At 45.8% G+C, this 72089-nt stretch overlaps 1 protein-coding gene and 2 long non-coding RNA genes across 3 annotated transcripts in view; 1 reads left to right on the top strand and 2 right to left on the bottom strand.

The window, feature by feature from the left end:
• Positions 1–16492: 16492 nt before the first annotated feature.
• On the bottom strand, positions 16493–22596 carry LOC309369393. Its single transcript, XR_014168086.1, has 3 exons — positions 22127–22596; positions 20388–20525; positions 16493–17403 (listed from the first exon to the last, which is right to left on the bottom strand). It is a non-coding gene; the product is annotated as an uncharacterized lncRNA (long non-coding RNA).
• An 11969-nt stretch (positions 22597–34565) lies between these two features.
• LOC309369425 lies at positions 34566–40051 on the bottom strand. Its single transcript, XR_014168120.1, has 3 exons — positions 39839–40051; positions 38788–38833; positions 34566–35162 (listed from the first exon to the last, which is right to left on the bottom strand). It is a non-coding gene; the product is annotated as an uncharacterized lncRNA (long non-coding RNA).
• A 27086-nt stretch (positions 40052–67137) lies between these two features.
• FAT3 (FAT atypical cadherin 3) overlaps positions 67138–72089 on the top strand; it is a 458658-nt gene continuing 453706 nt past the window's right edge. The window contains exon 1 of the mRNA XM_081909132.1: positions 67138–67313. The gene's annotated coding sequence lies outside the window, so the exon portion shown is untranslated. The remainder of the gene's footprint in view (positions 67314–72089) is intronic.

The following is a 72089-nucleotide window of genomic DNA, read 5'->3' as shown; positions in this document are numbered from 1 at the left end:
ATAATATTTTTTATTATTTATACTCCATCCATGACAGTGGTGGGGGGAGAGTGATGAGGTCAAAGAACATGGAAGGACTAATGGAGAAAGCTGCAATGTCTATAGAGGAGCAATGCTGTACAAAAAAAGGTGAAGTATTCAAAACATAACGCAGACAAGGGCAACATCTTTTGGAAAACAGAAACTATTGAGACGAGGAAGGAGGGGGAGAAATGAACCCTCCGCCCTCCAACAAAAAAAGCAACCCCAATCTGCTCCTGTTCAATCTCATTTAAATTTAGACTATCACACGATTATCTCTCGCACACATTTTGCTTCTCACCTATTAAATTACATTCGCCGGGAACACAGCCAAGCAAGAACTCCTGGCAGCGTCACTCCCACTAAGGAACTACATTTCTTGCATTTTGGGAACATCGGTGCATTCTTCCAGTTCGGAGAGGGAGGGAAATAGCTTACAAGCAATTAAAGAGATGACATAGATTAACAGGGAGCCAAACCTGTAGCCGTGTCTTTGGGGATCGGATTCATCCGAAAGATGTCGAGTTAAAACCCGCAGAAGAATTCCTTTCGATGGCTGGCAAACAGTGGGAGAGGAAGCTTTCTTGAGAAATCTAAAAATCCCCCAGCTAAAATGAGCACCTTCTATGAAGCCATCTGTTCTTCGCTGATGGCATGCAAGGGGAGGCTCTGGCGGGGGGGCAGGGGCTAATTGTTGTTGTTGTTTTTATACCGCCCTATACACAAAGGTCTCAGGGCGGTTCACATAAAAGATCACATACGTAAAATCAAAATACAAACAACAACCCAATAAAAAACCCTTTAAAAGCCAGCATTTTAAAACGGGTAAAAGTAAAGGGACCCCTGACCATTAGGGCCAGTCGTGGCTGACTCTGGGGTTGCGGCACTCATCTCACTTTATTGGCCAAGGGAGCCGGCATATAGCTTCCGGGTCATGTGGCCAGCATGACTCAGCCTCTTCTGGCGAACCAGAGCAGCGCACGGAAACACCGTTTACCTTCCCGCCGGAGCAGTACCTATTTATCTACTTGCACTGGTGTGCTTTCGAACTGCTAGGTTGGCAGGAGCAGGGACTGAGCAACGGGAGCTCACCCCATCGTGGGGATTCCGACCACCAACCTTCTGATCGGCAAGTCTTAGGTTCTGTGGTTTAACCCACAGCACCAGCCTTACTTTAAAAAGGGTATAGGATGTCAAACAGATCAACCAAAGGCCTGGTTAAAAAGGAACATTTTTGCCTGGCGCCTAAAGGTGTATAATGAAGGCACCAGGGGAACTTCCCTGAGGAGAACATTCCACAGACGGGGAGCCACTGCATAGAAGGCCCTGTTCTCATGTTGCCACCCTCTGGACCTCTCAAGGAGGAGGCACATGAAGAAGGACCTCAAAACATGATATCAGGGTCTGGGTAGGTCCGTATGGAAAGAGACAGTCCTTGTGGTATTGCGGTCCTGAGCTTTATAGGTCAAAGCCATCACTTTGAATTGGGCCCGGAAACTAATTGGTAGCCAAGGCAGTTGGACCAGGATCGGTGTAACATGCTCAAACCGTCTTGCTCCTGGCCGCTGAGCAACCTGGCTAAGGACTGCATGCCAGGCCGGAAGGAAAAAGAATACCACATTAAGCATTCTGGAACGCTAACCTCATTATCTAAATGAGATAGAAGCCACTAGACTAATTAAGGCGAATGACAGAAGTAACTTTAAACAGGAACTTGTGCTGCATTGGTGGGGTGGGGGGTGGGGTCCCATAGAAGAGTGCCAGCTACCACCCCACTTTTGCTACACATTCTATAATATATATCTGACATGTCAAGAGCGGGGAGTGCAAGTGCGCAAGTTCTGCGGCAGACTGACAGAACCAGTCTCCCAAATGCTTGGTCTTCAACATCCGAAACAGCTCAGTCAGCTTGCACCATGTACAGTAGTGCTTCTGGTTACGTACTTAATTCGTTCCGGAGGTCCGTTCTTAACCCGAAACTGTTCTTAACCTGAAGCACCACTTTAGCTAATGGGGCCTTCTGCTGCCGCCGCGCTGCGATTTCTGTTCTCATCCTGAAGCAAAGTTCTTAACCCGAGGTACTACTTCTGGGTTAATGGAGTCTGTAACCTGAAGCGTCTGTAACCTGAAGTGTATGTAACCCAAGGTACCACTGTATATCAGCCTTTCTCAACCTGTGGGTCCCCAGATGTTGTTGGACTACAACTCCCATCACCCCTAGCTAGCAAGGCCAGAACTCAGGGATGATGGGAGTTGTAGTCCAACAACATCTGGGGACCCACAGGTTGAGAACCGCTGGTGTATATGGTAGAAGTGTGTGAAATGCTCCCAGAATGCAAAAATTCACAGTTGACTCAAAGACAACGATCCAGTTTTTACTTCAAAATGTACCCTAATCATCATGCAGTTCAGCTACCACAAATAGATCCTTTCACAATTTGACAAGTCCCTGGAAAGTGGTCCCTTTGACAAGGGTGATGCAGCAGCAAAAAATTCTAATGCTATTCTAGGCTGCATCAACAGAAGTCTAGTGTCCAGATCAAGGGAAGTAATAGTCCCACTCTATTCTGCTTTGGTCAGACCACACCTTGAGTATTGTGTGTCCACTTCTGGGCACCACAATTTAAGAATGATGTTGACAAGCTGGAATGCCTGCAGAGGAGGGTGACCAAGATGATCAAGGGTCTGGAAACCAAGCCTTATGAGGAGCAGTTGAAGCAGTCGGAGACCTTCAGCCTGGAAAAGAGGAGACTGAGAGGAGATATGATAGGTAAAGGTAAAGGGACCCCTGACCATTAGGTCCAGTCGTGACCGACTCTGGGGTTGCGGCGCTCATCTCGCTTTATTGGCCGAGGGAGCCGGCATACAGCTTCCAGGTCATGTGGCCAGCAGGACTAAGCCACTTCTGGCGAACCAGAGCAGTGCACGGAAACACCGTTTACCTTCCCGCCGGAGCGGTACCTATTTATCTACTTGCCCTTTGAAGTGCTTTCAAACTGCTAGGTTGGCAGGAGCAGGGACCGAGCAACGGGAGCTCACCCCATCACGGGGATTCAAACTGCCAACCTTCTGATCGGCAAGTCCTAGGCTCTGTGGTTTAACCCACAGTGATAGCCATCTTCAAAAGATAGCCATCTTCAAGGACAGTCACAAGGAAGACGGAACAAGCTTGTTTTCTCCTGCTCTGGAGGGTAGGATTCGAACCAATGGATTCAAGTTACAAGGAAGAAGATTCTCACTCAACACCAGGAATAAATTTCTGATACTAAGATTTAGTGAGCTCTCCTCCCTTGGAGGTTTTTAAGCAGAGGTTGGATGGCCATCTGTCACAGATGATTTAGCCGAGATTCCTGCACCTTCCCGCTCTATGATTCTGTTGTTCTAGGTGTGTTTAACAAAGCGGGAGACAAGCTACAAACATAGGTTTGCTAAAAGGGGTTGCACTTTGGGTGAGCTTTTAGGGAAGGCGCTTGCGATATCCATGTTTCAGTTTGTGTGTTGCTTGATTCGACTGATAAAGAACAGCTGAGCTTTTGAGTTAGAGGGTACGACTGTCTGAAAGGCACAGACCCTGGCTCTATCTTTTTGCAGACAAAGTATTGAGAATACAGCATGTGTACTGGTCCTTAGCTCTTTGGCCCAGTTTAAAACAAGACTCAGCTCCCAAACAGTCCAATGGTGCATTACTTATTTCAGATTTTGAACCCAACTTCATTTTTTTTTTTTTTTTACCGTGAACTGCAATCTGGAAGTGGGATGTTTTGATATAACCAACACTTGTTTGCACAGCAGTGCTCCTAATTAAGCTGAAATGTCACCACATTCATATGTCTGTGTAACATCTTCTATTCACCTATTTTTAAAGGTCACTCCCCACAGGAAGCAACCTCATTTGAAACTTAACCAAAACGGCCTTTCTGTGTCATCTTTCCGATAAAATGGTATCAGACATAGGAAGCTGCCTTAGACCGTTGGTATATTCGTGGGACGCGGGTGGCACTGTAGTGTAAACCACTGAGCCTCTTGGGCTTGCCGATCGGAAGGCTGGAGGTTCGAATCCCCTCAATGGAGTGAGCTCCCATTGCTCTATTCCAGCTCTGCCAACCTAGCAGTTCGAAAGCACACCAGTGCAAGTAGATAAATAGGTACCACTGTGATGGGAAGGTAAACGGCATTTCCTTGCACTCTGGTTTCTGTTGTGCCAGAGGTGGTTTAGTCATGCTGGCCACATGACCCGGAAAGTTCTCTGCAGACAAACACTGGCTCCCTCGGTCCGAAAAGCGCTGCAAACCCATAGTCACCTTTGACTGGACTTAACCGTCCTTTATTTTTACTTTTATGTCTGGTTTAGTATTGGCTACCCTGGCTGGCAACAGCTCTCCAAGGCTCTTCAGAAGGCTGCAGAAACAGATCCTTCCCAGCCCTATATGTAGGTACCTGGGATTGAAATGATAGAATTGTAGCGCTGGAAGGGCTCCCGAGGGTCATCTAGTCCAGCCCCCTGCAATGCAGGAATCCTGCCCACAGCTGTCCTTGGTTGGGCTTGAACCACCAACCTTCTGGCTAACAGCCAGATGCACTGACCAATTTGTGCCATGGGCTTACCCCACAATTGCCCACAAATTTTAATTTATGCTGTTGGGTTGTCTTGTGTGCTAACAGCTTGCAGGGCGTTTCCTGCAATGTGAGGGGCAGAGGTGGTTTAGACCCTTTTATATAGAAAGCTCAGGTTGTCTTCTTCATGAGGCTGGTGATAACAGCTGGGATGGGCTAACCGTGTTAATATGGACAGCCATGCAGACAAAACGTTGCTCAATACTGCCATCTAATCAGCCTATCAGCAGCTGCCCATAATTCCACGTCTCTGGTTTTCTCTTTCCACAATTTTATTTGCGCCGTTTTATATACCACCTTTTCCTCCAAAGCGCTCATTCTCCCACTTTATTCTCGCAACAACCCTGTGGGTAGGTTAGGTTAAGAGGCTGTGTGTGGCCCAAGATCACCCAATGAGCTTAATGGCTGAGTGGGAATTTGAACCCTGGTCTCCCAGGTCATGGTCCAACACTTGAATCACTGCACCCCACTGGCATGCACTCACTTTCTGAATGTGCTTTACTGTGTTAGGCTGCAGAAACAGAGGGAAAACTGCAATGATGCCTCCTTTTCCTGGTATGAATGCCTCCAAGCTGGTATATGACTTTCCTGTCTGCCAACCTGAAAAGGTGCATTACTTATTTCAGATTTTGAAACAGTTGTCCTGCCTGGATTGCACAAATAGTTAGGGTGTCCTTCTTGGCCACAGTCTAGTCACACTTCTGACTTGCCTCCTGCTCCACCAAGCAAGCTTTTCCTGGGAAATGACTCTCTCTGCATTCTGCATTTTTCTTAAGCAGAGCTAAGCAAAGATTTCTTCCGAGAACTTCTCAAGTATGAAACTGGGTTTGGGGGAAAGGGTTGGAAGTTTGATGAAGCCAGTCCCTCCCATTTGACTGAGTGAGGGCAGAATCGGGAAATAACTATTGCATGGGCATTTTTGGAAGAGGTAGTATTGAGGAAATACAGTATAGCACCAGCAGAAGCGGGGTGCTGGGAAGTGGAATTGGGGTGCATTTTCGCTCAGCACTACCAGTGGCGTAGCGTGGGTTGTCAGCACCCGGGGCAAGGCAAGTAATTTGCGCCCCCTAACCCGTGGATTTGCGCACCCTAACCCTAACCCCCAGATGTTGCGCCCGGTGCGGCCGGCCCCCCCTGCACCCCGCACGCTACGCCACTGAGCACTACTGCCTAATAGTTTGGATGCATTGGTCTAGAGGAGCCAGAACAGCGAGTCTCTTTCTGAACCTTGATGTCAAGACCTTAAAGAGGGGGGGAGGGAATACAATCTTCCAGCAACTATACACAGCTCCTCAAAAGCAGGAAAATAAATAGTTTCTTCACTATTCTGCTGACTTCATAATAATTCTTTTTTTGGGAGGGAATTATGCACATCGCAAAGCTATGCAAAAAATGCCTTCTAGCCAGGACAAGCTTAGCAGAGATCGCAATCATAGTTTAACCTTCCCTCATTGTGTCAGATTTGCCAAGTTAGGCATATTTGGGATTAGTCCCTGAACGTCTGTGCGAAATGCAATGGGAAATACATGTATCACACAGTTTCCATGCTGAAGACCTGGAAATATAGAGTAGGGGAATGCTTAAGATCTTTTCCAACAGGGTAGGACCTCCTGCTCATAGCTCTAACCTACTCAGATGTCAGAAGTTTTGTCCATAAGAAGCAGAACAATTCTCATGGGCTGAGTTTACCCTCGGGCTGGCAGCAAGGGGCAGCATGGTTGGCACCTGTCTGGTGCCCATCAGTGGTGGATCTTGGGCTCAGAAATGTTAGCAGAGCTCTGTGCGACACCAAAGTCTGGTGCTCCCCATTTTCGTGCTCCCATTCTAAATCATATCTGTGGTGCCGCCTGTGGTGCCAATACGCTACACACACTCCCCTAAATCTACCGCGCTCTACGTGGGGCAACGTTTGAAGGTGACCCAGAAACTACAACTAATCCAAATTGCAGCAGCTAGACTGGTGACTGGGAGTGGCCGCCGAGACCATGTAACATGGTCTTGAAAGACCTACATTGGCTCTGAGTACATTTCCGAGCACAATTCAAAGTGTTGGTGCTGACCTTGAAAGCCCTAAACAGCCTTGGCTCAGTATACCTGAAGGAGTGTCTCCACCCCCATTGTTCAGTCCGGACACTGAGATCCAGCGCCAAGGGCCTTCTGGCGGTTCCCTCATTGCAAGAAGTGAGGTTACAGGGAACCAGGCCTTCTCAGTAGTGGCGCCTGCCCTGTGTAACACCCTCCCAGCAGATGTCAAGGAAAGAAACAACTATCTGACTTTTAGAAGACATCTGAAGGCAGCCCTCCTTAGGGAAGTTTTTAATGTTTGATGTTTTATCGCTATTATTATTATTATTATTATTATTACTGCTTGACTCATCCCTCAACCAGGGTTGAGTCACACAGGCCCCCTGGACTTGCCGCAGTGAAGTTGTAAGCTCATTGAACAATGGCAGAGTTGTGCATCTCAATAAATGTCGAGTTTTTCTTTTGCTTCCAGAAACATGTTTGAGAAAGGAAGAGGCAATGAAGGGCACGAGCAATTACGCTTAAGGAAGGAAGAAAAAAAAAAGGAGCCAACTAGGATATATTGTAAATGACACTATTTTGTTTCTCATTAACTGCTCAGAAACTGCTATTTCAGATAACAAGGGGGCGTAATGGCCAGAAGCATCAGTGCCTTGTTTTGCTTCCTGTCTCCATATTTAACCGTTAAAATAATTTAGGGCTGCGCTAAAGAAGTTTTCCAGAAAAGGATGTTCAGCTTGCCACATCAGTTTGCATTTAGAAAAAACCCTCATGAATATTCACCAACATTTTGGCGTGATTTTCTCCTAATAGAAACATAGCTGCGTGCAATTTTGTCCAACGTGCAGGTATTTGCAAAGCAATCTTGCTTAATGCAATGCATTGTACGTTATTTCCCCTAATATAGGCATTTTAAGGTACACTTTACCCTAATATATGCATTCTTCTACATAACACTTGACTGGAGGACTGCACTGTGAAATCCAGAGTATTATGTCTTTCGAAGGAACTGTCTTGCTACAGTTCTCCAATTGTTTGGGAAAGTAAAAATTAGGTAAGTTTGCTTTCTTTTGAATTATGGTGCTGGAGGAGACTCTTGAGAGTCCCATGGACTGCAAGTAGATCAAACCTATCCATTCTGAGGGAAATCAGCCCCGAGTGCTCACTGGAAGGACAGATCCTGAAGCTGAGGCTCCAATACTTTGGCCACCTCATGAGAAGAGAAGACTCCCTGGAAAAGACCCTGATGTTGGGAAGGGGAGAAGGGGACGACAGAGGACGAGATGGTTGGACAATGTTCTTGAAGCTACCAGCATGAGTTTGACCAAACTGCGGGAGGCCGTGGAAGACAGGAGTGCCTGGCGTGCTCTGGTCCATGGGGTCACAAAGAGTCAGACATGAGCAAATGGCTAAACAACAATAACAACAAGTTCGCTTTCATATGTGAACTAAATCAAATCCCACACACCCCAACTACCTGCCAGCATGTTCAGGTAATTCATGGTGATCTTTATGGGAAATTGCCCTTTCTGTGTTCCAGAGCCTTGATTTTCAGACTTTTTCGTAAGCATAAACATGCAAAGGATTTCAAGATGCATTTTTGTAAAATTGATGGCATTTGCAATGTAGGTAAATGTATGATACGTCTGGAACTTGCGGGCCTCTGTTTACATGTGCTTCCCCTCCTCAAAGTAGCCTCAGAAGCAACAAGCCAAGCGCTTCATTGGCAGCCCTGAAACTCCAACCGTCTTCTCTGCAGCTCACCAAATCCTCACAGTGAGAAAAAGGAAGCCCATAAAACATCAGGGGGGAAGTTCTGGCTCCGTCTGCTTCCCACTGTGCTAGTTTTTACTTGCTGGCAATTATGCTACATGGAGAGCATTCAAAAGTAGGGTTCCACCCCCCCCCTTGCCGGAATGGTACAAATCCATACTGCCAAGTTTCCCTCTTGTTTGAGCTCAGGTTGTAACCTTTGGGGGGCAAAGGCCTTGTCTTCATGCGCTCTGCAAAGCGCCATGAGCACTGATGGTGTAATAATGCTAGAATCATTGGATCGCAGAGTTGGAAGGCACCCTGAAGCTCATCTAGTCCAACCCTCTGCAATGCAGGAATCTCAACTGAAGCATCCATGGCAGATGGATAGGCAGACAAATCCAATAAGATGATGCCATCCTTGGCTCCTTAGGAGGAAGGGTGGGTATAGGAATTCAACAAACAACAATGGGAACGATAATTGATCCCATGTAGCGGTCTCAGGCTGTTGAATGCAACCCGCTTTAAAGATGGTGCTTTCTGAAAGTTCTGGTTCATCTTGTTCCACTTACAGGCAATTTGTTTTTGGAACCTGAATGAGTTATATGACAAGTTTGGAACCCTCCTGCAGAAATAGGTCATTTGACTTCTGTGTTTCAAAGAGGATTTGTTTAATATGACATAGTAATGGTAATCCTGCATGTATGAGGGCCAAGCTTGATGTCATGTTTTCTTTTCTTCCAGAGATTGCTTTTGCAGTGATTCAAGTATATCTATGAGACAGAGAGAGAGAGAGAGAGAGAGAGAGAGATAGAGAGGGCAGTTTTGAAAGGGGGAAAAGCATGAACAGAACCTGCCAGGGATTTACTCCCTCGTAAATATGCTTAGGACTGCAGTCTCTTTGACTAATTTCTGTGAAATCATATATGTCCAAGGAATGATTCCAAAAAATAAAATGGCTTACAATCTGGAAGTGCTGGTGATACTTTCAAGGAGGAATCCTGATTCTCATGGGAATTATTTAGGTGCAACGCTGCCAGAGGTTGGAGAAGACATGTTGCAAAGCAGCATCAATATATGCAAAGATTTATTGATATAGGCAAAAGGGAAAAGACCCCTGGACAGTGAAGTCCAGTCAAAGGTGACTATGGGGTATGGCGCTCATCTCGCTTTTCAGGCCAGGAAAGCTGGCGTTTGTCCACAGACAGCTTTCCGGGTCATGTGGCCAGCAAGACTAAACCACTACCAGTACACGGAGGACCATGACAAGTGCCAGAGTGCACAGAAACACCACTTACCTTCCCGTCACAGCGATACCTATTTATCTACTTGCACTGGTATGCTTTCGAACTGCTAGGTGGGAAGAAGCTGGGACAGAGCAACGGGAGCTCACCCCATCGTGTGGATTCAAACTGCCGACCTTCCGATCAGCAAGCCCAAGAGGCTCAGTAGTTTAGACCACAGCGCCACCCGTGTTCCTATATATTTATATATTGCAGGGCTCAGGAACCTGTGGCCCTCTGAATGTGGTTGGACTCCCACCAGCCCCAGCCAGTCAGGATTGTTGGGAGCTGTAGTCTATCTATTCCCTGGTCCTGAACTGTGTCCCTGAAGGACCAGGTGTGCAGTCTGGGAGTCATTCTGGACTCGCAGCTGTCCATGGAGGCGCAGGTTAATTCTGTTTCCAGGGCAGCTGCCTACCAGCTCCATCTGGTACGCAGGCTGAGACCCTACCTGCCCATGGACTGTCTTGCCAGAGTGGTGCATGCTCTAGTTATCTCCCACTTGGACTACTGCAATGCACTCTACGTGGGGCTACCTTTGAAGGTGACCCAGAAACTGCAATTAATCCAGAATGCAGCCGCTAGACTGGTGACTGAGAGTGGCCACCGGGACCACATAACACCAGTCCTGAGAGATCTGCATTGGCTCCCAGTACGTTTCCAAGCACAATTCAAAGTGTTGGTGCTGACCTTTAAAGCCCTAAACGGCCTCGGTCCTGTATACCTGAAGGAGCATCTCCACACCCATCGTTCAGCCTGGACACTGAGATCCAGCACTGAGGGCCTTCTGGCGGTTCCCTCATTGAGAGAAGTGAGGTTACAGGGAACCAGACAGAGGGCCTTCTCAGTAGTGGCGCCCGCCCTGTGGAACACCCTCCCTTCAGATGTGAAGGAAATAAGCAGCTAACCTATCTTTAAAAGAGATCTGAAGACAGCCCTGTTCTGGGAAGTTTTTAATATTTAATGCTGTATTGTTTTTAACACTCGACTGGGAGCCACCCAAAGTGGCTTGGGAAACTCAGCCAGATGGGCGGGGTATAAATAATAAATTATTATTATATCAACATCTGGAGGTCCCTCCTATATGTGTAGAAAAACCACAGAACTCTACTTCCAAGCTGGGGTATTATGAGTTTCAGGGAGTTCATAATGCTTGCCTCACAGAAGACTTGAGAATATTATGACCCCTTAATTCTTCCCTGGCTCAGACTAAGGGCAGGTGAATCTGTCTACTTGCGATCTGTGTTGCTTTCCTTTTTTGTTTTTTTTACCCAAAGCTCTGTTCTGTTCCTGCATTAATTAATGACGATCAGTTTTGGCTGCTGACTCCTGGCTCATCTCTGCCTATGAAGACACAGCTTGAGCACAATGCGCAGGGCTACACAGGCAACGGATCGCTTCTTCTACACCTATGGAAGGAGTCTCTGGTGGCTGCAGCGTAAGAATTGTCCCAACTTCCAGGCTGTGCTTGCCACACATGTGAGAGGCTTTGCATAGCTTCGCACCTGCACAATGTTCCTGTAATAATAGCTGTGAGAAATGGACAGAGTGAGAGCGCTCGGGACAGCACATGGCTGTGCTGCCTACTGCCCAGCAATTGTGGGGACATAGGAAGTTGCCTGACGCCAACTCAGTCCGTCTAGCTCACTATTGTCTACACAAACTGGCAGCCAGTCTCCAGGGTTATGGGCAGGAGCTTTTCCCAGCTATACCCAAAGATTCTGGCAATTGGACCTGGTATCTTCTGCATGCTCTACCACTGAGCTATGGTCATAGAATCATAGAATTGTAGAGTTGGAAGGGAGCCCAAGAGATATCTAGTCCAACCCCCTGAAATACAGGAAAACCACTTCCGAACTTGAGAGGAGTTGCGGGCTTCATGCCCTCTCCACGTGCGCGGGGGCTGGCTCTCAGCCTCCGCCTGATTGATGGAATTCCCAGTCGCGTCATCCCCTGGCCAGCCAATCGGGTGGCCTAGGGGGGCGGGGCTCACACCTTACTACACTGGCACGGCCGGGGATCTCCCTCTTTGGGCGCCGCAGCTCTTCGGGTGCCCCCCCCCCCCGCCCTTTAGGTCCTTTCTATGACCTTGCTATGGTTGGTTGCCATCAAGGGGCCTGGTAGGAATTTTTTCCACTTGGCAAATTGGCACCAGCCATTTGATTTTTAGCCTACCTCGTAGCAAATTGTCACAACTTTCTTGGCATTGGTGGTTAGGCATTGGTAGGGGTATTGTTATGTAGATGAAGGGGGGAGAAAGCGCCATCACTTCCGCCGCATAACAAAGGGTAGTCCGATAAAGGATTCCAGGGGGCGTGGCCCTGTCTGAAGCCTATGGAGGCCAGGGCCCAGGGCACACCCCTGAGCAGTGACCCCGGGGAGTTCTTAGTTGATGTGCATCAGCAGGACTCCCCCTACTGGTGGTTAAACCTTCCCGGTCTTCAAGCAATCGGGCTGAAGCTGGATAGTTGGTTAAGACCAATGCCTAAGCCAATACCACTCATTACCTGTAACCAATAAAGTTGTGGCCATTTTTGCCCATTAACCTAAATAATCATGTCTGGTGTCTTCATTTCCACCGGTGGGAGGCGGGAACTCGCCACACAACAGCGATGGGGAATCCTCCAAGCCCCCTGGACTGCAATGATCACCTCAGTCTTGGTGGTTGCTGAGAGTCCTGTGCTGTGCTTTGCAGCCCCAGAAAATCAGCCTTGCTTTACAGGTGCTGTCAATTAGCTGATCAAAGGTACCCGCAAACCCTTCTTTGGCCCAGCTGCAACTAAACACGTCCCATAAGTGATGTCAGGTGTAGAGCAGGTGGGTGTTGCATGGCTCAGAATGCCTGGTGGGCCTAATTAGGCCTGCGAACCAGAAGTTCCTAACCCCTGCTTTAGAATTCGAATTCAGAGCAGAGCATCTGTAAATGGGAAGCACTGCCAAGACATCGGGGTTGCCTCCTTATGCACAGGGATCAGCTGAACCGTCGCACCGCCTTGGGGTGGAAACTGACAGATGGATGATGCTCGCTGCATGTGGCGTAGGATGTTTCTCCCTTCCTGCTTCTGGAGGGCACAAAACAAAATGATTAAAAGCAATCTGGAGATATTAGCTGTATAACAAGAGACGAATCTGGTGTCTCGTGTCCCTGGCTCTGATTTATGTTGGCTAGGTGTGCATTATATTCCCTGCCTCATCCGCTTTGCCAGACTCTCAACCAATAAATCTCACAAGGTGTTGCAACTTGTAATATTTTGAGCCGCGTGCCTTTATATAGACAACTCAACCGTGGATGGCATTGCTCCACCAGCGGGAGTCTTGGCCACGTGCCTCGCCCCGGAGGTCGAAAGAATGTTGTTTGCACAAACTTCTGTCTTCTTTTACTTACATCCTTCGCATGTATATTAATTCCCCACAAACCCCTCTTTCCCCTTACCCCACCGCTACCGTAGATTCTTAATTGTTTTTAAGAGATGCACTCTGTACACTTGTAAAAAAAAAAAATGGAGCGGAATCTATCAAAGGGACAAGACGGGAGATATCCGCAGAGCTTAAACAACAATCAAGCGAGCTGTTTTTTTATCATCTTTCGCTTGTAACATACATCTGATCCAATTATTGCCACAGAGGTGCTGGCAGAGTGCATCTTCGCTATGCAGAAAATATTGAAGCAGCAGCAATGGAGAGAGAGAGGGGGAGAACGAGAGAGAGAGAGAGAGAGAGAGAGAGAGAGAGAGAGAGAGAGAGAGAGAGAGAGAGACCATATGCCATTATGTAGCAACTGTGCTTTGAAGCAACCTCTCGCTGAAACATCACAAGATCAATACTGCAGAGAGTTCCACTCTCCTGTATTATTACGGGGAAGCTTCCTGCTGGCGGCTGGCGGCCCACATCCCATTTAATTGCGCTCGCATTTAAAATTCTGCTGCACCTGCAACGTCTGCCGTTGTTTGCAAGCCGGTTATGAACAATGAAAACTTTCCCCCAAAATGTCAGGCGAGAGGCAACGGCCATAAATCATCCGCCGATAGCATCATGTGAACCTGGCTCCAAAGGCAAATGGCCCTGAAGATGGAGAGTGCCGGGTTTATCATACAGGCAACATCTTCCGCTGACGCCGGCACAGCAAACCACAAGCAGAAGACAAGACATGGGTACCTTTCCTTCCTGCTGTTTTCCAACGCTAGGGCCAAGAAGGTTTCCCTGCCTTTATGGATCCTTTACCGTTTTGCTCTGTTTTGGTTTTCCTTCTTCTTCATTTTTAGTGTAAATTTCAAAATATTTATATATCACTTTCCATTTCTTAAAAAAATAAATCAGAAAGTGGTGTGATGCACAATACAAAAATACAATAAACCAAACCAATCATAAAAAAGTTGTGGGAATGTTCCAGGAGGCAGGAGAGGATATATTGTTTGATGATATTCTTCCTAACTTGTGTTAGCAAGTTCTGTATCTTAGCAGAGTTTAAACATTCCCCTTTTAATCGCACAGCGGTTAGCTTGTTGCAGGCTCGTCTGAGCCTCTCAATATAAGATTCCTGATAAGATCCCTTCTTGTCCCTCTTGAAAAGAATAGACACAACAGTCTTATTAAAGTCAGTATAAAAGTAGTTTACTTACAATCATTCAGTTCACCGTTAGATCCCTGAAGGCAGACTTAGGTTACAAAAGTACATATCTACATGAACTATCCCATAAGAGAGTTAGTCCCAAGTGACTGCGACTGAGCAGTGACTAAGTCACTTCTCCTAATACATAGGAAAACAAAAATGAAGGAGAAGAAAAAGAAGCACATGGAGGAGGTGTGCTCCTCCACCCAGAATAGGCCACACACACTTTAAGTCACATGCAGTGGAAATCTGTCCCAGCCCAGGAGGAAACCGGAAGTTTTCTCCCGAGTGGTAAAAACATCCCCTAACATGTCCACTGTAGGAATGTTCTTGACTACTATAAGTTTCACATCCCACAAAAGTAAATCCAAAACAACAGATTAGAAGCCAGACTAATAATTAGTTTAATAGGGTGGTAAAAGGTAAAGGTAAAGGGACCCCTGACCATTAGGTCCAGTCGCAGATGACTCTGGGGTTGCGGCGCTCATCTCGCTCCATAGGCCGAGGGAGCCGGCGTTTGTCCGCAGACAGCTTCTGGGTCGCGTGGCCAGCATGACTAAGCCGCTTCTGGCGAACCAGAGCAGCGCACGGAAATGCCATTTACCTTCCTGCCGGAGTGGTACCTATTTATCTACTTGCACTTTGACGTGGTTTCAAACTGTTCCGTGGGCAGGAGCAGGGACCGAGCAACAGGAGCTCACCCTGTCGTGGGGATTCGAACTGCCAACCTTCTGATCAGCAAGCCCTAGGCTCTGTGGTTTAGGGTGGTACATATGGTTTAATTTGCACCGATTTGTGTGTTTGTTTGTTAGGTTTATATACCACCTTTTCCTCCAAGCAGCTCAAGGTGAGGATACATGGTTCTCCCCACCCCATTTTATCCTCACAACAACTCTGTGAGGGAGGTCAGGCTGAGAGGCAATGACAGGTCCAAGGCCATGCAGTAGGCTCAAGGCTGAGTGAGGATTTGAACCCCAGCCTCCCAAGCATAGCTGTCCCCCTTCTTTTGCGGGAAATTCCCTTATTCCAGCGCCGTTTCCTGCTGCTTCACGCTGCTATCCCGGATTGTTAGATATCCCGTAGACTGTCCCCGGGACAAGTGAGGCTGCTGATCCCTTATTTGTGAGGCTGCTGATCCCTTATTTTCAAATCTGAAAGTTGACAGCTATGCTCCCAAGTCATAGTCCAACACTCTGACCATTACACTAGACTGGTGACTGGGAGCGGCCGCCGAGACCATATAACACCGGTCTTGAAAGACCTACATTGGCTCCCAATACGTTTCCGAGCACAATTCAAAGTGTTAGTGCTGACCTTTAAAGCCCTAAACGGCCTCGGTCCAGTATATCTGAAGGAGCGTCTCCACCCCCATCGTTCTACCCGGACACTGAGGTCCAGCACCGAGGGCCTTCTGGCGGTTCCCTCACTGCGAGAAGCCAAGTTACAGGGAACCAGGCAGAGGGCCTTCTCAGTGGTGGCAGCCGCCCTGTGGAATGCCCTTCCACCAAATGTCAAAGAGAAGAACAACTACCAGACTTTTAGAAGACATCTGAAGGCAGCCCTGTTTAGGGAGGCTTTTAATGTTTGATTGTTTGATGTGGTACAGTATTTTAATATTTTTTTGGAAGCCGCCCAGAGTGGCTGGGGAAGCCCAGCCAGATGGGCGGGGTATAAATAATAAATTATTATTATTATTATTATTATTATTATTATTATTATTATTACACCACACTGGCTCTAAAAGAGAGAGTGCTCTTGAGCTCGTGCAGAGTATCTAAACACACGATGTAACTTCAGACTTAGCTTCCTGGATGGCAAGCTTGTGTTTCTAACAGAGCTATGGTTCCCCTCACAACTCTCAGTACCCTTAAGAAATGGCAGTTCCCAGAATCCTTTGAGAGAAGCCCTGACTGCTTAAACTGGCATCGCAGCACTTTAAATGCTTTGTGTGAATGTGGCCCAAATCTCCTTCTGTGGCCAGCGCGGCCAGTCTTTCTGGGCTGAAAAGAGCACTCTCAAACTGCAGCCTGTATTTAGTATTTAGTATTATTTAGTATTTAGTATATAGTATTTAGTATTGTATTTAGTATTGTATTTAGTATTTAGTATTTAGTATTTAGTATTTAGTATTTAGTATTTAGTATTTAGTATTTAGTATTTAGTATTTAGTATTTAGTATTTAGTATTTAGTATTTAGTAAAGTATGCCTTTTTCTCTGCACCAGTTAGTTTTGCACAAATAATTTTGTGTTGCGTTTTTTAAAGAAAAAACAGCAACACAAGAAATCTCTCTTGATTTCCCATGATCCTCCATGCTGAGACATTACAAATCAAAAATAAAGGATTTCCACGCATAGCTGGCTTCCGTTCTCGATTCCCCTTCAAGCTGCCTGCGCCGGTATATGAATTAAATGACCCTGGAGCCAGACAGGCTGAGGAGATCTGTTATTCTTAACTGCCATTTGCAACGGCTCCGAAAGCTCTTTTTTCCTTCCCAAAAAAGGGAAGTGTGCAAGAGCACAGAGGGATTCCAACTGTTTCAAGCAGCCGTTTGCTGCTGCTACTGCTGCTCTTGTTGCTCTCATTATTTGCAAAGGAGATTGACAGCTCTGGCAATAACAATAACCTTTAGCTTTGCATTTACGACAAGACACTAATGATCTTCGCCAAGGGTTTAAAGGAGAGCCCACTGCAGCTGGGAGAGGTCATCCTTCGTTATTGGCTCTTATTTTATCCGTTATGCATTTATTTTAGTCGAGACGGCTGTGGCGGGCATGCCAAATGGAACATGGGCATAGAAGAACAGGGAAGATTTCTGCATAGGCCTACAGAGAGAACTTTGGCCTTGTGGCAAAGTCATTTTGAGTTCCCTTCTCTGCTCCATTCTACAATTCTGGGGTGAGGAACCAGTGGCCCTCTGGCTACCATTGGACTACAATTCCAGCATGGCCAATGGTCAGGGGTGATGGGAGTTTAATGTCAACATTTGGAGGGTCACAGGTTTCTCTCTCTCTCTCTTTCTTTCTTTCTTTCTTTCTTTCTTTCTTTCTTTCTTCATTATATACTGTAAGTATCTTTGCCAGAAACCATTGAAGAAGACCTTAAATCAAAATGCATTTGTGTTAGTTTTCATTTTAGGGTTTTCGTCATTTCATTTTAAGAACACCAGAAGAGCCTTCTGGATCAGGCCAGCAGCCCATCTGGACAACATCCTTGTGGCGTTTGCCCTCCTAGGTGTGTGACATCATACTGGGTTCATATGGAAAGGTTAACTTATTGTAAAATGACTAACCAATGGGAACCCAAAGGGCAGAGTTAACTGGGTATAAGGTTTAAGCACAGAGGTTTTTTGGAGGAGTTAGAGTTAGGGTGGTTGAGAAGACAGTCTGGAGTTAGAAGAGACAGAGAAGATAAATCTCTGGGTGGGGCTAGTCTGGTGTGGGAGAGTGAGAGAATATGTTAAGAGAAGTCAGTCAAACAGTTGAGATAATCAGTCAAAAGGTATTAGGAAGGTATAGGCCGGTAAAGAAACTAAAGTTAAGGTACTGACAGGAATATTATCAGAGAAACCATAAACTTGCTAATGTTTGTAAAATAAACTTGGGGGGTTTTTTGGTTCACCTTTAACAACTGTCTGGACTCAGTGTTTTACCAGAGAGTAACGGGCTGGTGGCAGCAGGGAAGCGAGGACAGTGGTGGCACAGGGTCAAAAGACCGTTAAACGTCCGGGGACTCTGTGTGATCACCACAATCCTGTTCTCACAGTGGCCAACCAGATGCCTGAGGGAAACCCAAAAACAGGATTTGAGCGCATCCTGTGGCTTTTAGCAACTGGTACTCAGAAGCACTACTGATTCCAACTAAGGAAGCAGAGCATATTCCTCATGGCTAGGATTTTGTGTGATTTGGACACCCACATCTCAGCTTGCCTGCATTCATCTTAACAACAATCAAAAATAGTTCAACATTCTAAAAACATTCATTATAAAATTAATTAAAATCAAATTAATGGCAACCATCAAGCAAAATTCTGTGCAGGTTGCCAGAGGAGGGGGTCAGGCTGCGCCCTGACCAAAGGCCTGGTGGAACAGCTCTGTCTTGCAGGCCCTGCGGAAAGATGTCAGGTCCCGCAGGGCCCTAGTCTCTTGTGACAGAGCGTTCCACCAGATTGGAGCCGTGGCCGAGAAAGCCCTGGCTCTAGTTGAGGCCAGCCTAACCTCTCTGTGGCCTGGGATCTTTAGGATGTTTTTATTTGCAGACCGTAAATTTCTCTGTGGGGCATACCAGGAGAGGCGGTCCCGTAGGTACGAGGGTCCTAGGCCGTATAGGGCTTTAAAGGTTAAAACCAGCACCTTAAACCTGATCCTGTACTCCACCGGGAGCCAGTGCAGCTTGTATAGTACTGGATGAATATGATCTCGTAGCGAAGACCCCATAAGGAGTCTTGCCGCGGCATTCTGCACCCGCTGGAGTTTCTGGGTCAGTCTCAAGGGCAGCCCCACGTAGAGCGAGTTACAATAATCCAGTCTGGAGATGACCGTCGCATGGATCACAGTGGCTAGGTCAGGGCGAGAGAGATAAGGAGCCAACTGCTTAGCTTGGCGGAGATGAAAAAATGCCGCCTTTGTTATAGCTGTAATCTGCGCCTCCATAGAGAGGGAGGTATCGAAGATTACACCCAAACTCTTAACGGACGATGCTGGCACTAATTGCACCCCCGCAAGAGATGGGAGCTGCCCCCTCAATCCCATATCGCTCCGTCCCAGCCAGAGGACCTCTGTCTTCGAAGGATTTAACTTCAACCGGCTCCCACGTAACCATCCAGCCACAGCTTCCAGTGTATCTGGGGCCGAGTCAGGATGGCCGTCCATCAACAGATAGAGTTGGGTGTCATCGGCATACTGATGGCAACCCAGCCCAAAACTCCGGACAAGCTGGGCGAGGGGGCGCATAAAGATGTTAAAAAGCATCGGGGAGAGAATCGCACCCTGAGGCACTCCATACACCAAGGAGTGGCACGATGACAATTCCCCCCCAAGCGCCACCCTCTGTCCCCGACCAGAGAGAAACGAGCGCAGCCATTGAAGGACTGTGCCCTGGATCCCCAAGGCGGCAAGGCGGCGGTCCAGGAGTTCATGATCGACCATGTCGAAGGCTGCTGACAGGTCTAGAAGAATCAGCAGCCCCAACCCGCCTCGATCCAGCTGCCTGCGGAGATCATCTGTTAGGGCGACCAGAGCCGTCTCGGTCCCATGACCAGCGCGGAAGCCGGACTGGAATGGATCGAGAGCCGATGTTTCATCCAGAAACCTACCAAGCTGTTCAGCAACCGCTCTCTCAATCACCTTGCCCAGGAATGGAAGATTTGAAACCGGGCGGTAATTGGATAGATCTAAAGGATCTAATGATGTTTTCTTTAAGAGCGGACGCACCACTGCCTCCTTCAGTTCCCCTGGGAATATCCCGGTGCCAAGGGACAAATTGATGATATCACCCAGGGGGGCCCGCACCTCGTCTGGACACGCTCTAATCAGCCAAGACGGGCACGGGTCAAGAGGACAGGTGGTGGGCTTTCCAGCTTGGAGGAGTCTGTCCACATCGGCTGGGGATATCCGGTCAAAGTGGTCCAATACTGGACCCGAGGACAGTCGAGGGGCCTCCAGTTCCTTTATTGTATCCAAATTGGCAGGGAGGTCATGGCGGAGCAACAGGACCTTCTCTGCAAAAAAGCTCGCAAATGCCTCACAGCTGTGCGTCATGGCGGAAATGCCTCACAGCTGTGCGTCATGGCGGAGCAACAGGACCTTCTCCGCAAAAAAGCTCGCAAATGCCTTACAGCTATGAGTCATAACATAACTAAAACATCAACACAAAATGAAATCCAAAAGCTATACTTACAGAAGTGCAGGTGCTGGCAAGAACTGTCATGAGATAAGTAGGTACCTTGAAACCAGTGCTTTTTTTTTCTTTTTAAAAAACAAATAGGGGTACTCTCATTTTGACTCAAGAAAATCACCTTTTTCTACTTCTAATTGGGGGAAATAAATACAGTAAATGGACAAAAGTACAAAGAACATGCATTACCTCATATTACACAGCTGACAGCTCACAGTAACTTCCACATTGGCATGAGGTTGTGTGCACTAACATCTTCCCGATTCCTCTGTTTGCTGTTGGCGTCTGTTGCCAGATGTTGTCCTTTCAAAAACCATACACTGAAGGCTTAAACAAACACAAAGGAGGACGTACCAATTTTATAAACATTAAGTTGGCTACAGTGTTTAAATGCATTCCACCCTACTTCACACATTAAACGCTCACTTCCAACTGAGACTCAGGAAACACTGGGAAAGGAAATGAAGCCGCCATCGGAGGTGGTAACAACGAAACTGACCAATCACCGTGCTAGAGAAGAAACTAAAAATTTTCAAATTTTTTTTAGTTTCATTTAGTTTAGTTTAGTTTTAGTTTTTTAGTTTCATTTCTTTAGATTCACAAAATGTTTAGGGGTATGCGTACCCCTGCGTCCCCCCCCAGAAAAAGGACTGCTTAGAACAACCTATCAAAGTTGCCCACCTGGATTGCGACTGTTGCCCTTCTGTTTGGAAAATGCGGCTTTTTCAGGCAGCCATTTTGAACATCTATGTCATTTCTCCCATTGTACTTCTTCCTGTTCCTTAATTTCCTCGGCCTCCCCTTTCATTCTGTTCAAGAGTTCTGAGAGGTATTCTAATATTAATAAAAGCCGAGCACAGGCAAAGTTGCCCAAGCAAGATTATTCACACAGAACAATGTGTCAGTAATGTGGGTGTACACGGACTGTAAATTCAGCCTGCGACGCGCAGGAAAATAGATTGCGGTGTCAACTTAATCAATGGTTCATCCCAATACTTCTCCAGCAGTTGGCCCTTATTACAATCACGGGACTGGCCTACCACGGTGGGGGAAAAAATCAATCAGCTGCATTTTCTAAGCCCTGAGAATAACAGCAGAAACGTAGTAAGAAATACCAGTAGCAAATAACCATATTACTCCACCAAATAGCAGAGGTGAAGTATGTTTTTCCACACAGCAAAAATGCCCAGAAATCCTTTCAGGACATTATTGCAGATGTTTCAGGCAGACGAAAAGAGTGCAGCGGTCGTTGTATGCCCAACATCATTAAACACTCACACCCGTGAATCTGACATTTGTTATCGTCAAAGCAAGTGGGGCCTGCAACAAGACATTGCAGCGTGGAATGCACTGTCTTTCAGGGGTCTGGCCGGCTGGGTCCTTTTTCATGCTTCTGCATTCCATTCGTCCTCCGTTAGCCTTTTTGTTCTCTACCCACAAAAGTCAGTCATCCTTTCAACAGCCAGATCAAGAGCATTTCAGGGTTCTGAAGGGGGGGGGAGCCACAAACAAATAAATAAATATAACAGCCACTATTCTGCCAGCAGCAGATTTCCTATTTTGGTTCCTTCTGCCTCTGAGGCTGCCGTTCTGCGTCTTTGGGATCAAGCCCTGCTGGTTTCAGTGGCGCTGACTTCTAAGTAAACACACAGACGAGGATGGGCAAGCCTGTTGTCTCTCATTCCACAATATGTATTTCACCCTCTAATAGCTCTGCAGGCTGTTTAGCTTGATTGTTGCTCCTGCTGCCAGCAGTGCCACATTCCATCTATTAACCACATTCTGTGCAAGGAATTCCACTTAAACTCTGTGAAGCTCTTGCACCGTGTCTGAAGTGCATATCCCTGCTGCTCCCGTATTTGACGAGAGCTAATAATAACCCAGGTAGCGTTTATCTTTTCTGCTCCCCTTATGAAAATGTTGTTTACCTTAACGAGGTCCCTCTCTTCAGCTCTCGGTTTCCAAAGGCTTTGCTGTTGGGATTCCTTTGCTCCCCTCTCCATCCTTCCTGAAGAACCAAAGTCTCTCTTTCTATGTGTGTGTCTTCTTCTTTTTTTATCCTACTGGTTGCCTTCTGTTCTGTGCTTTCCATTTTTAGCACGCCATTTGTCAAGCGGAACCGTGCACAAGATTTCAAGCTTGGCCTCTGTGCATCCCCTTGCTTCGGCAGAGCAGGGCAGCGCCTTCCAAGTCACACGCAAGACGCCGCTTTCTGGTGTTAGACGATGGAGAATATGTATCTGTGCTGAACGATCTGAGAGGTTTATCTGCCAGTCCTTTGCCAGATGGCTTATGACAATCCACACGCTGTTCCTTTCTCTCGAGGATCTTTGAAATCAGAAGTCGCCAAGATGCATGAAATCTTGTTCAATCAGAGCTTTGAGGTTGGGTTACAAACCTAAGAGCTCTGCTGGATCAGACCAAAGACCTATGTATTAACAACAACAACAACAACAATTTTATTATTTATATGCCACCCCTCTGACTAGGATGCCCCAGCCACTCTGCGCAACTCCCAACAAAATATTAAAAGTGCAATAAAGCATCAGCCATTAAAAACTTCCCAGGTGTCTTCTAAAAATCAGTTAGCTGTTTGTCATCTGATGGGAGGGCGTTCCACAGGGTGGGCACCGCTACTATGGCCAAACCAGCTACCTATGGGAAACCAAAAGGCCTTTGTAACTGTTGTTGATTATCATTGTTGACAACACACACAACGTAACAGGCTGTTTTTGACTATGTAACTTCTATTTCAAACACAATTCAACATATAATGTCTCACAATGTGTAATTCCATAGACCAACACATCATGCAGACAGAACATATCCTGAGAAATTAAAGTCCAATGGATGGTCAGGAGATAAAGTCCATTCAGTTCCTAAATTGGCATATTGGCAATAACCACAATATGGTATGCTTACCATATTGTGGTTATTGCCAATATGCCAATATTTAATTTCTCAGGATGTGTTCTGTTTGCATGATGTGTTGGTCTATGGAATTACACATTGTGAGATACACATTGTGAGATATTATGTGTTGAATTGTGTTTGAAATAGAAGTTACATAGTCAAAAACAGCCTGTTATGTTGTGTGTGTTGTTACTAGGATTATATTTGCGTAACCTAAGGTTTAGGGGTGTTTTGATTATCATTATTGAAGCAATCCAAACCCAACACACACACACCTGACAAGAAAGAATAACTATTCTTGAATCTGGCAAAGTGGGTTCTAGTTCCTGAAGGCTATTGCCACAATCTGTTCGTTTTTATTTTTTAAGGTGCCACAAAACTTGTTTTCATAGAATCACAGAACTGTAGATTTGGAAGGGACCCCAGGAACCCAGTGCAGGAACCACTGCTAAAAATTCCATTTTATGAGTTTCTGTCTGGCTGCTCAGAGGAAACCTATGTTGAACACCTTCTTGCTGACAAAGACCCAGATGTCACCAGGGCTGTCAATAAATTCTGTTTTATGGCAATGAGGACAAGACAGGCCATGTGACAGCGATGGTCGGTGAATGAATACTGATTTTAGACTCTGCTACTTTAGCTGATAAATAAGTATACAGTGGTACCTCGGGTAACATACGCTTCAGGTTACAGACACTTCAGGTTACAGACTCTGCTAACCCAGAAATAGGGACACAGGTGGCGCTGTGGGTTAAAGCCTCAGCGCCTAGGACTTGCTGATCGAAAGGTCGGCGGTTCGAATCCCTGCTGCGGGGTGCGCTCCCGCTGCTCGGTCCCAGCGCCTGCCAACCTAGCAGTTCGAAAGCACCTCCGGGTGCAAGTAGATAAATAGGGACCGCTTACCAGCGGGAAGGTAAACGGCGTTTCCGTGTGCAGCTCTGGCTCACTGGCCATGTGACCCGGAAGTGTCTCCGGACAGCGCTGGCCCCTGGCCTCTTAAGTGAGATGGGCGCACAACCCCAGAGTCTGTCAAGACTGGCCCGTACAGGCAGGGGTACCTTTACCTTTACCTAACCCAGAAATAGTACCTTGGGTTAAGAACTTTGCTTCAGGATGAGAACAGAAATCGTACAGTGGCAGTGGGAAGCCCCATTAGCTAAAGTGGTACCTCAAGTTAAGAACAGTTTCAGGTTAAGAACGGACCTCCGGAACGAATTAAGTACTTAACCCGAGGTACCACTGTATAGGAAATTATCAATTTTGTCTATTGCTTCTGCCCCTTGGTGCAGATGTAGGCCTTTTTTTCAGCTGGAGCTCTCCAGAACTCAGTTCTGGCATCTCTCAGGTGGGCGCCCTTGCCATTATAAGAGAACAAGGGAGATGTTCAGGTTGAGTTCCAACACTTCTTTTTCTAGAAAAATAACACTGTTAAATGTATGGTACTAATGTTGCCCGGAACTTTCTGCAAGCTTATACCCACTTACCAGCTAGTGAAATCTCATTGAACTCAGTGGGCTTATTTTTTAGTAGACATGTATACATCTCTATTCAAGACGTAAGTCAGGAGGTGAGGCTTCAGTGCTGATATCCCCTCTGGCTAGCAGGAGGAGAATAAATTATACAAAGTAAACAAACATGGAATTGAACTTACTTTACATGATTTATTCAGCTGCTCTTGGCTCCGAGTTTGGGTTTGTTTATTTGTTTATTTATTTATTTTAGTAATAAATCACTGCCCATAAAAAAAAGGATTGTGACACTCTGGGGCACAATGTTTTGGAAAATAAACAGGGGATGATGAAATTATTATTATTATTATTATTATTATTATTATTATTATTATTATTTCTATATCTCTTTATTTTTTTAAGAAAAAAAACCTCAAAGCAGTTTACAGCATCAAATAAATCAATCCTGAATAAAACAGTACTGAAAAGAAAGTCAAATATAAAGCACACATTCAAAGCAAATTAATTAACAGGAAGCTAAATATTTATCTTTAAAGTTTTCAAAAGAAAAAAAGTACAAAGGAGGTCAGCTACAGAATGCATACTTAACACAGCAAAGCTACCCCAAACATTTCTTTTTTCAAAAGATAACATCACTAAAGGATGTATAAAATGCACATTTGAAATAGCATAACTAGCAAGAGAATAAAAGATCATCTTAAGCATAGGACATATCTGCTGCTGTTGCTGGCAGTCTTGTCAATGGGGGTTCGTGGCGAGAGGCGGCTGTAGAAGCTCAGGCTGAATGACCTGGGTCTGCACTATCAGACAGCCAAGGTAGAACACAACATGCCCCCAGACGAAACACAGTACTGTTGTACCTTGGTTCTCGAACGCCTTGGTACTCATACCTTTTGGCTCCCAAACGCCACAAACCCAGAAGTGAGTGTTCCAGTTTGCAAAAGTTCTTTGGAACTTCCAAGTTCGCTTCTGCGGCTTCCAGTTGAGTGCAGGAAGTTCCTGAAAGCAATCAGTCTCGAACCTCTGGAACAGAATATGTTCTGGAACTTCTGGAACAGGTTACGTTCGAGAACAGATTACTTCTGGAACAGATTATGTTCGAGAACCAAGGTACGACTGTACGTGCCCTAACTATGGCCAAAAGACTAGTATTGATGAACTGGAAGAACAAAAATATGGTCCCCTTTAATCAATGGATTGGAGGCATGACAGCACTTGCAACATATGAACGGATTGCTTATAGATGCAGACTTTGTTTGGATAAATATATTGATATTTGGAACGAGTTTATACAGAATATAGTAGGTTATTAATAATCATATACAGTGATACCTCGGTTTACGAACTTAATCCATTCCAGAAGTTTGTTCTTAAACCGAACCTGTTCTTAAACCGAGGTGCGCTTTCCCTAATGAGGCCTCCAGCCGATGGTGCCCTTCCACTATTCAGTTTCCGTTCTTAGACCGAGGTAAAGTTTGCAAACTGGGACACTACTTCTGGTTTTGTGGAGTTCGTAAACCGAATTGTTCGTAAACAGGGCTGTTCTTAAACTGAGGTACCACTGTATGTATTAGCATATATAAGAATCCTACATATAGTAGCATATATTACACTTCCTCCTTCATCATTTTCACATTATTTTGTATAACTGAAAAATCTTTCAGTAATAGTAATTATAATAAAAACGAAAATAGAGGTCAGCGCCAGAGTTCCAAGTGGGTTTCTAAGGGGGAAAAACAATTTTCAATTTAGTCTGAAATCCCGTTGGCAGACAGTTCCAACGAGCTCCACCTGGAAAAGAGTAAACATGTTTGGATCTGGTTGCAAAGGACTCTGCATAGCTTTAATATGGAAATCTTCTGCTGATGGTTAATTCCACACTGAATCCAGCTGAAAACGTTTTGATCCTCAGTCCGCATGCATTCTGCCAGTGCAAACAAAGCCTAGTATTTGTGAGTCATATTGGGGCATGCTCTAGACCAGGAATGGGGTGATGCTGCTGGTCTCCAACTCCCATCAGCCCAAATCATCATTGCAAAGCATCAGAGATACTGGGAGATACAGTCTAGAAACATTGAATATCCACAGGTTCCCTGTCTCTGCTGTAGACACATGAACCAAGGTGTTGTTCTGGACACTAATGCTAATTTCATGGCAAAAGTATCTAACCTTTTCACTCAAAGGCAGCATTCTGCGGCTGCTCGCTGTATGTAGAATAATAATAATAATAATAATAATAATAATAATAATAATTTATTTATCTGGCTGAGTTTCCCCAGCCACTCTGGGTGGCTCCCAATCAAGTGTTAAAAACAATGCAGCATTAAATATTAAAAACTTCCCTAATCAGGGCTGACTTCAGATGTCTTTTAAAGATAGGATAGCTGTATGCTACTACAGCAGCAAGAATTCTTCTGGCAAAGTATTGGAAGATGCAAGAACTACCTACTCTGGAAGAATGGCAGACAAAGGTGACAGACTTCATGGGACTAGCAGAGATGACCGGCAAAATCCGAGACCAGGGGGAAAAGACAGTGGAAGAAGACTGGAAGAAATTTAAAACATATCTTAAAAACTGTTGTAAAATTGAGGAGTGTTAAGATGTCAAGGGGTAAGAAGTAGAGAATTACAGCTGTAACTAATAAGTTTAAGGAAATTTAATGAAAGGGAACTAATAGATAAATTGACTAAAGGGTTGCTAAAGAATTGTGGAATAAGGATGCAGCGAAAGGGAGGTATGGGGAAGTCAGTATATGTTTAATGTTGTGTATGTTTTTGTTTTGTGTTGTGTTTGTTTTTTATTATGTGTTTGAAAAATGAATAAATTTTTTTTTTTTTAAAAAAAATAAAGATAGGATAGCTGCTTATTTCCTTCACATCTGAAGGGAGGGTGTTCCACAGGGCGGGCGTCACTACCGAGAAGGACCTCTGTCTGGTTCCCTGTAACCTCACTTCTTGCAATGAGGGAACCGCCATAAGGCCCTCGGCGCTGGATCTCAGTGTCTGGAATAGAATCATAGAATCACAGAATTGTAGAACTGGGGATCATCTCATCCAACCCCCTGCAACCAGGAATATGCAGCTGTACCATACGGGGATGGAACTTGCAAGCTTGCCATTATCAGCGCCACGCTCTAACCGACTGAGCTATCCAGGCTGACATTTTGAAGAAGAAAAATGACAGTATATAAATCAAATAACCAATAATATCCACCCTTGGTCAACCCTCCAGGAACCACACACCCGTGGTGAGTGTGACCATGCCACACGATCTCTCACACACTCCTATTCTTTGCTAAGGGTGCTGGGAACTGTAGCCACCTTAGGGGTAAAGAACCATTCCCAGAATTCTTTGCAGCATGTCATGTGCTTTAAGTGTTCTTGAAAGGCATGGTGTATACCATGGATGCAACCATGGATCAGAAATGGGGGGGTCCCCCTATCCTTATCCAGATGAACCATGAGTCTAAATGCAATCCTTACATTGAAACACCCCAAAGGTAACCATCCTAAGGAACAGTCCTTGGGTTCATGCTACATAAATTGTCCCGTTCTCGGCTGTGAAGAAAGCTTTTATGGCTCTGGTATCATAATTTATCAGGTACGACGGACCTTAATTTAATTAATGAGGTTTAAAAGACATGGCTGATTCAAAAACAAATGTACAGTTTTAATGGAACTGTTTTTAATAATTGCATTTTCCTATCCTGTAATGAATGCTACCCACGCGAGCCTAAGCACAGTAGCAGTGTTAAACAAGTAATACATTATTCATAACAACGCAAAATGATTTTTAAAAACCCAATTTTTCTTTTTTCATGTTTAAGTTGCCAGCCTTAGCTCTTTTTGTCCCTGATAGTAACAGCGTCTTATCAAGCACCTACTCTTTAGGATACAGTGTCCACCCAGACGATGTTTATTGTTTGGCCTCGACCAGCTCTGAGGCTGCTGCTGAGAGACTCAAAATTCGCTCAGGGCAGACCCGATACATTAAGATGCTTAGGAGAAAACCTGCCTCAAGAGACAGGGGACAAATGTAATTCTGTTTACGTTGAAAGGTGACCTTACCTAATCTGCACTTTTCAGGACAAGACACAAACAAGAATAAAGCTATCTCTCGAAATTTGCACTTCCCCCAATTTAGCAATGCAGTTCTGTGTGTGTGTGTGTGTGTGTGTGTGTGTGAGTGAACATAAGATACAAAAATGCACAGGATCGGGTCAGTTCATATCGGGAGCGGCAGTCCTTGAGATATTGCGGTTCTGAGCCATTTAAGGTTTTGTGGGACTAGGACCCTCATACCTATGGGACCGCCTCTCCTGGTGTGTCCCACGGAACGGTCTTCAAACAAAAACCTATTGGAGGTCCCGGGCCACAGGGGGGTTAGGCTGGCTTCAACCAGAGCCAGGGCTTTTTCTGCCGTGGCCCCGATCTGGTGGAACGCTCTGTCACAAGAGACTAGGGCCCTTCGGGACGTCTTTCCGCAGGGCCTGCAAGACAGAGCTGTTCCACAGGCCTTTGGCCAAGGCACAGTCTGACCCGCTCCTTTGGTAATCCTCACAGAACTCTAGCCCAATGGTTGCCATTAATTTGATTTTGAATTGATTTTAAAATGAATTGATTTTAGAATGCTGTGTTACTTTTATTGTTGTTAGCCGCTCTGAGCCCAGCTTCGGCTGGGGAGGGATATAAATAAATTATTATTATCATTATCATTATTATTATTATCATCATCATCATTATTAAAAACCAGCACTTTGAATTGGGCCCAGAAACTAATCGGCAGCCAGTGCAATCAGGTCAAGATTGGCATTATATGCTCAAGCTGTCTTGCCCTCGTGAACAACCTGGCCCCCAAATTCTGCACCAGCGGAAGTTCTTTGACCGTCTTCAGAGGCATACAACACATTGCAGTAATTGCACTGTCAACCAGCTAGCTTCAAAAACTCATTCACTTACGCTATTGAACATTTTCTATCCAGCATGATTCCTTTGCGTGCTCTCTGGAGTAAGATCCTGCACCTTTCTTCTCACCATCTGTCCATGGGGCGTCTGTGGATGGGGCTCTTAGCTGGGACCCCACAACATGTGGCAGGGCATTGTTTTTCAAGGAACCCTTGGAAGTTTGATGTGGGTTCCTCAGGGAGATGATCCCTAATAGCTGGCAAGCCTCACTGAAAGGCAGTCCGCCTACTGCTTTTGAGTCTTCCCTGCAGTTTGCAGCCCCAGGGGAGTTTTGGACACATCCCAGAATGCACTCTCAATTCTTCTGGGGCAATACTTAGGCTTGGCCCACACTCTGCATGAAATGACTGCGCGTCCTAGAATGGGCTCCGGATTTCTTCCCCGGTTCCCACAGCATGTGTGGCAGAGCTCCAAGCTGGCAGCGATCAGTTGATATGGAAAGGTTTCCATGAAGATGGAAAGTACAAAGAACTCTCTGCATGTGGGGTGATTCTCAGTTTTTAACTGAGCATATTAATTAAAGAAAGGAAAACAATACAGAAAGAATAGTGTGCAATCTGTTGTTGTTGTTGTTGTTTAGTCATTTAGTCGTGTCCGACTCTTCGTGACCCCATGGACAAGAGCACACCAGGCACTCCTGTCTTCCACTGCTTCCCACAGTTTGGTCCAACTCATGCTGGTGGCTTCAAGAACACTGTCCAACCATCTCGTCCTCTGTCGTCCCCTTCTCCTTGTGCCCTCCATCTTTCCCAACATCAGGGTCTTTTCCAGGGAGTCTTCTCTTCTCATGAGGTGGCCAAAGTACTGGTGCCTCAGCTTCAGGATCTGTCCTTCCAGTGCAATCTGTAGCTGGGCCAAAAAAAATTCTGAGAAATTTTCTGCTCTTTTTTTTTCCTCAACTCACATTCCCTGCCTTTCTGACCAAGATATAAAGCTTATTTTTTCTCTGCCTGTAGCATTTTCTTCTGTGGTGGCTAACATTTCATGCCAGGGCTGGAGGAGAAATTCAGCAAAGTTCCAGAGCAATGTGCAAATGGACATGCAGCCGTCTTTTGAAATTTGCTCTTCTTTGAATTTTCCAGTGCAGCTCTGCAGTCATGGATTGTGTACAAAAATGAATGTAGCAGGGTAAAATCTGTGATCTAGGAGAAATTTGCACCAAATTTGCTGGTGAATTTTCGCAAAGACTTTAAAAATGTGTGGAAATGTGGAGAAGTCAAGTTAAAATTGGGAAATGAGAAGCTAAAAGAAGCTGGAATGGGAGATTCACCCATACCTCTTTCCCTTACACACTCAATGCCCTGGAGGAATAACAACAACAACAACACCCTTCTGATTGGGTTGCCCCAGCTACTCTGGGCAACTCCCAACAATTATAAAACCACAGTTGTGCACAACACTAACAACCACGTTCACCAAGGGCAGGGGAACCAATGTGTGATGGCCTGGGATTCCGATTCTGAGAGTGAACCGGAGGAATCCCAGCCAGCACAGGAGTCCCCGCCTCCAGGGCTGGCTGAACTGGGGCAAGGCCTAGATTCTGAGGAGCCTGCACCTGTGTCAGATCCTCAGGAGCAGGCACCAGGTGAAACCATTCTGGCCCCAGAGGTGCTTGAGGACTCAGTGTCTACAGGTGAGCCTCCCCCGGGGCCCAGTAACCCTTCGGCCTCTCCTGAACTGCAGAGGCTTAGGGCAGAGAGGCGAAGGGAACTGGTTTCTCCCAGGAGGAGTGCTCGCCTTAAGGCCAGGAGAGGCGGGGCTCCTGGGCGCCGGGGCTGCCCCTGGCCTTAGAGAAGATAAAGGTCAGTCAGCCCAGTCCCAGGTTGCAGGAGCAACGTCGTTGTGGAGTACCTGCTCTTACCCGGACCTAGACCTGTACTTCCAGTGTTCCTGTTCCTCGCCCGGCTTCCTGCTTCTGATCTTCGAGTGTTCCTGACCCCGCCCGGCTCCCTGTTTCGGACCTCACGTCCCATCTTGTGAACTTCTACCAGGCTAGTGCCTCAGGACTGAACTTTGGCTACGGTAATAGTACCTTCCCCCCCGGGACCAGCACACAATGGCCCTCCAGGTATTTTTGGACTACAACTCCCATCATCCCTGACCATTGAATGGGGCTGATGAGAGTTGGAATGCAACAATGGGTGGTGCCCATTGCTGATCTAGAATCAACAGAGAGCAAAACAAATAAAGAAGAAGATAAATTGCCATAAAATGGACTAACATGTCTTTTAAAATAGATATATCTATCAGGAGGAGGTATCAATCAAGACTTCAATTATAAAATAAGTCAAAGTGAAAAAAGATAAATCCACTTGGGTAAGACTTGGGTATTTACCTTGATTTGAGGAAACTTTGCATTCCAGCACTGAATAAATAAAGACCAGCCATTTACAAAGTTCGTTTTTCCCTGTCCAGCATTTGTTTGCACAAAAAGTCAATCTCCCAGATATTTTAAAGCCTTTCAGTAAATTCTGGGATTTCTTTTATTTTATTTTTTGGCTGGTTTCCAGTTCTGAGCAATTAACATCCCAGCAGCAACAAATATAAGCCCTCTTCATCTATTCAAAACAAAATGTGAAGGCATAAAGTGTGCAGGAGTTCCAGAGGGGGGACTTGCTGGCTCTGCTCCTAGCATCTATGTACCCTGGTTGAGCCTATTCCACTTTTGACCTTCCTGTGTTGAATGGAAAAGTCTGAAGAGGAGATCCCAAAAGTGTTCGTCTGAAGTTGACAACCAGGACCCCTGACAATGCAGGTTTCCCAGTCATGTGTTTGGATAAACATGCTTAGAAGCCATCTTCAGGCATTCCCATTTTCCCTAATATAGTGATAAAGGGTAAAAGGACCCCTGACCGGTAGGTCCTGTTGCGGACAACTCTGGGGTTGCGGCGCTCATCTTGCTTTACTGGCCGAGGGAGCCGGAGTACAGCTTCCAGGTCATGTGGCCAGCATGACTAAGCCACTTCTGGCGAAACCAGAGCAGCGCACGGAAACACCATTTACCTTCCCTTCAGAGCGGTAGCTAGTGATCTACTTGCACTTTGACATGCTTTCAAAATGCTAGGTTGGCAGGAGCTGGGACTGAGCAACGGGAGCTCACCCCATCGTGGGGATTTGAACCACCGACCTTCTACCCGGCAAGCCCTAGGCTCTGTGGTTTAGACCACAGCACCACCCGCGTCCCTCCTAATATAATGATAATAACATGCAAAAAATTAAAATGGCTATATACCATTTTTTCTGTGTATAACACAAGGTTTTTTGAGCCAAAAACCATGTCAAAAATTGGGGCTCGTCTTATACATGGGTAGTGGAGTGTTGTAACATGCAACTGATTGCAGCTGGGAGCTGGGAGCTGGAGATTGTCAGCGGCATTTTGGCAGCTGATTGGTAGCTGAGGCAAGGGCCACTGCTGATTGGCTGCCGCTGTAGCAATCGGGCGGGCGATTTGGGACTGCTGGCGGCGAACACACAGATGAGAGGCTGCTTCTGCGACATATGCTGTTGTCTGCACTAGTTATTCTGGTGAGCGATTTTCTGCAATTCTCCCCCAAAAAAGCTTAACAACTCTGGGCAATTTCCCTCCATTTTCTTAAATTTGAGTCCCCAGAAATAGGAGGTGTCTTATACATGGGGGCGCCTTATAGACGGAAATGTACGGTAAATATAATCCATAATGATATGCAATAGAAAATACTATATAATTGATGATAAGAAGCAGTGAAAAATTATTATCAATGCCAACCCAGCAATTTAAACCATGGACAGATGGATCTGAGCCCATCCCACACCTCTTGGGCCCTTCCCAACAGCTGTTTTTCTTCCAGATGTGCTCGCTTCTGGGGATTAACTCAGGGATACAGCAGGGTCGTTGGGAAATAAATGAGGGCCATATTCAGCATTCTTTCCTGCAATACAACTCCCTTTTAAACTTCACCCTCTCACATACTATTCTGCACTGCAGATTTATCCATATTTAGAAGCACAGCTCTGCCACCATCAGATATAGGAGAGGTTGCCAATATGGTACTCACCAGATGCTGTTGTTGTGGCCCACCATCTGATCAGCATGGCCAATGGTTAGGGGAGATGGATGCTGCAGTCCAGCAAAATCTGGCAGGTACTATATTGACTTTTCCAGAAATATAGCTTAGCCCCGGGGCAGCTATTGCACCATTAAAACAAGCAAGCCCATTCTCTTTAAAGAATATTTGCTACCACCCACTCCAAAGATCATTCACAGAAGACGAGGAATAATAAACCGTATCCATTTGCTCTGAACATAAACATTTCATAACAAGACATCGCAGCATGCGTTCATCTCCTGAAGCACACTTCGATGGCCGGCGGTTGACCTAACATTTTCACAAGGATGCTTTTTTAAAAAAAGATAAAAAGGAGAGGAGGAGGCAAATAAATGCTGCTGAAAGCAATCACATCTTACCTGTCAATGAAACATAGCAATGAAACATGGGCTTGCCAATTACCTGCGTGTCTTCTTTAAAAAACAGGAATCTTGAAAAGTGACATTTGCACAAACAATTAGAACTCATATTTGGCATTCCAATCTGTTCCCTCAGTGCTTGGCCAGATCTCAAATAAAAAGAAGTCAAAAGTCTAGTTGGATTCCTTGCATACTATGTGGTACATCGCAGCTGGCCCTATTTCATGGAAGCTACCCTTATTTTCTCTTTTGCCTTAATTAGTAATGGATTAAAGTCTTTCCTCCCATACAGTCCCTTGAAATTATTCTTCATCCACTCTGGTCTTTGAAATGGGAGAAACAGGTATCCACCAATAGACTTCCCAGAAAATCTCTACACCAAGAAGCTGTCATAACCTTTGGCATACAGCTTTGCTAAAGGATGCTAAAGAGATTCTTGCACCAGTTTGCTTCCTGTCTTCACTCTCTCTCTCTGCTCTTCCATGTTCTTATTCACTCCAAGAATCTTAATAACCATCTGCTTTTTTTAAAAAAAAGATAAATTTATAATGAAACGTAGATTTGTATAACTAACAATGAGTTGAATGCATGCAAGTTCGGCTCAAGTGTAGACTAAAATTAAAGGACACAAGTTAGTTATGTCTAGTCAATTCAATGGGTCTACTCCGAGCAGGACTCACATTGGTTACAAACCCTTATCGTTACGATCAATATTATAAGAAACAAAATGCGTACAATAATTGCAAGCAAAGACAAATGAAATGAAGTTTATCGCTGACCATGAGTAAAACCGGAACACACACTTCCAAGTTTTTGGAGTCTGAGAATCAAAGCGTTGAAACCAAGGTACCAATTTATTAATAACATGTCCTGTCTTGATCTCCTTTCCCCTGGATGAAGTTTGTCACTTGCCACTGTCCTTCAGAGATGGCAGCTCCTCAAATCCCACACACTCATGCACTTGACAGCGCCAGAGTGTGATGCAGTAGCAGACGTGTTCCTCTTAAAAACCGGCTTTTTAACCTGGGTATTTTGAGCTGCTGATGATGTGTTTAACTCTGGTCCTTGTATGCCTGTAGAAGGGCTTTTACTGCTCAAGGGGCTCATTGCATCTTGACCCTCATTACTGGATCCTGCCCTGTAGCTGTCTCCTTCTGCAATATCATTTCCTTTCTGGAAATTGAGGCAAAATTAATTAGACAACTCTGCCTGACTTGGCAACCAGCAGCTACCGTTTTAACTGCTGTGATGCAGACCACCAAGATCTCGTTCCTGGTCAGTTGCCGCCGTGTCAGACTCCACAAGCATATATGTGAAATTAAGGTCTTTTCGCATTTGTCATTTAACCATCTATCAACTCGCTTTGCAGAGGTCCTTTGGGAGCGCTTCACAATCTATGTTTGTTTTAACAACCTTGAACCATTTACTATCACTTGGCCACTTCACTGTTCACTCCTAACCAGTTTAAAGGTAAAGGTACCCCTGACCGTTAGGTCCAGTCGCAAACAACTCTGGGGTTGCGGCACTCATCTCACTTTACTGGCCAAGGAGCCAGCGTTTGTCCGCAGACAGCTTCTGGGTCATATGGCCAGCATGACTAAGCCACTTCTGGCAAACCAGAGCAGCGCACGGAAGCACTGTTTACCTTCTCACCGGAGTGGTACCTATTTATCTACTTGCACTTTGATGTGTTTTCGAACTGCTAGGTGGGCAGGAGCAGGGACCAAGCAACAGGAGCTCACGCCGTCGCGGGGCACAGGAAGCATATTCTTGCATTGCAGAGGGTTGGACTCTATGATCCTCGGGGTCCCTCCCAACTCTATGATATCTCTCCATTCAGAGAACTGCCCATTTATTCCTACTTTTTGCTTTCTGCAACTTACCCAGTTCCTGATCCACAAAAGGACCTCTCCTCTTATTCCTTGACTGCTAAGCTTACTCAGGAATCTTTGGTGAGGTAGTTTGTTGAAAGCTTTTAGAAAGTTCAAGGGCTCTCTGTCAACCTCTTGGTGTCACTCTCAAAGAACGCTAATAGGTTTGTGAGACAAGACTTGCCCTTTCAGAAGCCATGCTGACTCGGCTTCAGTAAGGGCTTGTTCTTCTATATGCATGGCTATTTCATCTTGAACAATGTTGTTGTTGTTGTTGTTGGTGGTGGTGGTGGTGTTTAGTCGTTTAGTCGTGTCCAACTCTTCATGACCCCATGGAGCAGAGCACACCGCCAGGCACTCCTGTCTTCCACTGCCTCCCGCAGTTTGGCAAACTCATGCTGGTAGGTTGAAGAACACTGTCCAACCATCTCGTCCTCTGTCATCCCCTTCTCCTTGTGCCCTCAATCTTTCCCAACATCAGGGTCTTTTCCAGGGAGTTTTCTCTTCTCATGAGGTGGCCTAAGTATTGGAGACTCAGCTTCAGGATCTGTCCTTCCAGTGAGCACTCAGGGCTGATTTCCTTAAGAATGGAGAGGTTTGATCGTCTTGCAGTCCATGGGACTCTCAAGAGTCTCCTCCAGCACCATAATTCAAAAGCATCCATTCTTCGGCAATCAGCCTTCTTTCTGGTCCAGCTCTCACTTCCATACATCACTACTGGGAAAACCATCACTTTAACTATACGGACCTTTGTTGGCAAGATGATGTCTCTGCTTTTTAAGATGCTGTCTAGGTTTGTCATTGAACAATACTTCGCACCAATTTTCCCAGGACAGACGTTAAGCTGCCTGTAATTTCCAGGATCCCCCAAATCCCTTTTTAAAAATGGGTGATACATTAGCTACTTCCCAGTCCTCAGGTATAGAGGCTGATCTGAGGGACAAGTTACATATTTTTGTTACAAGATCAGCAATGTCACATCTGAGTTCTTTGAGAGCTCTCAGGTAGAACGCCATCCGGACCCAAGATTTGCTTGTTTGTATTTTGTCTATAGTCTATTATTTAGATGGCCCACGGATTTGATCCAGCAAGCCGCTGCTTACGTTCTTTTGCCTCATTCAGTTTGACCCTTAGATGATATTTTAAATTGGAAACAGAATGCTTAGACTATGTTGACCTTGGTCTGCCCTAGTAAGGCAATTCTTATACACTTCGCTAATGCATTTCCAAGCTGGCTATGGAACCACAAAGGCTAAAAATGTGTGTTTTAAAGAGTGAATAAAAAGTGGATACACAGCCTGTATAAACCTTCATTGAAAGGCTTCCCCTTAGCTCAAGGCTGCTACCATTTTAGGCGGGCAAGCCCCACGGGCACCTAAGCCATATGACCTGGCAACCTAGCATAGAGACTCTTTTAAAGGCTTGTTTTCTTCCTGCCAGGTTTAGGCAAAGCAGAAGCAGTCCTGCTGCTGAACGGGGATCAGATCTGATGTAACTTTACATTGGCTTAATTTACACCGACTTACTTTACGCTCACTGGAAGGACAGATCGTGAAGCTGAGGCTCCAGTACTTTGGCCACCTCATGAGAAGAGAAGACTCTCTGGAAAAGACCCTGATGTTGGGAAAGATTGAGGGCACAAGGAGAAGGGGACGACAGAGGATGAGATGGTTGGACAGTGTTCTTGAAGCTACCTGCATGAGTTTGACCAAACTGCAGGAGGCAGTGGAAGACAGGAGTGCCTGGCGTGCTCTGGTCCATGGGGTCACGAAGAGTCGGACACGACTAAACAACAACACTTTACGCCAGCTTCCTGTACACAGGATTGCTCCCTTAATCCCAAAATTCAGAGAACTGTGGATTTTTAAGGCTAGCTGGGTTTTGGTTCACCTATTAATTGAGGAAGTACAAATCTGGTCTATTTGCCTTAAAGTGCTATCCAAACTCAATTTCTCCCCCAAACAGAGTCCCAATAAAGGCATTGCCCACTTGTGGACTTTGGATTTTTTCCTTATGGAGTAACTCAGTGATTCGCCTTTGTCTTGCAAATGGCTTCTGAAGAAGCCACTCTCCATGTCCAATCAATATCTGCAAGCCAAAGCTATTTCCTGTCTATCCAGGAACTCAAGGCACAGCTACATTAATAAAATAAATAAGTACGGCAATCACAATAATTCCCTTGCATTAGAAGAGCAGGAATTAAAACGCGGCCTTCTTCATTAATGCCTCGACTTTCTCTCAGCAGGGGGAATGCATATACACACAGCCAGCCGCCCACAACGCCAGTGGAGCTGCTCTTAATTATATTACAAGTGGAACCTTCCGCAGGTAATCAGAATGCAGGACTAATATGTAATTATTCCCCCCATCAATATATAATAGACACTATTAATCAAATTTAGAGTTTCTGGTGTGCAATGATTATTTTCCAGGGGTGGAATTATTCACTTTTTAAGGAAGAGAGAATTCTGTTTATCATTCTGCAAATGGGCTTCTCTTGTTTATTAGCTACATAATTTAAGAGAATTATTTTTCCGAAGCAAGCTGAATAATGTGGTGTGTGTCTGAGATGAGCTAAGTATAGACAGCTCTGATCCACTGCGGCTCTTTGTCTCCAACTAATACAGCCAGTACCATAAACTTCTATCCTTTGCTCACGTATGGATTTGGTTCCTCTCGGCTCTGAGTGCCAGATCTGCATAGCTCAGCTGAGGAGAGGGCCTGTGTGGGCCTCTGCAATTGTGCATGTACATCCCATGTGTGTGTATTACAGTGAAATTGGCCACGCCCATTCCTGAACTGTGACCCCTGGAGGGTTGGCCAAGGGTGGACATGGCCCCTGAGCCAAAAACTGTTAGCCACCCCTGGTTTCCATAGTGCTATCAACATGCACAGTTCTTGCAAAGTATAAAATAATCAGTTCCTACCTTGGTGACTTGTCACAGAGGAACGTGTGGTGTTCTGTTGCGGGTGCTGTGCAGGGAGGAGCAGACAGAAACCTTGGGATTGATTTGGTACATCTTATATGACTGTTATCATTAGCATCAATTAGTGACATTAACTGCAACTGCACTTTACAGCTACTAAATTCCATATACAGTGGTACCTCAGGTTAAGTACTTAATTCGTTCCGGAGGTCTGTACTTAACCTGAAACTGTTCTTAACCAGAAGCACCACTTTAGCTAATGGGGCCTCCTGCTGCCGCCGTGTCGCCGGAACACGATTTCTGTTCTCATCCTGAAGCAAAGTTCTTAACCTGAAGCACTATTTCTGGGTTAGCAGAGTCTGTAACCTGAAGCGTCTGTAACCTGAAGCGTATATAACCTGAGGTACCACTGTACACACAGCTCCCACTATCCGCCTGTTCACTATGCAAGAATTCACTTATCCAAACATAAAGAAATATGCCCCAGCCTCGCTATACATACCACAGGTTCAGATACTGAGTTTTCCCACTTCCTTACTTGTTTGTGCTTTTTGTGGCAGAAATCCATGCCAGATCCCTTCTCCAGCCACACCACCTCTCCCAAGGCCACTCACAATCCTTGCTTCACACCCCCATTGAGTGGGGGGGGGAGTGCTGGCTGGGATGTGCCCTTGAGCTCTAATAACATCTCTAGATGTCTAGATGGAAGAGTGTGAGTGTGTGTAGAAACTAGCTTACTGCCTCTCCCCATGTAAACCTTCCTGGACCCTGCAATAATCATCTGAGGCCCTTCTTCACGTGCCTCCTCCACGAGAGGTCTGGAGCGTGGCAACATGAAGGGCCTTTTCTGCAGTGGCTCCCCGCTTGTGGAAAGCTTACCCTAGGGAGGCTCGCCTGGTACCTTCATTACATAGCTTTAGGCGCCAGGAGAAAATGTTCCTCTATAACCAAGCCTATGGCTGATTAAACAATCTATGGCCTTTTCAATGTGCTTGTGAAAGGCAAGGTTATTGGTTGGTTGGTTGGTTTGGTATGTATTTTGTATTCTCACTTTGTATTTTTATGCTGCAAACTGCCCCGTGATCTTTAGACGAAGGGCATTATATAAATTTAATAAATAAAATAAACAGATAAAAGGACAAACTTCATCGTGTCTGGAAGGTCACAGACTGGCAATCCCTGGTTTAGGCCAAGCAGATAAAACCCACATACAGTTGTTATTGCAAGTTAAAAGTCTGGATAGATAGAAATGCTTTCACTTAGTGACATCACAGTCACTGTTAGACACACACACACACACACACACACACACACACAGGTGAGGATGTTCTATTGTGTCGAACCAAAGGCGGAAAGTTCCGGAAGGCCTGCCAACGCCATCTTGGTAGTCAATATGACCTCAAAAACTAATTGGCAATTGTGGCAAGAATGAGCTCATAAATTATATTTTCACTTGCTTTGATGTATGCTAATTGGCTTTATTTGATGCTATCCTTATCTCTGGGCCTTGGGATGCTGGGCTCTAGGCCCAGAGAGGGAAAAAGCTTTGGTTGGTTTCCCTCCTAGGTATGCTGTGAGGCTGTGGGTAAGCTGACGCATGCTGCGTTGTGCATAAAGGATGTATACGCTTTTGCCTGGGAGTGGTCAAGTCACAATGACCCATCCTGCATCTGTAAAGCAGTGAGGCTCTGCTCGCTGCATTGTACAATGGTACCTCGGGTTACATACACTTCAGGTTACATACGCTTCAGGTTACAGACTCCACTAACCCAGAAATAGTGCTTCAGGTTAAGAACTTTGCTTCAGGATAAGAACAGAAATCGTGCGGCGGCAGCAGGAGGCCCCTTTAGCTAAAGTGGTGCTTCAGGTTAAGAACAGTTTCAGGTTAAGAACAGACGTCCGGTACGAATTAAGTACTTAACCTGAGGTACTACTGTAAATGTACACCTTTCTTTAATAAATCACTAGAACTGGCCATTCTGGCGTTTTTTTTATATACATCTTTTTAGTATCCTTGCATCAAACCACTTGAATGGACCCTCACTGAGACCTGCAGTTCACAACATCTATAAGCGAGGACCCATGCCAACTTAATTTTGTGTAATGCTCTCCCCAGGGAGGTTTGCCTGATGCCTTCATTATACATCTTTAGGCGCCAGGTGAAAACATTCCTCTTCAACCTGGCGGTTTGGCTGATTAACATTCTACAGCCTTTTAAATGTGTTTTGTGTGAGGGGGCTTATTGTTTCTATTTTAACTGCCCTGAGATCTTGTGATGAAGAGAATAATAATAATAATAATAATAATAATAATAATAATAATAATAATAATAATAGAATACTTCACCCAATAAACTACAGTATTAGGCAGCTGGTGTATATATACAGAGATAACTTTCCTCATCCCTGTTTCTTCCTCTACCAGGGAAAATATGGGACACGGGTGGCACTGTGGTCTAAACCACTGAGCCTAGGGCTTGCCGATCAGAAGGTCAGTGGTTCGAATCCTCGCGACGGGGTGAGCTCCCGTTGCTCGGTCCCTGCTCCTGCCAACCTAGCAGTTCGAAAGCACGTCAAAGTGCAAGTAGATAAATAGGTACCGCCCGGCGGGAAGGTAAACGGCGTTTCCGTGTGCTGCTCTGGTTCGCCAGAAGCGGCTTAGTCATGCTGGCCACATGACCCGGAAGCTGAACGCCGGCTCCCTCGGCCAATAAAGCAAGATGAGTTCCGCAACCCCAGAGTCATCCGTGACTGGACTTAACGGTCAGGGGTACCTTTACCTTAGGGAAAATATACAACGCCCATAGCATTTCCACAGCAAGCAAGGTGGTGGGCAATTTTCAGCAGAAAAACAACCCATTGGCGAAAGCTTCTGACGAGCCCTGTACTTGTCTGTCCCCATGCCAGCCTTCCACAACAGCCTGCAGCTTCAGGGACCCCTTTTTAGAACATATCAAAGAAGAACCATGGAACTTCACATAATGATTCAATATTTGATAGGGTGATATATGCAGGATGAGGGAAATAGGTAGTCTTGACAAGCCTTTGGAAAGATGGCTTCAGAAGCCCCTCTCAAGGTGTTATTTTGTACAGTGCTTTGAAGGGGGCTTGTGAAGAGCCAACAATTAACCAACCCAGAGGTTTTTTTTACCTGCCCCACACCTGATGTCATGTGTCAAGCTGAAATGGCTTGGCTTAAATGTGGGCCAAATGTGGAGGTCTGGTGGACCTAATTAACCTAGAGGTTCTTCACCACTGAGCTAACCTGCAGCGATGACCTTGGAGGAAGTTTCCAGAATATTTCACAGGAATCATATTTTTGGAAGCTTCCCTTGATACCATCACCACATGTTAAACTTCTTGAAGCCTTAGTAAGGATATCTTTTTTTTAAAAAAAAAAGAGTCTTGTCCTAAAAGCTGGCTTGGTGCAGTTAGAGAGATTGATATTCACGACAAGAAACCTCATGACACAACTGAGCAGAGCTTGCTGTGATGGAGCCAAACACACACACACAGAGAGAGACAGACAGACAGACAGAGAAAGAGAGAGAGAGAACGTAATTTTAACAGTTCTGGAGGAGAAGAAAATGATGCTCTGTAAAGGATTTCTAAATGATAAGCCCCTTCTGATTCTACCGTGGCAGCAGAGACAAGACTTGCAATTAGATTGTTACATGTCCTGTAACCAATTATGTCTGCAGCCTTTCTTGGAAAACTCGGCGTGAAGATATATTTTTTATTCCAAAAGGATATGATTCTGACCTAAAGCGCTTGTTAAATTTCAGCGGTTAATTGATAACGCCTCATAAAATGCCAGCAGCATAATGATTAAATGTCTTTTCTGCTCGGTGCCTTTATATATATCTGAATTATGTTTCCATGCTGTTTGCATTAATAGGATTGTTGGGCCCTTTCGGATTTGTTTGTTGATTCGCATCGAGACCTGAATAACGAGGACCTGATCTCACATCTTCCGATGATGGCCCAGGCCATCATCAACTTTTGGAAGACTTTTGATGTCAATAATCTGGATCACTGGTGTTCCCAGACTTGACAAATTGCCCTTCTTGAAGAAAAAAAATCGCATAAGATAAATGTGGCGGGGTCAAAGTGCTCAAAATTGCTTCTTTGCCATTTGGTCAAATTTTATTTCATATGCAAATATAGCAGCTCAGGAACAGCAGGTACCACAGGTCTATGTGAGTGCTTGGATTAATATTTTGAATAATAGAGCTGTAGAGTTGGAAGGGACCCTGAGAATCATCTAGTCCGGCAGTTCTCAACCTGTGGGTCCCAGATGTTGTTGGACTACAACTCCCATCATCCCTGGGCTCTGGCCTTGCTAGCTAGGGGTGATGGGAGTTGTAGTCCAACAACATCTGGGGACCCACAGGTTGAGAAAGGCTGATCTAGTCCAACTCCCTGTAATGAAGGAATATGCAGCTGTCCCATATGGGAATCGAACCAGCAACCTTGGCGTTATCAACACTATTCTCTAACCAACTGAGCTATGTCCACAAGGTGACATTCTATCTTCTTTTCTGAAATAAATAGAGTGCAATTGTTTTTATTCAGACCATGGGCCCTATGCAAATACAGACAACATATCTTTTGTCCTCTCGGTATGCAGTATTATTAATTCAGTAAATCACATAGCTGTATCGTATATTTCCTTATTGGGATTGTTACAACTTATCATTGTTTAAAGAACTAATTTTTCTTTTGTTTCCCTCCCCCCCCCCCCGCAACCTGCCTGTCATTATAAAATTCAATAAAAATATTTTGAAAAGGGTAGGACTGATAGGTCTACGTCAACATCCTCAGCAGTGTGGGACTGGGATAAATTCCAGCACCTAGCTCTTCACATCCAACCAGCTTTGTAGCAACCAAAGTGTAGGGTAAGAGAAGTGAATGTGTTTCCTACCATCTGAATTTAGGTTTTTGTTTGGAGATTTTTGACTATTTAATTGTATGGGGAAAGTATGTACAAGATTTGGTGTTGACCACCAGCCAGAGTACATGCCTTTGAGTATCCTGACATGGTAAGGACACAGCTTCTTTCTGTTCCTTCCCTGACCCTGACATCCAACCCCATCTGGAAGCTGCTGTGACTGATCAGAGCAGACCTACAGGTGAAGAATTGTGCTCTGAATGGACCTACCAAATTTCATATCTCAGTGTTCAGTGATGGAATCATGAAACAACAAAACATACAAATGGCTGGAAAGCAAAGCAAATAAGATCAAAGACACCATTTTGCTCAATTCAGGTACATCACCACAATCACCTTCATGCTAATGCAGTGGTGGCCCCCCCTTTTTTTGGTATTGGCCGACTTCCAAAATATAAGTTAGTACAGTCATACCTCGTGTTGCATTTGCTTCATGATACATTTTTTCAGGTTGTGTCCTGCGGCGACCCGGAAGTACCGGAAAATAATTACTTCTGGGTTTCGCCGCTCGTACATGTGCAGACGTGCAAAGTGACATCACGCGCATGCGCAGACATGACGAATCGCGGCCCACGCACACGCAGATGCACATACACGAGTTGCATTCTACTCATGATGCAAATGGGACTCTGGAACGGATCCCGTTCGCAACCAGAGGTACCACTGTACCTCTGTGAGTGAGCCCTTCAGCATACTGAGCTGAGAGGTGAGCACCTGTGTAGCTCAAAATACAGAGAGGAATGGAAGCTTGATGCTGCCAGAACAAGGTTCACAACCATTCCAATCCTCATATGCCACCAACACTTGATACATAAGCCACAGGTTGGCCAACTAGGAAGCAAGGATCCTTCCTAATTCAGAAAGAGCTGTTGACACATGAAGATACTTGAGAGTAGGGATAGTTGACATGGTGCCCTCTACGTGTTGTCTGACTACAACTCCCTTAATTCCAGATTACTGGTCATGTTGGTTGCGACCGATGGAAGTTGTAGTGCACAATATCTAGAGGGCAACACATTGGCTACCCCTGCTTTATGGACAGCTAAGTTGCATTAGTTTACTTTCTTGGGCTCCATGATCACTGCAGATGGTGACAGCAGCCACGAAATTAAAAGACGCCTGCTTCTTGGGAGAAAAGCAATGACAAACCTAGACAGCATCTTAAAAAGCAGAGACATCACCTTGCCAACAAAGGTCCATATAGTTAAAGCTATGGTTTTCCCAGTAGTGATGTATGGAAGTGAGAGTTGGACCAGAAAGAAGGCTGATCGCCAAAGAATTGATGCTTTTGAATTATGGTGCTGGAGGAGACTCTTGAGAGTCCCATGGACTGCAAGAAGATCAAACCGATCCATTCTGAAGGAAATCAGCCCTGAGTGCTCACTGGAAGGACAAATCGTGAAGCTGAGGCTCCAATACTTTGGCCACCTCATGAGAAGAGAAGACTCCCTGGAAAAGACCCTGATGTTGGGAAAGATGGAGGGCACAAGGAGAAGGGGACGACAGAGGAAGAGAAGGTTGGACAGTGTTCTCGAAGCTACCAGCATGAGTTTGACCAAACTGCGGGAGGCAGTGGAAGACAGGAGTGCCTAGTGTGCTCTGGTCCATGGGGTCACGAAGAGTCAGACACGACTAAACAACAACAACAACAACAAGTTGCATTAGACTGGGATCACCTGACAAAAGTTAAGTAGCATTAGACTGTCTCAGCACACATGCAGGTCACAGCTTTCTTCCATGAGATATGCTGTCCTTTTGCAGCAGAACTAGAGCTTCTTACTTAAGCTATCTGGAGTCACAGAACCACAGGCATGGCCAACCATCTCGTTCCTCCTTCAGATCTTTGCTCTGTCCTATCTCCCCACACCTCAAACACAGGTCAGCCTTTTGCCATATTGCAGAGAAAGCTGGTGCTTGTTCCTTCCTGATGGGCCATTCAGATGTCAAGATCTTTCTTTTTTCCTGTAAGGTCATCATAATGAAAGAAAGTGATGCAAGTCTTCTTGCTTTTGGCACTCGGTGAGCATGCTGGGCAAGGAGATAGCCTGATGGAATGACTCACTAATGTTCACAAGATTCTGGCCTACTTTTCTCTCCACCACCAGCTGTTTGATATTCTACAGCTCTTTCTCTCCTCCCCTCTCTACTGAAAGAAATGTACCATCTTTTTCAGATCTCACTCAGTACGCAGATATGTATTTTAAAAAGAACCCAAAAAACTGAGCTGAGCTGAGCTGAACTGAACTGAGGACCTGCTTTCTTCTTCCACCAAGGTCAGCAGTTCAATCTCCTTTTGTTCCAGAGACCAAAAAGCAGCAGTTCCAGATGCAAAGCAGGCCAGCAACAACTAATTCAAAGGATGCTTGGAACAACTTGCCAACTCTCAAAACTAATGTGCATATCAATCTATGTAAGAGACAATTCCCAACATTCTGTCACGCTCGAGAGTGACCAAGAAACAGAAGCCACGATAGGGCTAGGACAAAGGTTGATCCTTAATACTGACTGGGATCACCTGACAAAATATGGAAGAGATTTAAGCCTCATCCCAATGCTAAGAGAGGTTGTAGTTCAGTGATAAAGCACAGAAGGTCCCAGGTTCAAACCTGCAGTTTCCAGTTTATAAATTAGGAGATAATGTATTGGGAGATAGTGGAGAAGTGTGCCTTTAGTGGTGAAGTCAAACTGTTGGAAGGTTGCAATGCCTCCTGTGGCTCTAGAGACCAATATGGGAGAGACATGTTTTGTTGCAGCTGGGCAGAGATGAAGGCATCCAGTTGTGTTGCAGTAGATACACCATGGTGTTCTTCTCTCTGTGCTCCTCTGAGCAAATGGGTATCATTCACTTCTAGGGTGGAGAGGGAAGGCGAAACCTATGATTCTCCTTCCTGCAACACTCTCCTGCAATGGAGAGCCTGCTCTTCGTTGTGATTGCTCATGAAGGCATGTGTGTCTGGACACAGAGCAAGATCGCTTATCAGCACATTTCCATGCTCACATTCTTCATAGAATCATAGAATCATAGAGTTGAAAGAGACCACAAGGGCCATCGAGTCCAACCCCCTGCCAAGCAGGAAACACCATCAGAGCACTCCTGACATATGGCTGTCAAGCCTCTGCTTAAAGACCTCCAAAGAAGGAGACTCCACCACACTCCTTGGCAGCAAATTCCACTGTCGAACAGCTCTTACTGTTAGGAAGTTCTTCCTAATGTTTAGGTGGAATCTTCTTTCTTGTAGTTTCTTGCCTTTCCCTCTCTCCTTTTGCCCACAAATAAACAAAACACCAGGTAGATGGCTCTGTAAGTCAGTGAGACCCAGCCGAAAACTGCAAAAGGCTCACTACTTTAGCCACATGGGGTTATTCGAAGCACAGAGGAAGCATTTTTCACTCACACCGAGGAGTTCTCGCAGCCTTCTCAGATGTATCTCCCTGTTACATGGAACTGCCCAGGGCAAGCTGACATTTAGAGATATGTAGGCCAATACACCGCTTCTCTGCAAGGAGTAAATAGATAATCTTCCCAGGTAGATATGGTGTTGTCATTTTCTCCACATATGATCACCGAGATGGAAGATCTTGCGAAAAACAAAGACATCTGGCTCTGCGTGCGCTGATCAAGAAGGCTGGCAGCAGAAGGAAACCACTCACTAGTTTTCCTTGAGAAATGGGCCCCAACAGGAAATGACAAGTTTTACGTGGCGGTGTTTAATGGTGCATGTCTGCTTACGCCAGATCCCAAAGACCCGTCTGGCTGGAGTGTATTGACAGCAGAATCGGCTGCCCACCTCCACCTGAATCACTTCTTGTTCGTCTGCCTTTCACTTCCAAACACTGTATCTAAAGAGCTTAAGCTGCAAGACGACATAGTCTCAGTGAACTACTCTTGTTGGTCTGGCGAGAATCAGCTGGCTTGCTCCAGAGTGCTGGATCAAAAGCCTCTCATTATATGGTCTAATAAGACCAAAAAACGAGCGTCTTTTTGGCCTCCTGCCCTCAACCGTGCACAAGAGCTCGAGACCAAAAATGGAGCATCCCGATTTCAGACCCCAGGATGTTAGAGGGTATGGTATTGTATGAACAATAACTGGACCACATGAATCAATGGTTTTATTCAGTACAATGCAGCGTTCTATGTTACCTTCCTATGCATTTTTAGGAAACAGGACCATCACCACCCATTTAACTGTAATGGACTATGATTCATATTACTGGAGTGCATTCATTGACTACTTTTGCCTGTGAATTTTTGTAGAGATAGCACTAATTTTCTACTAATGGTTCCTGAGAATCAAAATGGTGGAATCAATTAATATAGGTCAAAACTGAGCATGTGGCCTCAATGGTTATGTTTTGCTGCAGGGATAGGTGCCCACCGGGTGCTGAAATTCAACTCCTATCCATCATTGGCTATTCTGGCTAGAGTTGTTGGGAGTTGTAGTTCACAGCATTTGGAGGGCAGAACATTGCCTTCTAGTGCCTGAGTCCATCAGGAAATGTAGGTGGTGGCTTTGTATCAGCAGAAAACCCAAGCTGTCTCTACATTAGGGCTATTCCTTCAGGCCTCCAGGTTTGCCTCTGCTCATGTAATCCAGAGTTTCCCTGATATTTTTTTTTATTTTCAGGGTTTTTTATGTTAACATTATTTCCATGCACTCCAAACATTTTCCATATACAGTGGTACCTCAGGTTACATACGCTTCAGATTACAGACTCCGCTAACCCAGAAATAGTGCTTCAGGTTAAGAACTTTGCTTCAGGATGAGAACAGAAATCGTGTTCCGGTGGCGCGGCAGCAGCAGGAGGCCCCATTAGCTAAAGTGGTGCTTCAGGTTAAGAACAGTTTCAGGTTAAGTACAGACCTCCGGAACGAATTTAGTACTTAACCCGAGGTACCACTGTATATGATACTGGGATTATACAAACCCCTCAGATTTTCCCCCGTCCCACCCTGGTTTCCATATTTTACCCTCTTTTCTTGCATATAATTATAATTATCCATTCTATTTCATCTCCTTATTTACTGCTTTAATTCATTTTACTTCATAAATGTTATATCAATCCTGCCCTTTACATAATATTTCATATCAGGCGTATTCTTCAACATGGCATTAAAGGACAGCAGAGGGAAGTCTCTTCACAGTAACCCCTGGGCCCCATTCAGTGTGAGGACAGCCATAGCAGAGTCAGGGCACACCTGAAGCACTAGCAGGTGGGATAAAGATGCAATTGATACAAATGTGCAGACAAAAAGGGAACTGCATGCAGAACCAGAGATGTCAGGGACGTTCCTGCTGCAATGGAGCTCCTTTTCTGTTTATCTTCAGCTTGCCCGTTCAGGTTCGTGAGAGGAGATAATAGAGATGTCAAAGTCACCTCCTGCCATGTGCGCATCATGTACACATCTCTGCATCATGTACACACGCATCTGTCTTGCCCTGTGTATACGTGGACATCTGTAGGATGATTTCAGCTTCAAATCTCCTAACAGGTCCTCGCATGGAGCAGCTCTTCCTTAAAAGTTTGTAGAAGATGAAAGGGCCTTAATGAGCTGTAAATATTAACCATGGAGGGTCAGTAATCAGAGAATGTCTTGCTCTCTTTCCTCCCTCCCCTTCTTTCCCCTTCATGGCAGTCTATCCTATCAAATCGCACTCAGGAAAACAAACAGTAATCGGAAATTGTTCTGTTTTCACATTCTTGAAACGAAATCCAGACTTTCAGCAAACACTGCCAGATTGCCTTTCAAACGGGGAAGAAAAATATATCTCTTTGAATCTCTTTTCTTTTGACAGTCTTTTGCCTTGATAAGGCACCGGGGCTTTTCCAACTTCTGAAGTGAGGGGTTCTCCCCCCTCCCTGTACTTTTTTGTCTTATTTTTTTTTTTGCAAGCCATGTTGCCACAAAAAGAAAAAAGGAAAGATAGACCCAGCTATCAGTTATCACTTTCAGATTTAATTATGGTTTTGCTTCTATCCTTGAGGGATAATTTCCTATGATCTACAAGGGTTTTTGTTGTTGTTGTTTTTGTCCTTTTCTGTTTTTTGTTTAAAACGTTGTTGTCATTCTACAAAGCTATAGAGACACGGCTTTCAAATGCTAAATGCTGTGCAATTGCCAAATGCAACCACTGCCCCCTTGAAGAAAGCGCTGGAATTTAGAAAGCATTTTTAAGTCGCAGATTGGATCTTGTTTTACTTCTTTCACATGTTTGGAGCGATTAATTTTGTGCTGTGGTCCTGGCCGGATCAAAGCTAGATTAGCTGGAAGCCTGGATGAAGGTTGCCTGAAGTACACATTTGAACTTATAGCCTCCAGAATGACACAGATTAAAACAGGGACATGATTACAATATCCCTCTTATACCAAAGATCGTTCCATAGTCCCTATCATTTTCAGTGTCTCCATCCTCACCCCTTCGTCTGGTTTGAACGCAACACTAAACCATGGTTTGTTCGCATATCTCAAACTAGCCAGGCTCACTAACTGATTTGTTTGGGGCCAGCAAACTAGTATCATAAACCACGGTTTGACGTTCCCACAATAACCACCGACTTGGATTGGATTAAAAGAGCATTAGAAATCCTTAAAGTATCAATGACTTCCCTTCTTCACTTTCCATGGTTCATTTTACATATCATAAATCCCTGCATATTTTACAAAAACTAAACCATTCAGTATTCCATTATACATCGAAACTTATTTACACTGTTGAATTTATCTTTCAAGTGTACAATTCCCCGCCCCGCCCCCCATATACAGTAGTACCTCGGGTTAAGTACTAAATTCGTTCCGGAGGTCTGTTCTTAACCTGAAACTGTTCTTAACCTGAAACTGAGGTACCATTTTAGCTAATGGGGCCTCCTGCTGCCGCCGCGCCGCCGGAGCACGATTTCTGTTCTCATCCTGAAGCAAAGTTCTTAACCTGAAGTACTATTTCTGGGTTAGCGGAGTCTGTAACCTGAAGCGTATGTAACCTGAAGCGTATGTAACCCGAGGTACCACTGTATTCAATAAACATTTTCCAATCTTCTCTAAACATATGTTCTTCTTGTTCTCTTACTCTAAGTCTGCAAGCTGTGCATATTCTGTGAGCTTAAGTTGCCATTCTTCTTTGGTTGGGACCTCGCTCGTTTTCCATTTTTGGGCTAACAAAACAAGGGCAGCAGTTGTAGCACACTATAACCTTTTTTGACACCTGGGAATTTCTATCTGAATTATCCCCAACAAAAAGGACTCTGGTTGTTGTTGTTTTTTTGGAAAAGTACTTTAAAACATCCCCCTAAATTCATTATGGATCATTTCCCAATCTCTTTTACCCTTTTACAAGTCCACCACATGTGAAGGAACGTTCCCTCAACCTCATTGCATCTCCAGGACTTATCTGATTCAGCCTTATACATCATAGCAAGCCTACTCACCACTATGACTATGTTCGACCTCCACTGTTAGAGGAAGTACATCTCTGAAAACCAAACTGGGGAGAAGAACGCTGTTGCACTCAGAGCCTCCTTGCAAATTTCCCATAGGCATCCAACTGGCCGCTGTGAGAACAGGATGCCAAACTCGATGGACCTATGGCAAGGCATTTTTTGGATGTTCTTATCATTTGTGAATGGGACACGGGTGGCGCTGTGGGTTAAACCACAGAGCTTAGGACTTGCTGATCAGAAGGTCGGCGGTTCGAGTCCCCGCGACGGGGTGAGCTCCCATTGCTCCGTCCCTGCTCCTGCCAACCTAGCAGTTCGAAAGCACGTCAAAGTGCAAGTAGATCAATAGGTCCAGTGGGAAGGTAAACAGCATTTCCGTGCGCTGCTCTGGTTCGCCAGAAGTGGCTTAGTCATGCTGGCCACATGACCCGGAAGCTGTACGCTGGCTCCCTCGGCCAATAAAGCAAGATGAGCACCGCAAGCCCAAAGTCGGCCATGACTGGACCTAATGGTCAGGGGTCCCTTTACCTTTATCATTTGTGAATATTGACTTGTGCTGACTGTAGTTTTGTTATCAAGTCCAAAACTTGCTGTCCCAGTTTAATCTTTGTTTGTTGCAGTGCTCTGCCCTTGCTGCTCACTCGGCTACAGAGATGCTACAAGTGAGGGACTCAAAAACGAAATTAGTCTCTCTCGCTGGTGCTGGCCTCCATCCTTCCCCCTCTGCCTGGCTCCTTTCCCTGTGTGTTTTTGTGTGTCAGTGTTTGTGTGTGAGAGAGAGGGAGGGAGAGAGGGAGAGAGAGGGAGAGAGAGGGAGAGAGAGAGAGGGAGAGGGAGAGGGAGAGGGAGAGGGAGAGGGAGAGAGAGAGAGAGAGAGAGAGAGAGAGAGAGAGAGGGAGAGAGAGGGAGAGAGAGGGAGAGAGAGGGAGAGAGGGAGAGGGAGAGGGAGAGGGAGAGGGAGGGGGAGAGAGAGAAGAGAGTGCATTTAAAGGGAGACCTGGCCATTTTCATCCATATCTAACCAGGAATAAATCTTAAAAACACAGCTTTGCTCTTAGAAGCTATATTGACAGTTCAACAGCTGCAGATGCACAGCTGGACCTAAAAACCTCCCCCAGCCCCCCCCACCCGCTCATTTTCCAATAAACTTGTTTCTGTGGCAGCCGCTCCCCTTTTGATTTCCTCGGGACCCATGCTGATGACATCTCTGATTCTGTTTGCTCACCAGTAAAATGTTCATACGGTGGAATTACTGAAAGAGTAGCCACAGCAGAAAGGCCTTAAAATTAAATAAAAAGCCAACTTCTATGAGAGTTAGAAATAAGGGGTTAACAGTCCCTCCAACTGTCCCTATTTTCCAGGATTTACAGAGAAACTAAAATCTAAAGTTCGAGACTGGTTACATTATCATCAGATTAATGAGACCTTTAAGCAGGACAGGAAACTAGGATTCCAGAAGGAGAGGTCAAAGTTAGAAATAGAACTGTTAGAGCCCAATACTAAGAATCTGTCTAGAATGTATAACCTGCTGCTGAAATGGAACACACAGGATGAAACGGTGAAATCAGCTATGATTAAATGGGCACAAGACATCGGCCATGATATTATGTTTGCTGACTGGGAACAGTTATGGACCACAGGCATTAAATTCACGGCATGTAGTGCCTTAAAAGAGAACATAATGAAAATGATCTACAGGTGGTACATGACCCCAGTCAAGCTTGCAAAGATATATCATTTGCCCAATAATAATTGCTGGAAATGTAATGAATGCGAAGGAACCTTCTATCATCTTTGGTGGACCTGCCCAAAGATTAAGGCCTACTGGGAAATTATCTATAATGAAATTAAGAAAATCCTTAAGTGGACATTTGTAAAGAAACCGGAGGCCTTTCTCTTGGGCATGGTCGGCCAAATGATTCCAAAGAAGGACAGAACATTTTTCATGTACGCAACTACAGCAGCAAGAATTCTTTTGGCAAAGTATTGGAAGACTCAAGAACTACCTACTCTGGAAGAATGATAGACTAAGGTGACTGAATTCATGGGACTGGCAGAGATGACCGGCAGAATCCGTGACCAGAGGAGAGAGACAGTGGAAGAGGACTGGAAAAAATTTAAAGTATATCTTAAGAACTGTTGTAAAATTTCGGAATGCTAAGATGTCAAGGGGTATGAAACAGAGAATCACAGCTGTGAAAATTTAACCTTAAAAGAATGTCAAGGAAGTTAGGGATAAAAAAGGATTGAAGGATTGCTAATAATAATTATTTTTTAAAATAAGGATGCAGTGAAGGGGAGGTATGGGGAAGTCGTGTCTTGTTTGTTTGTATGTGTTTTTGTTTTTCTATGTTGTAAAAACCAATAAAAATTATTTTAAAAAAAATATTTTCCAGGATTTACAGAAATCACCCTGGTTTCTGATTTGATCCTGGAATGTGATCCTGGCATTGGGAGACAGGTGAGGGGATGCCACCTTGCGGGATTTTGCCACCCAAGGTGTGCTGTTTCACTCTGCCTCATGGGCTGGCTGACCCTGCCTTGAATCCTAGCTTTGGAGCATACAGTGGCTAAAAAGCTCCCCTTTCATGCTGATGGCACAACTCTAGGATACTGGAGACAGGGATACTGAAAGAAATAGCAATGGGCCTTCACCCTTCCCAACCCCTGACCCATGGGTAGGCAAACTAAGGCCCGGAGGCCAGATCTGGCCTTCTAAATCCAGCCTGGGGACGGTCCAGGAATCAGCGTGTTTTTACATGAGTAAAATGATATCCTTTTATTTAAAATGCATCTCTGGGTTATTTGTGGAGCCTGCCTAGTGTTTTTCTACATGAGTAGAAGGTGTGCTTTTATTTAAAATGCATCTATTTGTGGAGCACAGGAATTCGTTCATCCCCCCAAAAAAATATAGTCCAGCCCCCCACAAGGTCTGAGGGACAGTAGACCGGCCCCCTGCTGAAAAAGTTTGCTGACCCCTGCCCTGACCACCACACCACTGTTTGTCCCTGATTTCCCCCTGCAATTCTGTGCTGAACACAAGGTGCTTAAATTCCAAGCTGCTTTAATTCAACAACCCTGTTCTTTGCACGACCCTTGTCCGTTTACTCCGCTGCCCTTGGCCTCCCTTGTCTTCCCATGGCCACTTGCTCTGTCTCCATTTATTTCCAAAAAATTCCAGCTTTTTCTATTCAAAAGATGTACCCAAAGGTCAAGATTTGCCCGCAACAAAATGTAAACACACAAAGCAGCACTCTTTGCAACATGCCGTTCATTCCTTGCTTTATACTTATTCCTTAGGCATTCTTATGATTGGACAGAATACTCTGTGACATCACAGCAGTTCAGCCAATGGCTAGGGATCAGAGAACCAGAGACAATTCATGCAAGACTTTATGGCGTGTTCCATTATTCTCCCTATATCGTTTTTATATATCACACTCAACCCGCCTCTTCTCAAACTATCATATTCCAAAGTTGAACAGGAGTTAGTTATACACACAAAGTTATACAAAACGTACATCTGGAACCAGATGGGAGGTAGGTGGCAATGAAATCAACAAATAATGCTATTTTTTACCTGCCAACCTGTCGCTAGTACAAATTCAGCAAACAGAGATGTCGGGGAGGGGCAAAGCCGAGGAAAGTGAGATATGTCAAAATAAATTTGTGCCGTGTCAGGATGGTTTCTGCAAACTTTCTAATTCCAGATTTCTGTTCGGAGCAGCTTTTTAACAATAGAATCTGGGACAAGAGGCAGAAGAAAAGTTACGCCTGCTTAAATCTCGCACTGAGAGATGTCTCTCCTAATCTGAGATGGCAGCTACGAAATGAGTACAAAAATATTCCCATTTTGAAATGCATTATTTATGTATGCTTTGGAGGAGGGGGGGGGGGGAGAAGCAGGTACTGTGAGTGTCTACAGCAGCTGAAAACATGAGAACTCCGAGTAAATTTTCCCAACACCCGGTGACTTGTTACTAATCGTGGGCCGGGAAGGGAGGTTGGAAACTTTCAGCCATTACAGGACAGCTGGCAAAATTTGCCCTGGTTGTGGTTATGATCCAGACCTTTAGAAGCAGGTTATTTCAAAGCAGCTCCAAGCAAAGCCTCTACAGTGGTACCTCGGGTTAAGAACTTAATTTGTTCCGGAGGTCCGTTCTTAACCTGAATCTGTTCTTAACCTGAAGCACCACTTTAGCTAATGGGGCCTCCTGCTGCCGCCGCACAATTTCTGTTCTCATCCTGAAGCAAAGTTCTTAACCCGAGGCACTATTTCTGGATTAGCGGAGTCTGTAATCTGAAGCGTCTGTAATCCGAAGCGTCTGTAACCCGAGGTACCACTGCATTTCCAAAATCAGAGCAAGGCTCGTGTGCAAAAACCAACACAGGCTATACATTTTAATGGACAAGCTCTTGGACTTTTGCTTTGGAGTTTTGGGGTGATACACAGGAACGTTCTCCATAAAAAGATTTGCATGATTCCACCTTTTAAATCGGTGGCTCCCAAAGTGGTGTGGGGATTATTGGGGGGCAGGTGCACTAGGAGTCAAGGGAGTTCCAGGGGGCACTGGAGGTGTAAACGACTTACACATACCCCGCAAGTGTCCTGGAAAAAAACGGGACCTCCCATTTTCCCTGCCTGGAATTCTGCATCCAGTTCTGAGCACCACAATTCAAGAAGGATATTGACAAGCTGGAACATGTGCAGAGGAGGGCGACTAAAATGAACAAGGGTCTGGAAACCAAGCCTTGTGAGGAAGGGTTAAAGGAGTTGGGTGTGCTTAGCCTGGATGAGACTGAAAGCCACCTTCAAATATCTCAAGGGCTGCCACATGGAGGATGGAGGAAGCTTGTCTTCTCCTGCTCTGGAGGGCAAGGCCTGAGCCAATGGCTTCGAGTTACAAGGAAGGAGATTCCGACTCAACATCAGGAAGAACTTTCTGACGGTAAGGGCTGTTTGACTCTCTCGGGAAGTTGTAAACTCAAAGCGGCTACCTTTGAAGGTGACTCAGACACTTCAATTAATCCAGAATGCGGCAGCTAGACTGGTGACTGGGAGTGGCCACTGAGACCATATAACACCAGTCCTGAAAGATCTTCATTGGCTCCCAGGCACAATTCAAAGTGTTGGTGCTGACCTTTAAAGCCCTAAACGGCCTCGGTCCTGTATACCTGAAGGAACGTCTCCACCCCATCATCCAGCCCAGACACTGAGGGCCAGTGCTGAGGGCCTTCTGGCGGTTCCCTCGCTGCAACAAGTGAGGTTACAGGGAACCAGACAGAGGGCCTTCTCGGTAGTGGCACCTTCCCTGTGGAACGCCCTCCTACCAGATGTCAAGGCAATAAAAAACTATTTTACTTTTAAAAGACAACTGAAGGCGGCCCTGTTTAGGGAAGTTTTTAATGTCTGACGCTGTATTGTTTTTAATATTCGGTTGGAAGCTGCCCAGAGTGGCTGGGGAAACCCAGCCAGATGGGCAGGGTAGAAATAATAAATAATAAATTATTATTATCCTTCCTTGGAGGTTTTTAGGCAGAGGTTGAATGGCCATCTGTCATGGATGCTTTAGTTGAGATTCCTGCATTGCAGGGGGCTGGACTAGATGACTCTGGGGGTCCCTTCCAACTCTATGATTCTATGGTGGTGGAGGCCGACCCATTAGGGTGAATGGCGCACTGCCCTTTGAAACTCAGCCAGACTCCCCCACCCGACCGAACCTTAGGATTGGTTCTGCCTGTCCATGGTTCTGGCACCAACTGCCATTCTTCTCTCTACTTTCTGCCCAACCAGCCACAATGGACTCTAGCCCACCACTACTGCCCAGGTAAGCATCAGCGATGGAGCTCTGCCTCAGATACCTCCTGTATGCACAAACACATACAGTGGTACCTCGGGTTAAGAACTTAATTCATTCTGGAGGTCCGTTCTTAACCTGAAACTGTTCTTAACCTGAGGTACCACTTTAGCTAATGGGGCTTCCCGCTGCTGCAGCGTGATTTCTGTTCTCATCCTGAAGCAAAGTTCTTAACCCGAGGTACTATTTCTGGGCTAGTGGAGTCTGTAAGCTGAAGCGTCTATAACCTGAAGTGTCTGTAACCCGAGGTACCACTGTACTAACAGTGAAGATGTGCATCTACAAATAAACACATTTTTGTTTTTGAGTAAGTGGTTACCTTTTTCTAAAGCGCCTACAATTTTATGCCCCCCCCGGTCTTTTCTTATTTTTAAGCCAAGTGAAGATAAGCTCACCTAGTCAAAAGCGTATCATCACCCTCTATGGGAGAACAACGCAGGATAACTTATTGGTCAAACTTTGAGAGAAGCGCATTGGTGATGTGTGGCAAGCTGATTACCTGCGTAGCATAATCTCCCCGTGTCTTTCCCAGGGGAAGGATTTGTATTAATAGGTCATTTCCATTATGCAAATACATCCCCACCACCACCACCTTATTCTGAAAAATAGCCGGCCTGGCATGTATGCAACCCACTCCGCTCTACTCCTTAAAGAGCCCTTTGCATTAATTCAACATGAAATGTCAGTGTTTCATAATTCATGACACTATGCGGAGATCTTTTTGCAATGGAGCTGAGGAAGGTTCAACTAAGATTGTATCTGAGACCAAGGCAAGACAGATATTTCCTGGCATGTCCGAAAGCCTCTGTCCTGTCGCAGATTTAATTTTTGGGGGTTTGTGCTTGGTGAACCTGAAGCCTCTGTAACCTGAAGCGTCTGTAACCCAAGGTACCACTGTAATGGCAAAATTTATCTCGGAGGTAGTAAGAATTAAAAATCAACATGTCTTGGATGAAAGACAATGACTGCCTAGGAGTCTTTTCCATACAGTGGTACCTCGGGTTACAGATGCTTCAGGTTACAGACTCTGCTAACCCAGAAATAGTACCTCGGGTTAAGAACTTTGCTTCATGATGAGAACAGAAATTGTGTGGCGGCGGCGCGGCGGCAGTGGGAGGCCCCATTAGCTAAAGCGGTACCTCAGGTTAAGAACAGTTTCGGGTTAAGAACAGACCTCCAGAACGAATTAAGTTCTTAACCCGAGGTACCACTGTATTTCCATTGTGCTTTGCTCTCGAAAATGCTTTTGTGGGTCTTTGGACCGTAATAAAGAACGTGTGTGCTGCTGGTTGCTGGGCTCCAACTCCCATCAGCCAACAGTCAGGAATGATGGGATCTGTAGTCTAACAGCATTTAGAACAGGCATCCGCAAACTCGGCCCTCCAGCTGTTTTGGGACTACAACTCCCATCATCCCTAGCTAACAGGACCAGTGGCCAGGGATGATGGGAATTGTAGTCCCTAAACATCTGGAGGGCCGAGTTTGCGGATGCCTGGTTTAGAAGGTCCTCGGTTCCCCATCCCCGACTTAAGGGTTTCCTCTCGAGAGCTCTCTTGCTCCTCTAAGCTCTTCAGTATTCCTCAAGCCACACGCTTAACCATATGCAATTACCACACTGTCATGTTAGAAAGTACTTATTGACTATTCTACCAGGGTAGACAGAGATCTGGAAACGAACATATCCCATAGGCATAGAGAGCGTTGCTGCTAATCAACAGACCCTCCTCTCGGCTGGAGACAGTTCAGAGGAGAGCAGCAGCAGCAACAAAAATCATTACAGGGCCAAGGGGATTGATTAACGAGGAAAACTGAATTAACTACTCCTACTAATAGCATTTATAAACCGTACCTCTCTAAATATACTGTACAGCAAGGAGGGGGATAAAGGCTTGTCTCAGGTTTTTTCTTTTTTCCAACTTCAAGTTCAGCTTGCTACCTTTTCACAGTTTGTCAATATATTTGTTTAGAAAGTTCTCACAAAAATAAAACCAGCATTTCATTGCATATTTGTCCTAGCATTCTTTGCTAACATAATGAATTTTGGCTTGTCAATTTCAGTAATATGTGCACTTAAAAAAGATTTTTTTAAAAAATGCCAATGGTTCTGAAGCCCCTAGGGCACACTCAAAAGAGATGGAAATAACTGAGGCCCACCAGTCACAAAATGGTGGCATGGGATAGAGCCAGTTTCAAAATGGCGGCAGAGGGAGGAAGAGTCATAAACTAGCAATGACTGGTTTTTTGTTGTTGTCGTTTTTTACGGTTATGCAATCCCCCTTCGGAAATGGTTAAATTCTTCGCCACAGTGCTTTCCTTGTGGTAGGAGAATCCTGAATTTCCAGAATAAAGGAAATCTTAGTTGCCACACAAAAAATAAAAATAATTTTTTTTAAAAAAAATTAGCCATCATTGCAAAAGTGATAGTCCTACTCGGAGAAGGCTTGCTGAAATTAATGGATATAACTCATTTAGGCCCATTCATTTCAATGATTTCATTCCTTAGCGGGCTACAATCCCAGGTCTAAGGAAGAATAAAACAGACTTTAATAAAATCATAGGTGTATCGTATGGTGAAAGATTGACTGTTTGCTTTTTCCATGATGCTTTCACATGCTGCCATTGAACTATTCTGGCAAAGTATGGGTATTGCAGGCTGCAAAAGATCTCTTGCTCCCTTCTCCCTCTCTGCAAGGTTTTGGACTTTTCCAAATCATCTTACTTTACTTGTTTTCTGTATTTTCTTCTTCCAGGACTTGAGGTATAGGACTGCCTTGCCTTCCATTTTATTATATTACCTGGAGCAATAAAATATCCTTTTGCTTGCACTGTATCTCTCAGGGCTGCCCCAGACATCATTTTTTATTGCGCATTGGTCATTATTTGTGCTCATGATGCTGTCAGGGTGGTCATACACAATCCTCTTTTCAGTGCTATCTGCACCTGAAAAAGTGCTGGGACAGTCAAATTCCTTCATTTGGTGCATATCCCATATATTCCTGCTGAGCTCTGATAACTTTTTATACTATATATCTTCTGGGGGGCTTTTTTGATCCACTTTTGTTGTGCTATAGCCCCTTTGGACAGCAATGATGTGTTGCAGTATAACAACCAACAAACCAGAATAAATTCAGCGGTGATGCACTACTATTCTGTGAAGAACATGTTGTGGAATACACCTCGAATAAGGCACCAGTCTGGATGCCTTTAGCTGACACCACCCTGCCTCACTTCAAGAAAAGGAGATTCTGACTAAACACCAGGAAGAACTTTCTGGCAGTAAGAGTTGTTTGACAGTGGGGCGGTCTCCCTCGGTGTGATGGCCTGGGACTCGGGCTCGGACTCGGAACCAGAGGAGTCTCAATCCGCACCAGATCCTTTGCCTCAGGCATCATCTGAACCAAGTCTGGGGACTGATCCTGAAGAGTCCCAGTCTGCACCGGTTCCCCTGCAACAAACACAAACTGGGCCGAGTCAGGGGCCTGAGCCTGCCCTGGCTCCAGATGCGGGGATTACCTCGTTGCCTTCAGCTGGGCCATCTCTTACAGCTGCTCCACTACTGGTTGGGTCAGGGGAGGTTGAGGCGGCCCCTGGGTCTAGTAACCCACCAACATATCCCGAGCTGCAGAGACTGAGGTCTGAGAGAAGGGGAGACCTGAGTACTCGCAGGAGGAGTGCTCGCCTTCGGGCAAAACAGGGAGGCAAGTCGCCGGGGGATCAGGACCGGCTGCTACCCCGACAAAGATAAAAGGCTGTCGGACCCTGCCCCAGGTTGTGGGAGCAACATTGCTGTATGCTAGATCCTGCACCTGTCCTTGCCTGGTTTCCTGCCATGGCCCTGTTGGACTGACTGCAAGCGGAATATTTGGATTCTGGACCGCGTTTCACGGGTTACCCCCGGGCCCAGCCCACTCAGGAGGTTGTGGGCTCTCCTTCCTTGGAGGTTTTTAAGCAGAGGTTGGGTGGCCATCTGCCATGGATGCTTGAGCTAAGATTCCAGCATTTCAGGGGGTTGGACTAGATGACCCTAGGGGTGTCTTCCACCTCTACAATTCTGCTTCTATGATTTTGCTCCCTGAATCCAGAGGCCAAAATGCTCTGACGGGTTTGCATCACAGTGCACTTGAAAGTAAGGTTTGCTCCAGAGCTTCTGAATCTCAGCTTGGCTCCCTTGCTGAAGCAACCTATGGGTGTCACAACAACCCACAAGCTGATATACGGCAGAATTTGGAATGGGTGACCTTGAACTGATTACAGAATTCAAGGGGGTGGGGAGAAGAATGAGCTAAAGCCACATGCTGCATTGAAACCCAACCCCCCCCCCCAATAAATAAATGTATTGCAATCGGTGTCAGAATGTGAATGTTGGCATTCATCAGTAAGTTTTCAAGACACCCAGAAGGAAATGTTTTGGTTTTTCTAATCATTCAAATATGAACAATAAAATGCTGACATTTACCAGTAAATATCCAAATAGTATATCTCTCTCCAGTGCTTTCTGCTAAAGGACATTTTTCAGTGCTACGGCACCGAAATGTCAAAAAAGTGCTTCATGACACATTTTTGGAAATTTCCCACTGGGCCTCCTTCAAAGAAAATAATAATAATGGCCAGTAAATGTCAACATTCACCGCAATTCTGAAATTTGCCATAATATTCTCCAATGGTGTAACTTCCCCTCTGATCTCCACAACAGTGTTGCTATAAGACAGATAGGAGGACAATAATTCAAATGAAGAAAGGAGACCAAAGAAAGGTTGGCATGGGGGTGGTTGTTGTTTTCAGATTTGGTCGCAGGAGGGGGTGGCGGTGGGGAAATATTCAGGCACTTCTTTGCTTAGGAAACTCTTGCACTAAAAACTATTTTGCCAGTTTCGAAATTGGCTGCAAAGAAAACATTTTTGTTCCACTTTTATCCTAAGCAAGCCGAAGTGAGTAATTATAAAAGACAAAGAAAAGAAAAAAAAGATGCAGCTGAGAAAGGGCAGGTAGGGAGAGGATCCCACAGAGATGACGGCACGGCTGTAAATTACCTTTCTGAGCAAAACAGGCAGATTCTTACCCAGTACAAAAAGCAGTAAGCATAAACTAGAGCTGGAATCTTTCCAAGTGTGTTCCAGCACTGGCTGGAAACATTCCTGGAGGTCTCATCATGTGATACGTAGAAGCAAGCTTTCTCGGTATTAATTCAAGTGAGATGCTTGCCCTAACTAAAAAGTACTTCTTTGAGCGTCATATATATATAGAGAGAGAGAGGATTCAGTATTTGGGATTCAGGCCTGTTTGATCATAATGTCCTCCTCCTTTTACTTTCCCCCAATACAAGATGTTCAGATTCTGCACGTTGGGTGAAAGAAATGATAATCAAATCCTCTGTCCTGCAGAGCTTGCTCCCCCCCCCCCCCCAATAACCTGAGAAGTTTAGGTTCTGGTTGCACATACTTAGTGAGTGGCGTGCACTCTGGGCATGCTCAAAACACTATTTTTATTTTGCACACTATGGATATAAGAAAAATGTTACGGCTATCCTGCAGGCCTAGCAGTTTGCATGAAGTACATTGCAGAAGGACAACCTATACAATAATCCCCTCTGAAACAGCTGTTCTGGGTTTTGGGCCTGCCCACATTGTTGCTTTTTATGTGAGCCCTCTGGAAACGCTTGGGACCACCTAGCAGCAACTAATTATGACTGTATATTGGGAGGATATCCATCCCATGTCCAACACCTTCCTTCTCTCCCTTTGCCCTGCAAAAATCTTTAGGTTTCTGTGTAATACAGAACAGTCCAAATGCCCCATCCAGGACAGCAAAGCGTAATCTGTGATGTGTTTGCATCACTTTTCCTTCCTTCAAAGCACTCAGGTGTCAGGAACTATAAGACACTGCCCCATGTAGCGAGCTGCGTCATGGCAACTTCACGACTGGCTCTGCCCAAGGATGAAGATGATGATAATAATAATAATAATTTATTATTTATACCCCACCAATCTGGCTGAGTTTCCCCAGCCACTCTGGGCAACTCCCAAACGAGTATTAAAAACAATACAGCGTCAGACATTAAAAACTTCCCTAAACAGGGCTGCCTTCAGATGTCTTTTAAAGATAGGATAGCTGCTTATTTCCTTCACATCTGAAGGGAGGGCGTTCCACAGGGTGGGCGCCATTACCGAGAAGGCCCTCTGTCTGGTTCCCTGTAACCTCACTTCTCGCAGTGAGGGAACCACCAGAAGGCCCTCGGCGCTGGATCTCAGTGTCTGGGCTGAATGATGGGTGTGGAGACGCTCCTGGATGGCCATTGTCTCAGAGGAATTTTCAACAACAAAGCTCTGTCGGAACTTGGTGCATTTCCAATCTTCTTCTCTTGTCCTCACTCCTTTGATCCTGGGCTCCTGGTTTCTCGATCCAGAGTACAGCATATGGCCAAGCACTGACACCAGAGCCGTGCTGGCACTTTCCTTGCTGTTTTATCCACACAACAACCCTGAAAGGTAGGTTAGATCAAGAGGCAGTGATTTTTGCACACATGGCTGGGTAGAGATGGGGATTTAGTTCTAAATCTCTGCTCAGCCAAGAAGGTCAATAGTTGGCCTAGGGCACCCCACAATGTCTTGGTCCGCATAATTCAGCCTTGAGTCTCCCAGCTCCAACCATGGGTGCTCCAGTTCCTGCCTGTTCACTGCAAACCACAGTTTACTGTTAATCTCAAACTGGCAAACCACAGTCAACTGCGGTTTGCAATTCCGCACACAAGCTACAGTTGCTCTGGACTGTTTTAAATATTGTGTTTTTAAACGAAAATTATTATAAGTTAATTTGGAGATGGTATTTAATACCAGCCAGATTAAATCAAATAAACAAGGAATAGTCAGTGTTATGTTGAAGGGGATGCCAGGAAACAGGGAATTACATTCACATGTGGTGGGGGTGTAAATACGTTTTTGTTTTTCTTAAAAGGTAAATGGTATTTAAGGAGATAATAGAAATCACTGGGTTAAAGCTAACCAAAAGTCCAGAGGTAGCATTGTTATCAATTTACAATGGGGTGGAAGGTTCACAGGCTATGAAGGACTTGCTCACAAATTTATTGACAGCTGCACGAATTATTATAGCCAGGAAGTGGAAGGGGGCAAGCAGAATATAAAATGGAAGAATGGTATAAAGAGGTGTGGGATATAGCTATTAATGATAGATTAACATGTCATTAAGGTAAGATGGGGAATATGCAGGAGAAATTATTCGGAGGAGATATGAAGGGTGTTTGTAGAATTTGTACTGTTAAAATGGAAAGGGCTCAAACCACTGCAAGAGGTGTCAAAATTTTGGGAAGATGTATAGTTACAATGGATTGGTCTCAGAGGTGGGGTGCATTTTTATTCTTATTTATTTATGATTATTACTTTGTCAAAATAAAAATTTATGTATATAGTTTTAATGCTGTAACCTGTCCTGGGAACTTAGGGCAAACGCTAGGTAATAGATTAAAAATGTAACTTGCTGGTCCAGAGGTAATGGTGAACCACAAAGCTGCCACAAAACAGGAAGGGAAGGAGGAGGGTAGAGAAGGAGGGAGCCCATGACCTTCGCTCCTACCAAACCACAGCTTGGCTTTATGCCCAAACAGCTGGTATGGCTCTGCCAAGCTCCCTTCCAGGGTTGTTGGCGGGAGGAGGAGATGTGAATCCCCAAAACACATCTGGACTTATTGAGAAGTGCTGTAGGTATTCATAAGGAAGTAGTTGCCACCAAAATTTGGCCCAAATCCACATTTGAAGAGAGACTGTGGGGAAAAGCCTGGTGAATTTTGCTGGAAGTTGAGACAGACTTGCAGTAGTAAATCTGCTGAAATTCCTTTCATCCAGAGAAAGCTCGATGTAGCCAGCACACAAAACCTCAGTGGTTGGGCATCTTCCTTGCAGGCAGAAAGTCTCCGGTTCGGTCCCTGGCATCTCCAGGTAAGGGTGGAAAGGACTCTTGCCTAAAACTCTATAAAGTATTGCTTCCAGTCAGTGAAGACAGCACAGAGCACGATGGACCAATAATCTGACTCAGTATAAGGCAACTTCCTATTTTCCTACCTGAAAATGTGTTTATGGCAGTCATTTCTTTCCTTCCTTTTTTTGTATGGAGTGGGCATTGTGTGTCCTTAGATTTAATCCAAAGCCAATTTTAAGACGGTAGTTGGAATTTAGAGGGAAATAAAATTCACTTTTGCTAGGCTACTGAAACATTTTCTTACACACACACACACAGAGGGGGGGGGAGAGAAATTTGTGCTGTGACATCCCTAAAGTTTGAAATACAGTGGTACCTCGGGTTAAGAACTTAATTCGTTCTGGAGGTCCTTTCTTAACCTGAGGGTACACTTTACCTAATGGGGCCTTCCGCTGCCGCCGCATGATTTCTCTTCTCATTTTGAAGTAAAGTTCTTAACCCAAGGTACTATTTCTAGGTTAGTGGAGTCTGTAACCTGAAGCGTCTGTAACCTGAAGATTCTGAAACCTCAGGTACCATTGTAGAGATAATTCCTTCCAATATGAGATGACCCAGGACCACTCCAGTTATGTGGGTTGCCAGGGTGAGTATCAGAGCACTAGGGGAAAACAGGAGGTACGACATATCTCATCCCTTATACGACAAAGATATATGATATAATAATGATATGATAGATATTTAAGGGATATGGTACATATAGGGGATAAAGTGCATTTTTAGAGGTAGCAGGGAATTTACTTGTCTTACAGGTTAAATTTCTGAAAATGTATTTGTTTAATTTATATCCCATCTTTTTTCTCCGCAGTGCACCTGGCTCTCCTCTCTCCTCCTTTAATCCCCACGATGACCCTGTGAGGTAGGTTAGGCTGAGAGGCAGTGGCTGGCACAAGGTCACTGCAGGGAGCTTTCTGCTGCCTTGGGATTCGAACTCTGGTCTCCCAGGTCTGAGGCGGACACTCTAACCATCACACCACTTTGGCGCCCTCTATGGTGCTTGGTAGAGTTGCAGGTGGCTGGTGCCCATTGAAATTGGCTAGGCAGAATGCAGGTAGTGGGTGGAGTCAGAGCCAGTGATAGGTGGAGCCAACTCATTCTGGTTTTGTCCCCACCCTCTCCGCTGCCAGGGGCAACACTGAGAGTCAGGAGGAGGAGGAGGAGGCTGACAGGTACCGCTACCAACCCCTGGCCTGGCAAGTAAGCAGAAAGGGAAGCAGGCTAGGGCTGGATGAGACCCAGCTGAGGATGTTGGGGGCAGCGCCCCACTTGCCGTAACCAACCAGCCTCCGCAGTGTTAAGACTGGCCAGGCTTGGGTTCAAATCCAGATGACCATGGCACCCCCAAACTTGGCCCTCCAGATGTTTTGGGACTACAACTCCCACCATTCCCAGCTAACAGGACCAGTGGTCAGGGATGATGGGAATTGTAGTCCCAAAAAAATCTAGAGGGCCGAGATTGGGGATGCCTGCTCTTTGCTCTAACCTACCCGAGAGGGCGGTTGTGAGCATCGCAAATTGGAGCGCCGAATGGTGGGGACCACCTTGAGTTGCGTGGAGGAAGGGGGTCATTAAACCTCCCCCCGCCCCCCCCCCCAAAGTGGGGTATCCTTATTGACTACCAGACGCCGCGTGCGACGGGACTTACTTCACAGCATGCATGAAAGCCTGCCTGCCTGTCACAAGCGCGAAGAGCCACGCCGGAGCCTGCCTCGTTCTCCTTTGCAAGGAGCAGCAGGCAGGATTTAATTTTTTTTTTTTTTGCAGGCGCATTTCAGGCGGCGGTGCAGAAGCCGGGCTCGGTTGCACCGCGTCTGCGTGTGCAAGGGGTTTGTGTGCACGTGAATGTGCGCTTCTCCCCCCCACCCCCCCACCCCAGCATCCCCGGCGTTGTGCATCCAGCCAGCCTTTTCTCTCGCGTCGCCGCGCCTCGCGCTCTCTCCCTGCTGGGCTGGCGAGCGAGGAGACGCGGCTCCCCGCATTGGCTGCAGCCGCTGGCGCGCTCTGCCTCTCGGTAGGCTGCGCTGCGATCGTCGGCGCCGCGAGCTGGGAATCGCCCCCTTTCCTCCCCTCCCCTCCCAGCACCCCCCCCACCTACCCCCACCCCCCGAGTTAGGAGTTGCTACCGAGAGCGCTTCTCCACTCGGCACCAGTCCCGCGCTGCGCGCTGCGCCAGGAAGGCGAGAGAAAAGCAGCAGCGGCGGCGGCGGCGGCGCTTGGCTCCCCGTCTTCCGCCCCCGTCCATGGATACGTTATGCAGAAGGGAAGCTGCGAAGCTCCGGAGCTGATCGGCCTTTTGGAAGGGTGCGTGAGCTGGGCTTTCTTTATTTCCTTGAAAACAGGCGCCTCGCTTTTCATTTGCCTGGATGAATGGGTTTGGAGAGGGGGATCCGCGATGGAGTCAGCGTGGGGAGAGAGTTGCATGCGAAACTTCCACGCACAGCCAGCCAACCAACCAACCAACCCGGTCCCATCTTTTTGTTGCAAACTTGCCACTGTTTGCAAAAAGCCCAGCCTCTCTCCGGCAGCCGCTTGCGAGCGTGGGAAGCGCCGGAGCCCCGCGCTAACGCGGACCGGCTGGTCGTCTCTTCCCCGCAACGTGTTCGGAGAGGCTTGGTTTGCAGCGAGATCTCTATTTGCTTTCAAGTTGCAAAAAAAAAAAAAAGAGGGAAAAGTTCGTGCTTGTTGTATCTCTCCCCTCCCGAAAAAAGAAAGAATACTCTTTCCCTAGCGCCCGATTTTATTTTATTTTTAAAGCAGTTCTACCGGGTGGCTAAGTTGCTTCCTAGGTCTCTCTGCCTTCTCCTGCGTTTGGCGCGCGTGTGCTTTCCTCGTTTGCAAAAGGGGGATCCCCGGTTTAGGCAGTGCAAGGTGCAGAGCGGCGGCGGATGTTGCAATTGGGTCCCCCCCCCCAAAAATCTCTTATTTATTGTGTCGGGCTTTGAGCGGCTTATTTCAAACGCGGTCGGAAGGGTTTTTTGTGGGGGGGGGAAATGCTGCCGGGGGTGGCCAGAGAGCTGGTTTTCACCTGCTAGCTCTGGAGTCGAGCGGCGATCTCGCTGGGGAAGGGAGCATTTCTGCCGCGGGCGCGAGGAGCTGGGGAAGGGAATCGGCGGGGAGCGGTGCATGTCTCGCCTGCTTGCAGAAAAGGAGGACCGAAGAAGCGCGTTTCTGCATTGCCAAAGGAGGTGTTGTGGGTGGGGAGAGAGACGTGAGAACCGGCCGCTTCTGCTTTGCAATCCTCGCTCGCTGCTGCGTCCCAGGAGCTGCTGGAGAGAGAGGGGCGCCTTGCTTGCATCTTCCGAAGCTGGGAACTTACCGGGGCGGGGAGTTCCGCGGACGTGGAAGCGGGGGGGCTGCCTCGGCTGCGGCTTCTGGGGCGAGCCGGTGGGGTTCCTTTGCCGGAGATTCCTCGCGGGGACCGCGCACAAAGGGGATTTGTGAGCGGAGAGACGGTCATAGAAGATGCCCCGTGGCTGATTCCTCGCCTCCCGCAATAGATCGCAATGATCCCGCGCTCTCCATAGTCAGTGCGTGTGTCTGTCACGTATGGTAGTGAGTGATTTATGTGGAAATTGTGTGGTTTGTAATGCTTTATGGCTGCTTCGGTTATGTTGTAGTTATGCGGGGTTTTTTCAAGTTGTAAGCCGCCTCGAGCGTGGTTTGAACTGTGGAAAGGCGGCATACAAATAAAATTACGAATGTATGTATCTGTAGACGGGAGGATAGGGCTTACATTTGCCTAGCCCTGGTACTTTAGGTGGCAGGACTAATACACTCCTGGAGCAAACCCGGAATAGATGCCACTTGCCCCTGAGCTAGTGCAGAGTGCATTCTCCCTCCCCATCGGTGTGTGTATGTGTTGGAAATGGATGGTTTTCCAGATCGGAGGTGGAGCGTCTTCCCAGACCTTTCAAGGGGTCCAGTAGCATCTTTTCTCTCTCCACACATTAAGGGCTGGCTTAGGAAAGGAGTTTCAGAGAGATTTCTCCCCTGAGAAAAACACCCTGTTGAAATCAGCGAGCAAATTTTGTGGTGGCTAGGAAACGGGGGTGTCATAGTGCAACCTTATATGTACTCAGAAGCCAAGCCCTGTTGCTATTCAGTGGGTCTTAACTCCCAGTTTAAGTGTGTGTATATTGGATTGCATCCTTAGAAACATTTTATCAAAAACACCCAAAAACATTTGGCAGGGAGGCTGGGAAGGAGAAGGTCCTTTTTGGGGGGGGGGGAGAGGAAACAGCAGCTGGCAGGTCATTCCTTCTCCCCCCACCAGCCATAGGGGGGTGGGAAGGCATAACAGACCCCCCTGACGCTTCTGCAGCTAATGATTTTAGCAGCTAAGGCAAAGGATCTTGTGAGCTTTGCTTCCAACTTCCTAAACCAACCCCCCCCCCCCCCGCACGTTTGTGCATTTATTGTTCAACTTGGGTAAAACTCCCATTAGTGGAGAGAAACATCCAGTTAAAACAAATCTAAAGTAACGGGTTTTCCAGATGGTGCTGGAACTTTGTTGGTAAACGTTGCCTGGAAAGGTGCAAACCTGCCCCCCCCCCCCGCGCAGTTTCAGTGTGTTTCGAGATATCTTTTACAAACTTTCTTTTACAGCCGGATGGTGTGCAATGTTTGCTCAGAAGCAAGCCCCCCCCATCCCAATTCAATGGGGCTTTCTCCCAGGTAACTGGGGGTATAGGGTTGCAGCCCCTAGAGATGCCGCCTTGTGTTTTTTTTTTTTTAAGGGAGGGGCGGGAGCAAGGAAATATAAGGTGCAAACAAAGACTCTCCTTTAACTACCCACCGATCCTGTTAAGAGATTAAGCTGCAATTGTTGCCTGCTTTTGTGGATCCTTTCTCTCTCTCTGTTCCTGCTTCTGGCTTTGTTGTTGGGAGAAATTTGTTCCCTCCACCGTCCCACATCCAATTAAAAGGAATGCAAGTGAGCACAAAGGCACCGACATAGGAATAATAATAATATAAAAAAAAATCTCTGCACTCAGGGCAGCCCCCCTGTTCACCTTCTTTCAAAGAAACTGCTTGTGTAGCTAGCTGGCTGCTCCTTTCTGTCTCATTGCATAGTGCTTGTTCCTTTCATTGCTATCAAACCACCACGTTAGTGGTTTTTTTTTTGCAACATCCTCTGTTGGCTTTTGTGTACTGTCAAAATCTCTGAACCAGCTTCAATCCCGGTTTATTCTCCGCAGGCACAAGGCATTGAACTTCCTTCAGCGTTTAGCAAGTGATTTTTTTCCTTTATTACACACACACACACACACACACACGCAAGCTGCCCCGGCTCTTAACTTTATGAGCGATTGCTCAGGTTGCTGCTGGTATAAGAGACTTGCAAAGAGAGAAGTCTGCTGGATTTAGAAAGGGGGAAAAGATCAACTGTTCGGTAACAGCTGAACTGAGACCCTTTCCTTGAAAAAGCTGCACTCTCATTCACACACACACACACACACACACACAGCCCCTGAGAAGAGGCATTGAAACATTAGCAGAGTCTGGCTCCCTTAGCTGGGAGGAAACCTTGTTCAATTCAACAAGACTTGCTTCTGCATGGATGTGGTTAGGATTGTGCTGTACCGGTGGTGGTGAATTGGTAAGCGTGCCCAGCTGAGACCTTGCAGACCCAGGTTCAAATCCTGACTCGGTTGCATAGCTTGCGGGTGACCTTGATGCTGCCTGAGCCTACCTTGCAGGACTGTTGCAGAGCATCAAAATCTCAAGGAACACCGTGCTTGTTGCCCCAATCTCTTTAAAGAGGGAGGTTGGGAAAAGCAGACATTTCAGAGATTATGCATAGCGGCTTTTGCAGGGAAATGAAGGCACCAGCAAACATTTTGAGTGTGTTCCTTTAAAAAAAAAAGTTTGTTAACTTAACTGCATTTGTTATTATTATTTTTTAAAAAAAAACTTTAACTGCATTTGTTATGAGAACTCATTCCAGCCACTAACTCACTTAGCCTTAGACAAACCGTTAGCCTCAACACATTTCTGTAATACAAAATTCACTGGACGTCTATGGTTGTTGTAAAGTCTCTCCCCCCCCCCCCGGCCCAAAATCCTGTGCAGTATTAGGCAGTGGGAAGATGCACTTGGAAAGGCAGTGCTTAAAGTCCTGCATACGGGAAAGACACAGGCAAAGGGCTCTTCAACCTCTCACCTGCTAGTGTGGATTGCAAGTGGCAGATGCTCCACACAGTGGCTCCTGCATAAGACACAGGCAAAGGGCTCTTTAACCTTTCATCTACAGTGGTACCTCGGGTTAAGAACTTAATTTGTTCTGGAGGTCCGTTCTTAACCTGAAACTGTTCTTAACCTGAGGTACCACTTTAGCTAATGGGGCCTCCCACTGCTGCCACCGCGCGATTTCTGTTCTCATCCTGAAGCAAAGTTTTTAACCCGAGGTACTATTTCTGGGTTAGCAGAGTCTGTAACCTGAAGCGTATGTAACCTGAAGTGCCTGTAACCCGACGTACCACTGCACTAGTGTGGATTGCAAGTCGCAGATGCTCCATACAGTGACTCATGCGTAAGATGCGCGTGATGTCATTTTGAGCATCTGCACATGCACGAGCGGCGAAACCTGGAAGCAACGTGTTCTGTTACTTCCGGGTCTCCGTGGAGCGCAACCCGAAAACGCCCAACCTGAAGCAACTTTAACCTGAAGAATGATTGTACAGGCAAAGGGCTCGTGAAACTCTCGTCTCTTGGTGTGGATTGCACAAAACCTCACAGCTGGCACTGCCCTACAGATGTCCTCAGGTGTTAAAATTGACAGAGCCTGGCCTCTTGGTAGTCGTACACACACACACACACACACACACACACACACACTCCCTCTGAAGCTGGGGGGTTGCTGGTGGGCCAGGAGAGGACCTTCTTTGTGGAATTCCCTCCCCAGGGAGGTGTGTCTGGCACCTTCACTATATAGCCTTCCTCATATGCTGAAGACACACCTCTTACACCCCAGACTTTTTATTAATTATTATTATTTATTAAATTTGTGCACCACTGTTATACGTGTAGATCTCAGGGCACTTCACAACTTGAGGGGGATAATTTTAGAACCCACTC

The sequence above is a fragment of the Podarcis melisellensis genome, assembly GCF_964234715.1.
Source record: "Podarcis melisellensis genome assembly, chromosome: 4".
NCBI lineage: Eukaryota > Metazoa > Chordata > Lepidosauria > Squamata > Lacertidae > Podarcis > Podarcis melisellensis.
The sequence above is the reverse complement of the archived record's forward strand: the minus strand, read 5'-3'. Positions and strand labels throughout refer to the sequence as shown.